General features: G+C 36.1%; 3 long non-coding RNA genes across 3 annotated transcripts; 2 read left to right on the forward strand and 1 right to left on the reverse strand.

Moving 5' to 3' along the window:
- The first annotated feature begins 7615 nt into the window (after positions 1 to 7615).
- LOC123871659 lies at positions 7616 to 17695 on the forward strand. Its single transcript, XR_006797311.1, has 3 exons — positions 7616 to 7726; positions 16602 to 16606; positions 17683 to 17695. It is a non-coding gene; the product is annotated as an uncharacterized LOC123871659 (long non-coding RNA).
- On the reverse strand, positions 16000 to 26940 carry LOC123871660. The gene is made up of 3 exons (XR_006797312.1): positions 26877 to 26940; positions 19798 to 19803; positions 16000 to 16009 (listed from the first exon to the last, which is right to left on the reverse strand). It is a non-coding gene; the product is annotated as an uncharacterized LOC123871660 (long non-coding RNA).
- A 34404-nt stretch (positions 26941 to 61344) lies between these two features.
- On the forward strand, positions 61345 to 71414 carry LOC123871790. Its single transcript, XR_006797348.1, has 3 exons — positions 61345 to 61404; positions 69091 to 69093; positions 71404 to 71414. It is a non-coding gene; the product is annotated as an uncharacterized LOC123871790 (long non-coding RNA).
- The last annotated feature ends 675 nt before the right edge of the window (positions 71415 to 72089 follow it).

Below are 72089 nucleotides of genomic sequence, written 5' to 3' on the forward strand. Positions count from 1 at the left end.
CTTAAATTTAGAATCCTTAAAATATGTAAAATTCATGCTCCGTCCTGTTTTACGAGTAGCAATGTTAAAAAGAAAAAACCGGCGAAGTGCGACACCGAGGGTTCCGTACTCGGGTTTTTTCCCGACATTTTGCACGATAAATCAAAAACTATTATGCTTAAAAAAAACAGTTTTAGAACAAGTAAAGCCCTTTCATACGATACCCCAGTAGGTATAGTTATCTGACTTTGAAAATTAAAACACATTTTAATTTTTTTTTCTGTGATGTAATCACAAATTCACGGTTTCCAGATTTATTCCTTTACTTGTGCTATAAGACCCACGTACCTACCTTTCATGATTCTAGGTCAACGGGAAGTACCTTATAGGACGGACGGACGGACGGACGGACGGACGGACGGACGGACGGACGGACGGACGGACGGACGGACGGACGGACGGACGGACAGACAGACAGACAGACATCAAAGTGATCCTATAAGGGTTCCGTTTTTCCTTTTGAGGTGCGGAACCCTAAAAAGATGCAGATACTCTAAATTTAGTTTAGAGTTATGTGTGTTCTAAGGAATTAAATAACACTTGCTTTAACAGCCTGTGTGCTTAGATATTCATCATCACCATCATTATCAATCTATAGACGTCTACTGCTGGACATTATAGGTCTCTTGTAGGGACTTCCATACACCGCGGTCTTGCGCCGCCTGAATCCAGTGGCTCCCTGCGAATCGTTTGTCCATCTAGTATGGGTCTTTCAACGCTGCGCTTTCCAGTACAAGATCGCCAAAACACCTGGGGACCCAAGGTCTTTCGGTAACTTATATATTAACTTACTATACTAATAACTAGCCGATGCCCGCGACTTTGACCGCGCGGATTTAGGTTTTTCGAAATCCCATGGGAACTCTTTGATTTTCCGGGATAAAAAGTAGCCTATGTGCTAATCCAGGGTATAATCTATCTCCATTCTAAATTTCAGCCCAATCCCTCCAGTAGTTCTTGCGTGAAGCAGTAACAAACATACACACACACACATACACACACACATATAAACTTTCGCCTTTATAATATTAGTGTGATAATAAATTAGTCAGTTGCAGCTTTATCTGCCTTCCTCGTCCACTCCCGCGCTTGTTTAGTGGCGCGCTCTTGGAAAGGCCTATGTGGACGCATACAGGCTGATGGAATGGAACTTTAACGTCGTTGCCAGTGAATTACAGGGGAGGGGCTAGATATAAAGTTAAAAACATGTCGTCTAATTCAATACCCATGCATTAAACTCATTAACCTCTGAAGAGGGAGGCTCTACTCACAACGTTCCCCTCTGTTAAAGCCGGCTATTGGCTTAAAGAACCCTCATGTGTAAACTAAGGGGGGCTATCACACTTCACACTAATCACACTAATATTATAAAGGCGAAAGTTTGTGTGTATGTGTGTATGTGTGTGTGTATGTTTGTTACTCCTTCACGCAAAAACTACTGGACGGATTTGGCTGAAATTTGGAATGGAGATAGATAATATCTTGGATTAGCACATAGGCTACTTTTCATGCCGGAAAATCAAAGAGCTCCCACTGGATTTTAAAAACCTAAATCCACGCGGACGAAGTCTCGGGCATCATCTAGTGTTTCATACGACGTAAACGTGGAAGGACCCCGGATGGGTTTAAAACTAGTCGGGCTTACGTCGACCAAATAGGTAACAATCTATACTTATAATGCATATGAAGTATTGAAAGTGAAGACTTAAAATTACAACACTTAAAAGTCGTAGCTGATTTACACGACACCTATCCCGCATGGTAAAAGAATAAACATTCAAAAAAGGGCTTCTTAACAGGGCTCTCTCCGTCACTTACTCCATACAATCGTAGTCCCAATTTCATTTAAATATTAAGCAACCAAAGTCCATGAAATTTTGCAGACATATTTTTGAAACTAATATCTGTGCCTGTGGTGTTTTAGATTTTTCTAAAAATATGTAGTATTAAAATTACAGGGGCTCAAAGATTTATATGTGAATTTTTAAGACCGCGTAACTTTGAAACCGAATGTTTTAACGAAAACCTGGAAAACCACAGGCATAGAATATTAGTTCTCGGAACGTTTCTACAAAATTCCATTGAGTATGATTGGTTAGTATTCCAATGAGAGACGAACTACGAGCGGGTATGGAGCGAGTTGCGGAAAGACACCTCTTAAAGTCGTACTCTGTAAGTACATACATTTTATAGTGCCAACATACAATTGCAATCAACGCGCAGCAAGCGAGATACTCGATGGTTGACGTCTCGCTTACTCGCTTCGTTATTGTATACAATGGACCCCCGGTAATCCGGCCCCTGTCTAATCCGGCACCCCCTGTAATCCGACATGTCTATTATTATAGAATTTACAAAATTCGACATACATAGTAAAGTATGATTAGTACTTCAGAGTATGTATAACATATAGAATCTTGTCATTAGACCTGTAATTTGTCGGATTACAAGATACTCTTTTGTAAAAAATTCCGGACTATATGGGGTCTTAGGCAGTATTCTATAATCCGACAAATCCGATAGTTCGACAATGTCCTGCAAAACGTTTGTCGGGGGTCCACTGTATATCGTTTTCATAACATGTCACATGCAGGTCCCATTGCAATGGATAACAGTCATTAATATTTGCTATTTTAGGCAATTATATCTTGATGTATGATTAAAAGTTAAACCTTTATAATTTTCTTACAAACATCCTCTAATTAACCTTAAAACAAACAGTAGATAATATAAAGTATGTTTATTAATTTAAATTCCGTAGAAGCTTTTTTAGGGTTCCGCACCTCAAAAGAAAAAAGTAAACCTTTATAAGGTCTCTTCGTTGTCCGTCTACCTATCAACACCCTTTTTCACAGGAACCTGTGAAGATATCAAGTTGATATTAATATCATCTTATACCTAAATCGTTAAATTTTAGTAATTTTTTGGGATTACAAACTTAAATTCTCAGTTGGAGAAAAAACAACAGAGTAATTACAAGTATATTTGTATTTTATTCCATCACAACTTAGCACTTGACTGCAATCTCACCTGGTGGGAAGTGACGAAGCAATCTAAGATGGAAACGGATAGAAATGGAAACTTGGAAGGTTTATGGCAGTTTTATTAGAATCATCATACTTCTTATCGGTTACAATTAGTATTTTTCCAAAGTACGGAACTCTCAATGTGCTAGTCTAACTCGCACTTGGCCGGTTCTTATTAATAAATGTTTGTTTGTTTAAGCCTTTTGTGTAGGCCCTAATTAAATATCCATTACAATTTTATTTACTACTGTGGGTGGGCAAGTAAACGGTAATTCATAATTAGCTCATACTCGTGTCTTATTTAATAAAACAATTGGTTTAATAATTAATTTAATGACTAGAATAATTACATTCCGAGCTCTGACATTATTGAGATGGTGATTAATGAATTATTTCGAGTTGATTGATGGCCAGCGGGCTGATTCGTTAACTCAGTGATCAACACTAAATGATAGTCATCAAACTTATTTGACATTGGTTGGTTCCACATTGCTGCTTCACTGAGTGATATAAAAGTGTTACTTCGTAAATTCAAACGAGCTTGGTGATTTTCATTCAGTGCTGTCAGAGTGAACTAGAGTGATGAAACTCTCGGTTTTAAGAACGCTCTTCCGGCATCTTTTTCCCCTTCCACTTTAATTATTATAGGAACCTTTAAGTCAAGAATGAATGAATAGGCCATCTTCTAGGCCAGTGCGCTCCATCTGAATCATCTGCATCATCACTTGCCAGCAGGTCTGATTGCAGCCAAATGCTACAAAAAAAAAACAAACGGCGAACTTAATATTACATGTGTAATGTGTAGAATTTTTTAAATCCTTCACCTACACGAAAAACGTGCTTTTTCGTAATGGAATTTGTAATTTTTATGAATTATAATAATGTCAGTAGTGCCAAAATGTTAATGGGAAATGCTGGGCATTTTTAGCAAAAAAAGCACTCATTAAAAGTCGTCGGCTTTTTATGGGATAATAAAACATATTTTCTCATAATAAAAATAAACATCAACTTTTAGCATTTCGTCAGCAGTCTTTAAATACTTAAAATGTTTGATGATAATTTTTTTACGTGTAAAAGTCTGACGAAAGTTGAAAATTCAACCCTGCTAATCCAACTGATACTTTAGGGCTACCTGCATAGCTTTAAAATAGTCCCTTTTTCTTTCATTTCATGACAGCTACAGCCTAATATTTGACATATTATCGATTTAAGATCAAACCGAGAGTTCCCTCACTCCAGTTCACTCTGGTCTTGCACTGCTAAATATCACATACCTTAAAAAAACCGGCCAAGTGCAAGTCAGACTCGCGCACTGAGGGTTCCGTACTCGGGTATTTTGCACAATATATCAAAAACTATCATACATAAAAATAAATAAAAATTTGTTTTAGAATGTATACGTAAAGCCCTTTCATATGATACTCCATTTGGTATAGTTATCTTACTTTGAAAATTGAAACATATTTCAATTTTTTTTTAAATGATGTAGCCACAAATTCGCGGTTTTGTGCTATAAGACCTACCTACCTGCCAAATTTCATGATTCTAGGTCAATGGGAAGTACCCTATAGGTTTCATGACAAACACGACAGACGGACGGACAGACAAACAGACAGACAGACAGACAACCGTATAAGGGTTCCGTTTTTACTTTTGAGGTACGGAACCCTAAAAAACAGAGAGAGAATTCAGTATCAGTTTTCCCTTTCTCTTATAATATAGGTTACTGTTAGATTAAAAGTTAAAATTGAAAACAATGAATGATAGTTTTTTGGTACTTGTTTAGAGATGTAATTTTATTCGAGTTTTGTAATGGCCTTAAGATTATTAATATGGAATAATGAGGTATCGTGAGACATGATAGGCGATGCGACACGAACGAGCAAGTATTCGCGACAAAAAACCACAAGAGTTATTAAAAGGTGATAAATGTCTTTTACTTTTGTAGGTACTAATATCACTTAGATTTTTTAGGAAATGGTAAGTAAGGTACTTAGACGTTTGTTTGTGAATTCTTTCAAAACTTAGTCGGTACATTTCTAGAACTGAATTACTAAAAGGAAAGTCTTGGGATCCCATAAACATTTTTTTTAAAGTAAGAAAAATCATAGGCCTAAAAAACTGAAATTTTGTACAGCTATGTTCTCATTATTTTGTAGACAAGGGACTAGGGTAAGGTTTTTTTAATTCCCACGGGACAGGGAATAACAAGGATTTATATTTTCGCTGATCGAAGGCGTGTGTGGTTGCAAGTAATTAATTAATACTAAGACTAAAGTTAAACTAATAGATTGGTAGCTGTTGGGCCAAAAAAGTTAAAGTTTATAACTTATTTCACGTAGGACCACTATTGCCTCTTATGCGACGGCTGTGACTTTATCACCGCTTCGGAATGTAGATTCTACTGAGAAGAGTCAGCAAGAAACTCAGCAGTTGCTCTTTTCAAATCATGAAAGCTACACCATTTTGTGGGCAACTGGAAGCTCAGCTAGTTGATTCCATGAAACTTTGTCGGGCGTTGGACCGATTTACAAGCAAGTTATTTTAACATAAGAAGTAAGGCCTTACGCAAATAAGTAGTTAAATACCTAATGTGGCCTTACGGAGTGGCATTTTCCAAATGGAAAAAACTCCAAAAAACAAGATTAAAAAAAAAAAAAGTTTAAGTAAGTAACTGTACCATGGTATCCAAAAAAATGTATTAACCACAGTTTGGGGTTTAAATTAAATTCTGTTATAGATTTTTTAGAAATTCCTTTAGTAACCGTTTCATTTTCAAAGAAGTGACATTCCAATTACGAAAGAAGCTGTCAAGATGCTTTGCGAACACTGTTTAGCCACAGAGTAAGGATATGATATACATACAGAGGTCCGATGAAGCCGTCTTGGTTGAGCAAATGTGGTTACATCATTAAAAAAATTATTTAAGTTTTCAAACTACATACACCAAGTGGGGTATCATATGAAAGGGGTATCATATACCTGTTCATTCTTAAAAATATTTTTATTTGTTTTTACTCATAATAATGTCGAAACAAATACCCGAGTACGGAACCCTCGGTGCGCGAATTCGACTCGCGCTTGGCCGGTTTTTTTCTCTGGAAATACATCACCCTAAAACCAACATAGGAGTAGTAGTTTAAACGTTATAATTCAAAATTTAAAAATCCCCGACAAAAACCTCTATAAGAAAACTAGAAAAGAGCTGATAACTTTCAAACGGCTGAACCGATTTTCTTGGATGATTGCTAAGAACACTCTCGATCAAGCCACCTTTCAAAAAAAATCAAAATCGGTTCATTAGTTGGGTCGGGGGTTAAAAATAGGAGTAGTAGTAGTAATTTCTAGCGATTTTTCCAAACTGTATAGTCTCTAAACGGTGTCTTCGACTATGAATCAGTTATCGATGTCAAAGACATCGGGCTCCGGCCAGAGGAGCTCGTGCGTGAAGCAGCATCACGTTTTTTTATCTCTCGTTTCGTTCAATTTTTTACTCGCCGCATTCGATTACTTTTACATCGAGCGACTAAATCGATTCGATAACGTTTTCGGGTAAGAGGAAAGCCAAAATCAACACAGAATATTAAACGCAGTGATTTTTGTTTTGATTGCATATTCAAGCTTTTTTCAGGTTTCATCTACTAAAAGAATAGAATAGAATTCTTGTTTGTTCGGGCTAATCTCAGAAACTACTGTACGGATTTTCATACGGTTTTCACTAGTAGAAAGAGGGATTATCTTTTAGGGTTTCTTTTATATATATATATTCTATAATTACATGCTACTAGCGATACCCGGCGTGTGCTACTACGCTAAAAAAAATAAAAAAGTTTTAAACCATCTTCTCATTATTGCCTTTCTAATGAAACTGGTTTGGGGCACATCAGTTGGATGGTTTCAAAGTCTACAACGGACACAGGTGGAAACATTTTTGTGTTTTATACATTAAGATAATTTATGAATATTGTGCGAAAATAACGGTATGATATAATATCACTGTCAATTAAATCGGAAAAAATCGTTCCATTTGAGAGCTTCCGTGACGTGCACTGTATAAAAGCGACACGAAAACAATGTACCTACTATACATTGTTGTTGGAATAGTTATTTTCAAGCTATCCTTGCGAAGCCAAGGTGGTTTACTTTTATTTCATTTTATGATATTTGTTTATATTTAGATATACATAGATATAAAAGCCCACTAAAAATAAAGAAAAAAAATTCGGTGGCGCAGCTAATAACCGCCTTATCCTTTACGTGTATTTATCAGTTAAAAAGATGATGCAGCCTCATACACGCGGTACAAACTGTGTATTGTCGTGTCGGAGTCTTATCGTTTTCGCCAGTTTTAAAAGAACTTGTTCTGTGAATCGAAGTACAGATTATGCTCGATATTATGCATCGATCGGATTCTGTTCGGGGAAATAGTTTTACAATAAGCTAGGTAAGTTTTTTGCAGCACCCGGGAGTGTTTGAACTTGAAGCTTTATAGAATAGAATAGAATTAAGTTTATTCATTGGATCAACACACAGGTAATACAAAACACGCTTAAAATATAAAAACTTAAAAAATAAATAAAACTTAAAATATAAAATATAAAACTTAAAAACTAACTTTACTTAAACATAGTGTTGTGTACCATATGTTGTGCCAACGAAAAGTTAATAATTTATAATAATATAATTTATATAAGTTTATAATTGTTTGCGGACCTAATCATATCATTATAACATTCCGGGTATATTTTATATTATTATAAAACCAGATAGAGGCAATTCTGGGTAACTGACAGACGCGTCGACAATTTTGTTTTTAACCCCCGACCCAAAAAGAGGGGTGTTATAAGTTTGACGTGTTTATCTGTCTGTGGCATCGTAGCTCCTAAACATTTTTAATTGACAAAACAAACAACACAAAACAAACAATTTTTTAAAACAAGTCGCAGGAAGCAGCTGCACTTAGGCAGTGCAAGACCGTGGTGTGTGGAAGTCCCTACACGAGACCCTATGTCCAGAAGTGGACGTCTTTCGGTTGATATGATGATGAATGACGAAGACATTGCACTGATTAAATTAAAACTGATTGTAAAGAAAAAGAATGTTCTTGGAATCACACTAATATTATTAAGGAGAAAGTTTGTATGTGTGTGTGTGTGTGTGTGTATGTGTGTGTGTGTGTATGTTTGTCACTCCTTCACGCAAAAACTACTGGACGTATTGGGCTGAAATTTAGAATGCAGATAGATTATACCCTGGATTAGCACATAGACTACTTTTTATCCCGGAAAATCAAAGAGTTCCCACGGGAATTTTAAAAAACCTACATCCACGCGAACGAAGTCGCGGGTATCAGCTAGTTCATTATAAAGAAGTTATAAATATTAAAAAAAATTACTAAGGCTATCTACACTACTTAGTTATTACGGCATATAAATCATTTAAATGGCACCACTGATAGATTTTCTTCAATCACTTAATAATATAAGTAGAATTCCTTTTTTCCTAACATGTTCCCGGTTTATTAGATATTATTCTAAACTGTAGGATGAGCAAGAATATTTTTATATATAAGTACACGGTGACTGGAAATGCGATACATTCCTTGCAAGGGGTGAAAGTAGAGTTTATTTGCCATATCCAAAATTTCGTTATTTTAGAGTTATTAAAAATTTAAGAATTTCAATCGCTTCAGTTTAAACTGTACCCTTGTGATGAATAATACGGAATTTTGTTTATTATTTTCTGGTTGTATCATAGGCAAATAACCACGAAATTATTCGAAACAAAAAATAGCCTAGCTTAATTTATAATTATTAATTAGTAGTTTTTAGGATTTGACATTGTGTATAGTTTTATTATTTAGCGAATATTGTATTTTTGACTTAAATATTGACATTAATATAAAAATAGCTAGAGAACTAAATAAGATTTTAATCGATTGTCTGCGGTATCCTTTACCAATCAGTCGATAGTTTTGTCAGATCGGAATGTAACCGATCAACTGATGGTTCGCCGGCCTATAAATTGAATGCAAATCAGATGTCTCCATGATGTTCCAAACATTTCTATTCACTGATAACTCCCTTTCCCATCTCCCGTATGCCTCTATTAAGAAACTGACTACTATTATTTTTGAAGTCTCGTCTATGGAGGTCTTAACTGCTAAGGTTTAAAATTAAGGAATGAAGATCGTGGAATCGCTAATAGGTACAAAATAATAGACACATTTAAGTTTTGCGTGTTATTTATGACAGCACAATCACCAGAGCTTTTGAAAGCTCTCAATTTAAATTGCCATTCGCTTACAAAGAACTCATACAATATTTGTAGAAAAAATGTTATCTTGCTTCGTGCCTCGCTTCGCATAACTGCGGAGGCAACATTGATTATCTAATATTTATCCCGACTCGTCCCATCCCACCACTTTTTGCGTCCCTTACATGGCATATCTAGACCAATTAATTTTATTTCCATGGGTCTACTTTTTATCTGATTACGGCAAAGTCAAAAAGAAGGGTTATGATTTAAGCAGTCTATGCATGAGTGTATGTATGTATTTATTTTTATTTTTATTTTTCATGTACCAACATTCTAGTTACAAAGTAGATAATAATTAAGTTACAATGGAAATGCTTATCTCTAAACATGTATGTATATTGTATGTTTGCATTTGTATATGTTCCATCATAGCGCCTAAACTACAGAGCCGATTTTGATGACTGAGGTGTCAATCGATTCGATATTTATGGCCTGGGTGAAGTAGGTAATTTGTACGAACAAAATCAGTATGACAAATGTTACAAGTTACATCCAAAAAAGTGTAGGGTCTCTGAATTTTCTTTTCGCTATCGTATCGAGTGAAATATCAAATGAAAGAGGAGTTTCTGAGTTCTGGCGGAGTAATGAGACGTTGTTGGTCCCTTGTGCTCCATCGTCAGCGGTGGGATGGAACTTCGTGAGGTTTTTAGTCGTTGGGACTCCGACATAACCACTATGCTCCCCCGTGGACGGTGGTTTCCATGAAGGATTTTCTTCGTGAAAACAAAGGTCTACGGTCTACGTGTAAGTCATCAAGATTCCGTGGCTTAGTTGTGTAGTATTTAATAGTTACAGCCTTTTTTCAATTCAATTCAATTCAATTTATTTATTTGCTTCTCCTTGGGAACTCCTGGCGTTCCGAATAGGAGGCGTACGTCTTCACTGCTAAGCTATGAAGTCCTTTTTATTTACTCCAACAAACAAATACAAACAATCCATTAGATTAAAACACCGTTCAACAAATCGACGTGCGATAGTAGTTATACTTGAAAATAAAAGCGATACCAAAATTCGAAGATAATAGACTCAACAATACCGACCATGTTAATTTTCATCTAATCTAAACTATAATAAAGCTTCTACGAATCTGTTGTGCGTGCTACTTAAATAAAATAGGAGCGGTGCCTTATAACTTCCTCGCATATTATATTGAGATTAATAGTCTCCAGTTAAATATTAGGAACTTCCTTAAAGCAAAGTTTTCTAAATTTTAAATAATACAAGTGTAAATTAAAAATTTATAACACCCCCGACAAGTGAAGGTTACAGTAACTAGAAAAGAGCTGATAACTTTCAAACGGCTGAACCGATTTTCTTGGATTATAGCTAAGAACACTCTTGATCAAGCCACTCAACTAAATTAAAATCTCTGTCTGTCGTAAATGTCTGTGGCATCATAGCTCCTAAACTGATGAACCGATTTTAATGATGAACACAGATACACACGGCAAACTTATACATACACCCCTCTTTTTGGGTCGGGGGTTAATAAATTAAGGTTTAATCTAGAAGCTTTCATGGTTTTAATAAGTCAATCCCGAATCATATTATTATAAATCCGAATGTGTGTTTATTTGTTGGTTTATCTTTCAATGCCACCACAACGGAGAAATGATCAAGTGATTTTTTGCATAAATAATATTTTTAATTTTTTTTTATACCGGAAAATCATAGGATTTTCGCGGGATTTTTAAAAACCTAATTCCACGCATCTGCTAGTTTAATCAATAATCATAATATATTAAATAAGTACGAGTTACTGAATTCCTGTTATATTTATTATAATTAATTTAATATCCTGTTATTAACGTGTACCTGAATCTAAATTTTTTTAGATTCAGGTACACGACAAAAACGGAACCCTTATAGGATCACTTCGTTCGTCGGAAAAATTACCCAATAACGGAACCCTCAGCGCGCGAGGCTGACTCTCACTCGGCCGGTTTTTTTGAAAAAGCGAATTGAAAATGTTATTCGCAACACTAAAAAAAGTTTATGCTGTTGACCTAGTTGGGGCCAGGTGATGATAAAATAAAGCAATTAACATTTCTCGTGGTTCGAAAACATGTTTTGCTGGTAAATAATAACCTGCTGATCAAAATTGATACAAATTTTTCAAAACCTAGGGATCTATTTTAAAACTATAGAAGGCAACCTTAGGAAAATTTTTTTTTTCTTTAATCTACAAAATCTAGAAAATAAATACAATTTACATTCCACTTGTTTCCTTTTTAGTTTTTTATTATTTGAATGAAGCACCATTTTACTTTTGAATGAATTTACTTTTCTCAAATAATGACAAAACTTTCTATACTCCTATGGTCGTTCGAAAGTCAAAAACGAACAACAAAATTCTGATTGGTCGGAATTCTTGAATGACTTTGCATTTGCTCTGTACAGTTAGTTTCGAAGTTAAATATAACATCGCGGTTAAATATAATCTCTAATAATTGGCGCCATTAGAACATGTTTTTAAGTATTGAGTAGTATTGGGGACGGACATAGGCTACTTTTTATCTCGGAAAATCAAAGAGTCCCCACGGGATTCCTAAAGACCCATCCACTTGAAATTTGGATAGCTTGCGTTTCTGTAATTGATATAGGCAACTTTTTATCCCGGGAAATCAAACAGTTCCCACGGGATCTTAAAAAACCTAAATCCACGCGGATGAAGTCGCGGGCATCCTCTAGTGCTGTTTAAAAAATTAATCAGAGTTATTAGCAACAAAAAAAGCTAGCAAAATCTCGTCACGAGATTCATACAATATCGACATTTTAATGTTCATGCCACTAAGTTCGACCTAGGACATAAAATAGTGCATCCAATCTTTATTCATCTTTATGTATCCAATGCGCGATTTATTTGACCTGGTCATCTTAATTCCCAGCTGGAAGCCGTGACGGAGTTGGTGTTTTCAATTAATTTCTATAGACAAGTTTATTGATCGCGGCAGGAGTCAAAGAGTGGTTTATTAGCAATGTGTGAATAATATTCTCTCCACCATGGACTTGGAGTAGCTAGATACCGCACCCGTCCGTCCAGGCGGGACCAAAAATTGAGCCAAAGTGCCAAGCACCGATTTATTTATTCCTCTGTAAATATTATCCAAATTGGAAAAAGAATAGTTAAGTACGAGTCAGACTCACACACGAAGGGTTCCGCACCATCGTACAAGGAATAATACATTTTTAATTGTGGCTATTTTGATATTTTTATTATTTGTTGTTACAGCGGCAATAGAAATACATGTTCCGTGAAAATTTCAACTCTCTATCTATTACTATTCATGAGATACAGCTCGCTGATAGACAGACGGATGGACGGACAGACTTTGGAGCCTTAGTAATAGGGTTTCGTTGGCACTCTTCGGTTACGGAACCTTGAAAATCGATCCTCTCTCCTGTCAAAGTCTGTTGGCTCACTGCCACGTGACGATTGAAACTTGTGATTGCGAGTGATCATCATTGAGTGACTAGCGTGACGTCATCGTACGTAGGAAAACTGGGGCAGTTGGTTTTCATACTATTTACTATACACTAGCTGATGCCCGCGACTTCGTTCGCGTGGATGTAGGTTTTTTAAAAATCCCGTGTGAACTCTTTGATTTTTCGAGATAAAAAGTAGCCTATGTGCTAATCCAGGGTATCATCTATCTCCATTCCAAATTTCAGTCAAATCCGACCAGTTATTTTTTGGGTGCAAGAGTAACAAACATCCATACATCCATCCATATATACAAACTTTCGCGTTTTTAATACGTATTTAATGAAATGTGGTATCTAGCTATTCCAGGTCCATGGTTACCATCTTGTTTTCACCATAAATGTTGGCCATTGGTATAATTGGTAAATAATTTATTTATTTGATATAAAGTCGATGGAATGCCTACGTATGAATAAAACCCAATAAAAGCTTTTAAAAATGTATTATATTTGCTCTAATTTATTTGAAAAGGTATGAAACTATTAATTGCAAAAATGCTTTATCTCTGATGAAGAATTTAACAAAGGGAATGTCTCATTAGGTGACTACGTCGTTAATTTCATTAGTCCTAAATTATTACGTAACGTATAGTATAATTTATTGCAGCCTCAAAGTAATCAATGTTCAAGTGTTCAAGCAATATTTTACACCCGTAGTAATTTAGTTTTCAATCAAACCCGGCATTTTCTACAGTTATGAGACTAGAGCTAATTCGAATAGCTGAGAATATCAATTGCGTGTAATTTGTACATTTTGAACAATAAATACATTTAGTGAAAATACTTAGTAAGGAATTTTCACTAGTAGGTACTCGTATCACCAATGAGACTATGTACACAAGACGGACCATTACGAACAAAGATTTTTGTGTACTGCAACTCGTATTCAGGCCAATGTAATAATCCATCCATACTTCCATACTAATCCATACTAATATTATAAATGCGAAAGTGTGTCTGTCTGTCTGCTACCTTTTCACGGCCCAACAGTTTAACCGATTCTGACGAAATTGGTACAGGGTTAGCTTATATTCCGGGGACGGACATATGCTACTTTTTGTCCCGGAAAATCTAAGTAAGAGTACCCACGGGATTCCTACAGACCCATCCGCTTAACCGATTTGTACGAAATTTGGTGCCGAGGTAGCTTGCGTCCATGTTATTGACATAGACAACCTTTTATCCCGGAAAACCAAACAGTTCCCACGGGATTCCTAAAGACCCCATCCGTTTAACCGATTTGTACGAAATTTGGTACCGAGGTAGCTTGCGTCCCTGTAATTGATACTAGCCGATGCCCGCGACTTCGCCCGCGTGGATTTAGGTTTTTCGAAATCCCGTGGGAACTCTTTGATTTTCCGGGATAAAAAGTAGCCTATGTGCTAATCCAGGATATTATCTATCTCCATTCCAAATTTCAGCCAAATCTGTCCAGTGGTTTTTGCGTGAAGAAGTAACAAACATACACACACACACACATACAAACTTTCGCCTTTATAATATTAGTGTGATAGGCAACTTTTTATCCCGGAAAATCAAACAGTTCCCACGGGGTCTTTAAAAACCTAAGTCCACGCGGGCGAAGTCGTGGGCATCCTCTAGTATAATGTAAGATTTTGCTTAGTGAATATTCACAACCTATACCTACCTACCAACTTACTGATTTTTCACATGCTATGTGTGAAATAGTCTATCTCTAGTGACTAGTCCTAATGGTGTCGCGGTAGTTAGAATTGAGTGGTTGGAACAGTTTAAGTCATTCAAAAAGAGACTGTTAAACGACTAAACCAATTTTTTTGGATTATAGCTAAGAACACTCTCGATCAAGCCACCTTTCAAACAAAAAAAAACTAAATTAAAATGGGTTCATTCGTTTAGGCGCTACGATGCCACAGACAGATACACAGATACGCAGATACACAGATACACACGTCAAATTAAAACACCCCTCTTTTTGGGTCGGGGGTTAAAAATAGCAAATGCTACATAATCATGAAAAGGCTTTTCACCTGATTTTTCACATAATATGTGTAAAATAGTCTATCTCTAGTGACTAGTCCTAATGGTGTCATGGTAGTTAGAATCGAGTGTTTGGAATAGTTTGTCATTCAGCTAAACCGCTGAGTGCAACACGCGCCTGCAATTTATCCGTAGTCCTCATTCATCTCATTAAAATAGTAGAGGCTTATTAAAATACTAGTGTGAATGAGTAATGTATACGATTTTTATTGCTGAAGGTATTTTATTTTCTGTTTTTTTTTGTTTACACACGTTAGAGTCACGTAAAGTTTTACATACGTCAAACTTATAACACCCCTCTTTTTGGGTCGGGGGTTAATAATAATAAATCATAATATTATTATCTTGTCGTGAGCAGTGAACGCGTTGATGTCTTTAACTTGAGTGGTAATTATATTTAATTTATACTCATCATTCAGTTTAATCCATACAAATATTATAAATGCGAAAGTGTATCTGTCTGTCTATCTGTCTGTCTATCTGTCTGCCTGTCTGTCTGCTACCTTTTAACGGCCCAACAGTGTTACCGATTCTGACGTTTGGTACAGGGTTAAATTATATCTCGGGGACGGACAATGGACATAGGCTACTTTTTATCCCGGAAAATCAAAGAGTTCCCGCAGGATTCCTAAAGACCCATCCACAAAACCGATTTGTATGGAATTTGGTACCGAAGTAGCTTGCGTCCCTGTAATCGAAATAGGCAACTTTTTATCCTGAAAAATCAAACAGTTCCCACGGCATTTATAAAAATCTAAATCCACGCGGATGACGTCGCAGGCATCCTCTAGTTTACTATAAGGGTCTTAATAGACAAATTCTATAGACTATTCCACAAATATTTTACCAAGCAACAAGTATAGAAGCTTAGCATCTAAGTACCTTTCAGAGTTAATAGCTTCGTAGTCACGCCTCTTGAAATACGAACCTTGCAACCCAATTAAAATAATGAATTTGAAGTTAGTTGAAAAATCGTCGCAGCAAACAGTGAGTTTACTAATGGCTCGTTTAACTCAGGTCCGTCCTCGGATACATGCCTTGCAGGCAACAAGAAACACATCTTCGAGAAGACATAACACTTTTGTCCCAAACTAAAACCGATCAACTACCAAATCCGAGTTGGACTCGCACACAAAGGGTTTCGCGTCATCGTACAAGATATAACACCATGTCAATCCATCAATCAATCAGCCCGTTTGCGTCCACTGCTGCTTTTTATTTGTATTAATTTGCATGACGGCCTGTTTGAAATTCGCCTCCTTGGTTTTTTATTATTTGTTGTCACAGAAATACACACTATGAAAATTCTAACTCTCTACGTATTACTGTTCGTGAGATATAAGTATAACCCACTTGCAGACATATGGACGGACGGACGAACGGATAGCGAAGGCTTAGTAATAGAGTCCCGTTGGTACTCCCTTCGACGGTGTTCCAACTGAATTATAACATAGAATTATTTAAGGGGCGGATCAACGAATTCCCGAAAAACAGCAACGTATTGGTAGTTTTTCTGTTGCTACGAATGTTCATAGGCGGCGGTAATCGCGTACCATCAGGCAACCCACCTGCTCGTTTGCTCGCTACTTATATAAAAAAAACATTAAGAGGTCACGCATACTTAGCGATACCTCCATAATACATTGTATGACCCAGTGATCTATTGCTTTGACAGAGGGTCACCTTGTGTAGGTATAACGCCTCCTCCCGAAGGAGGGGCCGTGAAACTTTTTGCTTTGTAGCGTGCTTAGTATGAGATTTTGTCAGTCGAAACAAAATGTCAAAGTAAACAGACCTAAAGCTTCTCGATTTAAAGTCCAAAATTCAGTACCATCTATTTTTGATCATCTGGTGGGGAGGCTTTGGCCATGGCTAGTTACCATCTTAGCGGCAAAGGCGTGCCGCCAAGCGATTTAGCGTTCTAGAACGATGCCGTGTAAAAACCAAAGGAGTATGGGTTTAATAAAAACTGCGATAACCCTTCCAGGTTAGCCTGCTTCCATCTTAGACTGCATCGTCACTTACCACCAGGTGAGATTGCAGTCAGGGGCTTACTTGTACCTGAATAAATAAATAAAAAACGTTGCAACGTTTACGCTTGGAGCGCTGGCTGTAGATATTTAGATCAACTTGAGCGTTAAAATTAGATCGTTAAGGTCCATTTTACTTTAATGCTGAAGTGTTTTTACGCGCTTGGTGAGGTGAGCAATCCCATACTAAGAACACTGGTAATGAAGATGCGGCGATATATCTGTCGCCCCACCTTCATTAGCGAGTGTAATGCAAACTTTGTAGAAAATTGCCTGAAAATGCATTAGCAACAACACCAACGAGAAGCCATATTTTTTTAGTTTAGGAAAGTGGACCTTTGTAGAGTTTAAAGTATCGTGAGTAATAAATGAAGTAAAAAAAAAAAAAGTAAAATGCAAGAAATAAATTCTTGCATTTTACAACAGTTGATGTAATTTTGTTGTTATTTGGTTAATTAAACTTATAATTTAGTTGTTAGTATTATTAGGATTTTAAGTAATTATTATTAATATTCATGCAAGTTGGGTCAAGGCCAAAGATGTCCATTTATCTGGGTCCTGTGCTATTCTATCCCATTTTAGGCCTGTTCTTTTAATCTCATTTTCCCATTTTGCCAGTGGTCTCCCCCTACTGTTTTGACCATGGGGGCCTCACCAATGAGCCGAGTTTTTCACTCATCGTGAGTGATATCCAATGTAAATATAAATAAACTAGCCGATGCCCGCGACTTCGTTTGCGTGGATTTAGGTTTTTAAGAATCCTGTAGGAACTCTTTTATTTTTTGGGATAAAAAGTAGCAGTTTCCAAGTTTTTCTTTAACTATAACGATGGGAAAAATCACGTCAATCCGTTGCGACGTGATTGAAGGAAAACTAACAAACCAACAAACAAAGACACTTTTTTATGGGTAGTGATAACGATTAGACTCACGTGATTAGTCAGAGTAAGCCCGACTCGTAAAGATCTGGATGACTGCCGCATTCTTATCTCGAGAAAATTCTTACCATTATTGAAACTATTAGCAAGGTATAGTGGCAGTGGACAGGCCATGTCTGTCATAGAGGCAATGGCCGTTGGAGCTGGAAAGTCCTTGAGTGGAGACCGCGTAAAAGCAAGCATGATGTGGCACGCCTTCCAGCACGATGGACCGACGATAAAAAACGGCTGGATAAGGAAGGCTGAGGACCGAGTGTGGTGGCGTTCTTTAGGGAAGGTCTATGTCCAACAGTGGATGTCCACAGGCTGATCATGATGATGATTGAAAGAAGTTTCAACCAGAAATGAGGAATGAGACGCAAAAGGAGCGGGAGACAGATAAAAATTGAAATTTTTATTCAAAATCCTGATAAATAGTTCAACTTACTTCAGGGAATGCTTATAAAAAGTCCGTAGCTTGTTATTATATCAAGATTCCAGGCTATAAGGCTTTTAGCGTTGTCGCCGGACCGTTAGCGGAGACACACGGCCGGATGTGTTGATGAATAATGTATATTTATGTTCACGCTTTTTGTTCGACGCGTCTGGGATATGAAGTGACACTGCGTTGAGTCAATACTGTTGAGGCTTGTATTATGTGGCGTTACGTGGGTGGGTTTTACAATATTTGGTAGCAATTTTTTTTCTGACGTCCTTTTTTTATAAAAAAATAACGAGCAAACGAGCGGGCGGGTCACCTGGTGTTAAGTGATTACCTGCCGCCCATGAATATTTGCAGCACCAGAGGTACCGCCGGTGCGTTGCCGGCCTTTCAGGAATTTGTTGTTCCGCCCCTTGAATAATCCTATGTTGTAATTTAGTGCGAACACCGCCGATGGGAGTTGATTCCACATTTTTAATATTTTTTAATTAAAATTTTTTTTTTCATAGAAAAGGATTAAAAATGAATGTTGAATGAGCTCGGTGATTATCATTCAGTGTTAGACACTGAGTTACCGAATCAATAGGCTGATCGCTATCTATAATTCTAGTATTTATCCAGATGAATATAAATAAACTTTGATTTTAAATGTATTTGTAATCGTATATTTTGTACTAATTATTGTTAATTTTAAATATTTTTAGATTTTTTTAGTGTGGTTTTACGTACTTCTTGCCAAATTTAGTTAAAAAATAACTCACACAGTACTTTTTGGAGCTAGCCGTTTTTTAGAAAAAGGATGGCAGTTTTATAATAAGTATACAAAAAACTGTATGAACCTTGTTAAAGTCTGCTGTGTTGTAGCATTTTATGACGTTGGCTTTGTAAAGAGTTAGAAGAACAACATAGCAGTGTGTTACATGATTCTCATGAGTATTTCTAGCAGACTACAGAGACAGCTACAAAATTAACAATCATTAAACAGATAAAAAGATAATCTAATTATATTTGTATCGCTGGGAGCTTATATAGATACAGAGATGGAGCAATAAGGTGGCTACAATATGTATGGCTCGGAGTAATCTCAACGAGTGTTCAAAGTCAAATACTATTTCACCTTTTTAACCCCCAACCCAAAAAGAGGGGTTTTATAAGTTTGACGTGTGTATCTGTGTAACTGTCTGTGGCATTGTAGCTCCGGATGAACCGATTTTAATTTAGTTTTTTTTGTTTGAAAGGTGGCTTGATCGATTAGCTATAATCCAAAAAAATCGGTTCAGCCGTTTGAAAGTTATTAGCTCTTTTCTAGTTACTGTAACCTTCACTTGTCGGGGGTGTTATAAATTTTTAATTTACACTTTTTGATCGTCAATAGTTGTTGTATAATATGTAAGATAATTTATGTAATGGTTATAAATGATAATGATTTACGTGAACTTAAAACTAAAGCTACGAAGTTCCAAACGCGCCCAGAGCCCATAATAAACTCAGCCGGGTACCTATTGACGACGTTTTCATTAAGACCTCGGCCTTCCATTCTGGAACTCGAGGGACCGATCCCAGGCTTACACACACGCTCTATTAACAGTAACGCTTTAACGATGAAGGAAAACCTCGTGAGGAAACCTATATGCCTGAGAGTTTTCCATAACGTAAGTACTCAAAGGTGTATGAAGTCTGCCAATCCGCACTTGGATATTGTGGTGGAGTATGGCCAAACCCATCTCATTCTGAGACTTCTCTCGGGTCAGGTGAGGGTCTTCACCTGTGCTCAGTAGTGAGCCAGCTATGGGATAATCATGATGATGATGATGATGGTAACTGGGCCATGAGAGATGTAACAGCCGTCTCCTCGCCTACAACAACATGCAAGTAATGTACGGGACCTCAGTCAATCGTCGCGAACATTGAATTCGTTAGGCTACGGCCTCAACGACAGCGGCGCGTCGTCGAGCGGGGCGATGAGCGATGGCGAGCGTGCGATTTCAAAATATTATAATTAATATATATTAATTTATTCTATAACGAGTGTTTTTTTTTATAAGCACCTATCGTTACAGCACTTATGTCGCCTATCATTTTAAATTATGTTATTTTTACTGTACCTTCTTTTGTCTTAATAATTTCGCTAAGCCTCTTTTCGTGTTTGTATATTTGCGTTGTTTGGTTTAGGTTGGTCTTTTCTTTTAAAATATTTGTTTGCTGCGTATTTATTTCATTATATCATAATATTTTTTACAATAGTTTAGCTTGTAGTCTCCGTGACTTCACTATTCAAGGCTCTCACTGAAAACCAGCGCTGGAGCTTGCTGTGGCATGATGCTGAGTGGGAGATCTGGGTTTGGTCACACATGAATCTTTCTTTAATGTAATATATTGTATATAAGAATAGATTAATGTAATTAGTTTTAAGGCTCATTGTGATCAAATAAAAAGTTTTTTTCTTTTCTTTCTTTCTTTCCTTAATATTTAAAACTTCTTGCCACGCTGCTACCACGATGGCCCATATCGTATAGCTAGTCATTTCATAGCCTAAATTTGCCGCCTACCAATGTAGGTGAAACTTCTAGGCTTAGTTACAAGTTTTATTACTGTCATGAACTGTGACTATGCGGATACAAGTGAGTCCTCGACTGCAATCTCACCTGGTGGTAAGTGACGATGCAATCTAAGATGGAAGCGGGCTAGGCTGGATGGCAGTTTTCATTTAACCCATACTCCTTTGATTTCTACACGGTATCGTACCGGAATGCTAAATCACTTGGTGGCACGGTTTTGCCAGTAGGGTGGTAACTAGCCGCGGCTGAAGCCTCTCACCAAACCAGATCAGTTTAGAGATTATAAAATTTCAAACCCCTGCTGAAATAGAACCCGGGACGTCCCACTACTAAGACCACAGCGCTTACCATTGCACCAAGGAGACAGTCCAAGTTTGCACAGTCAGAAATGCGTATTGTATAAAAGCCCCGCTCCCACCGCCGCTCCCGCTCCGTCTCCCTCTGTCACTGAAGCCGTGGCCTTACATCGGGTATGTATGGTATGCAACACTCTTATGCCGTTTCGCAATCCGCGCGATTTTATTGCTTCCTCCCGATGGTATTTGATATCTGAGATAACTGCTTTTTAATGAACGTTTATTGACTCCGGGCCTCCACCTGTTTAAGAGTGCGTTGACACAATTGGGTTGATTCACTCAAACTCTCATTTATGGATAAACTAGCTGGTGCCCGCAACTTTGTTCGCTTGAATATAGGTTTTTTAAAATCCCGTGGGAACTCTTTTCCGGAATAAAATTTACCCTATGTATAAAAGCATATTTATAGCTTAATTGCAAGCAACTGTAGGTATTTAAAGGTCATGTTAGTTGAGCCTCAATAGCCCAACGGTTATAGGAGTGGACTGAATTCCGGAAGGTCGGCGGTTCAAACCTCAGCCGTTGCACTATTGTCGTACCCACTCCTAGCACAAGCTTTACGCTTAGTTGGAGGGGACAGGGGAATGTTAGTTATGATTAAAATCGCTAATATTCTTTAAAAAAAATGATGGTAGATGGTCGAATTGCCACTGGTTGTTTGCTTAGACCCTAACGTTAACAAAGCGTACCTACTTTCATAAAAGTGGAAATCGAAACAAAAACAATCGTATGCGCAAAAGTGATGAACGAGGCTGATTATTACTGCGTTAAGTGATTTTCCCTATTTAATTAACATAGCATGTACCTACCTACTAATAGGTAGCGGTTCCATTGCTAGCGGAAAGCGATAAGTGGTTAGGGGCGTGAAAATCTTAAAATGGAGAGCCGATTAAAAATCAGAAGTCCTTAGTAGAATCTGCTATTCTTTTCAGTAGAAACCGGTGGACCAGTCGTAGAGTCTTGACATATCATAAGTGGCACACACTGTCAAATTCATTCATTCAATTCTTAAAGTCAAAAGTCAAGTCATTTATTCAAAAATTATTAGTATAGATTACCTACCTGACCTGTTCATAATATTAGTATAGACTAGCTCATGCCCGCGACTTCGTCCGAGTGGACTACACCAAACCCGTTTTTTCCCCCTTAGAGATAGAATTTTCAAAAATCCTTTTTTATATATAAACAATAGCGATCAAACGAGCAGGCGGGATTCTTAGCAGATGTCTACGTCATAATAGCTATCTGCATGCCAAATCTTAGGTTGAAATCTATAAAGCGCACTTTGTCTTTGCTTAGACTTAAGTTTCAGTGAAAAGGAGACAGATTTATGCCAGCGGTATAGCGCTGTCTCGTTTTAACAGTGTCTTAAGTCTGAGCAAAGTCAAAGTGCGCTCTATAGATTTCAGCCTTAGCCCGATCCGTTTAGTAGGTTGAGCTGTGCGTTGATTGATATATCAGTCAGTCAGTCAGTTATTCAGCTTTTCCTTTTAAATTATAGGCATGTATATAAAGATATATCAGTGAAATAATTTTCATACTCGGATCGTAACTATTCTGTAGATACAGCGTACATACAAACTTACGAACTTAATCTCTTTATAGAATTAGTAGGGATTAGTATGATTCTCTCTCAGTAGATCCGCTTTCTATTGTTACATAAACATGGCTTGTTATTGTTAGAGTAATTTATGCACGAATGGGTAATAGCTCGTGGCATGGATTGAGAAAAGTAGGGTAAAATATGCAGTCATAGGGTTAAATCTATACTTTTATATTAATATTATAAAGCAGTAAAGTTTGTAAGTTTATTTGTAGCAAGTAATCTCTAGAACTACAGAACCGTACTGAAAACCGTCTCTGGAACTACTTAACTGATAGAGCTGTCACAGGTTGTGTATTTCTATTGTTTAATAATAAAAAAAATGGGGCCCATGAAAAAAAGTGTTATTTCTTGTACGATGGTACAGAACCCTCTGTGTGCGAGTCGCACTAGCACTTGGCCAATTTTTCAATTTGAATCTGTTTGTAGTTTGGTAGGTAAGTACCTATGCGACAAGTTGTATCACTGACTTTAGAGGTCCTCTTATTCTAAGTCCTTGGGCTTTTTCATACCTCCGAGCTCCGTGCTGGTGTCAGTCCGGTTATTCTTTACAATGCTCAGCCATTCAATTTTGAAAAGGATTTCACTAAATTTTTTAACCCCCGACCCAAAAAGAGGGGTGTTATAAGTTTCACGTGTGTATCTGTGTATTTGTATATCTGTGTATTTGTGTATTTGTGTGTCTGTGGCATCGTAGCTCCTAAACTAATGAACAAATGAAAAAAAAAACTAAATTAAAATTAATTTAGTTTTTTTTTGTTTGAAAGGTAAGTGATTGAGAATGTTTTTAGCTATAATCCAAGAAAATCGGTTGAGTTATCAGCTCTTTTCTAGTTACTGTAACCTTCACTTGTCGGGGGTGGTATAAATTTTTAATTTACACTTGTTACTTAAAATAAAGTTGGAGACATCAATACATAATTTTTCCATAAGCAGGTGGGTAGGTTAAGGGGAAGCCCCCTTACTTAACGCCAGTGCGATCCTGCACGTACCATTTGCCAATTAGAGGTACTTCTAGTTCTTTATCACGTTTTAACACAATAGATAAGACAATAACAGATCGCTATCGATGAGACAATAACAGATCTTTATCAAACCAGAAATTAAACAATGTATGTTTTACAACCTCTATTTTGCCCTAATTCCACTGTTTTTTGCACACGAACAAAGCCGAGGGCATCTGCTTGTCTAAATCCTATAAAAGGAAAAGGTGACTGACTGACTGACTGATCTATCGACGCACAGACTATTTACGACGTAGACATTCGCTAAGAAAGGATTTTTGAAAATTCCACCCCTAAGAGGGAAAAATAGGGGTTTGTTTGTGGACATATTTAGTCAACGCGGACGATGTCGCGGGCATAAATTGGTTTTCAACCCCCGACCCAAAAATAGAGGGGTGTTATAAGTTTGACGCGTGTAGGCATCTGTGTATCTGTCTGTGGCATCGTAGCTCCTAAACGAATGAACCGATTTTAATTTAGTTTTTTTCGTTTTGAAAGGTGGTTTGTTATCAGCTCTTTTCTAGTTTTCTTATAGAGGTTTTTGTGTCTGGGGTTTTTTAAATTTTGAGTTATAAACAAAACTAATTGTTTCTTTGCACCTAAATTTTGATTAACTGAAAAGAATAAATGCAGATGTTTATAGACTTTATAGTACACGTATTTATAATAGGTTTTAGCAAAATTTACAATTTTTCAACAATACTACTTGGATGGAACTTGAAAGTCGTGACTTTGGGTGCTAAAGTTTCTGTCTTCAATCAACCAAGTAGAAATGATTCCTGCAAATAAATGTATCATTTCGTAAATCCATACGTCTACACTATCATTAGAAATGAGAAAGTCTGTCTGTCTGTCTGCTAACTTTCCATCTCTAACCAATTTTGACAAACTTTGGCACAGTTTTTGGCAAGCTTGCATATCAGCGACGGAAAGGATAGAAAGCTATAGGGATAGCTTGTATCCTAACATAGACTAACATAGGCTACTTTTTAATCCGGAAAATCAAAAATTTCCGCGGGATCTTCAAAAACCATAAATGCATGCGTGCAAAATCATAGGCATTACTAGTACTTTGTATGTAGGTTGTGGCAATAACGTATAAACATGTTAAACACCTAAGTTCACTCGGATGAAGTCGGTTGTCACTTACAAATAGAATTATTGCAATAGTTCATCTATTATACACACATTATGCAAATAAATAATTCTATTCTATTCTATTCTATTCTATAGATAGGTAGGTTAGGAACCTATTGGTTCAATGTACATAGTTCAATGAGCTTCAACATGAATTCAATAGTCGACGTTAATCAACATACATACAATATATTTGCTCTTTATATGTTACGGCTAAAAACCGAATTGCAGTTACAATTAGTTTTAGTCGGCTACAATTAGGCGTAGCCGGTAGTAGGCCTAATTGGTTAAACTTAGACGTATCGACATTGTATTCAGCTAAAATGAGCTACGCAAGAAGTGTCACTTCGTCACTTCTCTATTCAGGTTCACCTATTCGACCTTCGTTTAGCTGCGGATATTGGCGCCTCGCTTCGCTTGCCACCTCGCGTTTCGCTCCACTCAGCTTCGCAGGCTCGTTTTCTTCTTCCTCATGAGCTCCTGGCTTTGCGCTTTATAAAAACACACAAGGGGTCAGAAATACGTAATTTTCTAAGTGTATGACAAATAGGTTAGATTGAGATTAGAGCGGGGGTGAACAGATTTTGTTCTGGGCTCAACCTGCAACTTGCCAATAGCAGTTTAATATTATTCAGTCAAAAGTTACAGGCTACATCTAGTCTAAGCCTTAACAGGGCTCTCTCCGAAACTTGCTCCATACAATCGTAGTTCCAATTTCATTTGAATACTAAGCAACCAATGTCCATGAAATTTTGCAGACATATTCTAGAAACTAATATCTGTGTCTGTGGTGTTTTAGATTTTTGTAAAAATATGTAGTTTTAAAATTACAGGGGCTCAAAGATTTGTATGTGAATTTTTAAGACCGCGCAACTTTGAAACCGAATATATTAACAGAAATCTGGAAAACCACAGACATAGATATTAGTTTCTAGAATATGTCTGCAAAATTTCATAGACTTTGGTTGCTTAATATTCAAATGAAATTGGAACTATGATTGTATGAAACGAGTGACGAAGAGACCCCTCTTAAATAAAAAGGTTACACCTAAATTCAATCAAGTACTACCAATCGCACCTAGTTGTACACGGCTAAAACTAGATGTAACTGTACTTCGGCTTTTAGCTGTAACATTTTATATTGAAAATAAGGTTTTTGCTAGTATTTCAATGGTTGAGATAAAAAACACGCAGGCAGGTGTTGGCGTTTCATTCGATTATAAATTTTTAAAAGTCTACATCCAACGCCATATAGTAACTACGCTTCTAAGCGTAGTAGCAGTTAATAAACGTCCCCTGATGTTTATGACATGAAAAACACCTTTATTTATTCAAGTAAACTGTAATTCCAGATGTATCGATTGTTCAACTATAATGTAAAAAGCCTTATTTTAATAGTAATGATAGAATAACTACACAATCACACTATCACATCACACTAATATTATAAAGGAGAAAGTTTGTATGTGTATGTGTGTGTGTGTGTGTGTGTGTGTGTGTGTGTGTGTGTGTGTGTATGTTTGTTACTCCTTCACGCAAAAACTACTGGACGGATTGGGCTGAAATTTAGAATGGAGATAGATTATACCCTGGATTAGCACATAGGCTACTTTTTATCCCGGAAAATCAAAGAGTTCCCACGGAAATTTTAAAAAACCTACATCCACGCGAACGAAGTCGCGGGTATCAGCTAGTACAAAAATAAAATTAGGTAATGTTAATAAACCTACAAGGTGTTATTTTCTGGTTTGATCACATGAGTAACTTCAAGCATAGCTTTCTCAATCGCCCGCTAAGTGAGCTATCTTATAAGACCCATACTTAGTTAGCGACTAAATCTAGGATCAATACATCATCACAGACTTTGGTCTTCAAGCACTGAGGAATTTTGGACGAGAAGACAGCTCGAAGTTTGCTGAACGCTGCCCAGCTGAGCTAGATTAACGGCTAACTTCTTTCTAGAAATTGGACCTACCTAGATGGATTGTGTGTCCTAAGTACCTAATATATACTCATCTACAATTTATCTAGGCTTAGTATTATTTAAAACACTTGTGTTTCAATAACCCCAATTAGTATTTTATTAAACTTAATCGTGTTTAAAATCGGGTTTTCAAAATACCTATAAGTACTAAAGTATGCATAATACAGATATCTACTCTATTTATGCCCTATAAAAAAAGGAACATCTAATTTGACCTTTCCCTTATCTATATAATAGTGTATACCGGTTTGTATTGCGAATATTAACTACATATTAGGAAATTGTCTATGGACAGTTGTTCAGAACAATACAAAAATGAAAAATGTCTTAATGCTAAACATGTTATGTTAATAGTGAACCCTAAATTAACTGTTAGACTTCACGAACTTTTTTCATCTTTGCTATTCACTAATTGAATAACTTTCATACCTTTGGTGGCAAAGGTTGCGACTGAGAAAATGTTTAAGGTTCTACGCGCATCTACAGAATAGAGTGGAGCTGAGGCGCAGCGTATTTTTAATAAAACTTAAATTCAGCTCTATTTACTTTGACAAACGGTTGAAATTCACTACATCATCATCATGATCAATCCATCACTACTGGCAAGGGTCTCTTCTCAGAATAAGAAGAATTTAGGTCATAGTCCGCCTCGCTGGCCCACTGCACATTGGCAGACTCAAACATCTTTGAAATCACTATGGAGAACTCTCAGGAATATAGGTTCCTCACGATGTTTTCCTTCGCCTCTAAATCAAGTGATATTCAAAACACCGAAAATTTAGAGGTGCATGCCTGGAATCGAACCTCGGACCTCCCGAATAGAATGGCGACGTCTTAGCTACTGTTCCACCATCGCAAAATAAACTATGAAACGTAAAGAACTAATTTTTTCTGATTTGCTATTTACTAATTGACTAACTTTCATACCTTTAGTGGCAAATGTTGCTGCTGACTTTTTGATTTATATTAATTAAAAAGTAAATGGAGGTCATTTTGAAATTTTTACTATTCGTGTAATAGCAGCAATAGAAACACACTCTGTAAAAGTTGACTCTCTACCTAGTACGGTTCATGAGATACAGCCATACATACACAGACACAGACAGGCAGACAGACAGACGGACGGGTAGACGGACAGACAGACGGACAACGGACCCTTCGGGCTCGGAACCCTCAAAAAAACGCCGCAGTCGGCTCCACTTTTCTGTCTCTGCAGGTGCACGTTGTCCTTTACTTCCTCCCTGACACTTTCCAGGAATGCGAGCATTTTGACGAGTGAGGAATGTTAGTTTTTCATAGATCATTGTAACGGTTGTCTAGAAATATTTGATTGTTATACTCATAGACATACAATTTTCGCTTCGGTTATACTCTTGTACAATACTAACAGTCTTGTTTTCACTAAGTCCTGTCTGTACTCAAACTGTGCGATTTGGGCTTTGCTCTTTTTGGGTTCCGTACATAACTATATTTTGATCACATCTCACATATCGATGCATCTCACAAATTACTTTAGGAATCGTTGTTTTCAATAATGGTTCATAATATTTCTAACTATACCCTATCCACGGAATGAAATTAGTAGTTATAGCGCGCTCTCTGTTACGTAATTCCATACAAATGATAGAGCCAAACAGAGAAGGTGCTATACTAACTTCATTCCGTGGACATGGTATAGTTTAGTTTTTGAGATAGACCCCGTCACAAAAATGGTCTAAAACTGACAACATTGACGGCCCCCCATTTCTTTATTCTTCCTCTACTCAATGCGCTCTTGTCAATGATACCTACATACTAAGGTAAGAAAAATATTCCGGCTAATATTCTTCATGTATGGGAGGGGAGCCGCCTGAAAAAATAATTTAATTTAATTTTTATTACAAATGTATGCAGTTTTGGGTCAATATTTTACACCAAACAAAATTTCAGGATACTCATTTCGTCTACGAGCTAGAGACCCGTGACATGCGGACAGACAGACAGCAGAGTGGCATTAATAGGGCTCCGTTGTACCCTTTGGATACGGAACCCTAAAAATGTCCATACAAAAAGTCTGCAACATTGTATCTATGTTAAAGAACAAGATCCCAGAACCGCCACACCTTATTAATTTTATTATTTTCTGAGAAACAAAATGCGTGGGATAGAGTTAGTTAGTGTGAAGATTTCTTTATAACAAATTCCACAATCAGTTTTGGACTTGCCTTTACAAAATCTATTAAAAACATGCTTCTGGAAAAAGCATACCTATTTATACAAAGGAAGATTATGTAAATGATAAAAGAGCGTGGATTTGAATTTTGACCTACTCCAGCAATGCGCGAGACTTCAATCACTTTTATAAGTACATGGCATAATATTGTATATCAAATCTTTGAAAAGAGCAACCGCCGAGTTTCTTGTTAGTGTTTCTTGGAAAACCAGTGGTAGATGCATTTGACTATTCAAAAGTACTTGTAAAATTCTAATTGAGTATAAATATTTTTATTTATTTATGTATTTAATACATTTGCTCAGCATTTACTTTTAAAAAAGAAATATTTTATGACCTATTTAATTATTCCCAATGTACTTAGTTATTTGCAAATAAAATTCATTGAGATATCTCGATAATAATCTCTTAGTAATGTTTGTTTCTGTTTCTTACTCTACAATTGGATAAAGTTGTAAAACGTATAATTAATTATAGGGAAAGGCCTTTTCCTTGCTTGCATTAATAGATTATTAAGTGTACTGTTACATTTTCCATGTACGCGCCACCCACTCCAGCATACTGGTCCAATACCAACCATAAGATATTTGGATTAATTCCCTACACTTAATTAATATGCGAGTGAATATTTTAAAGCTTTGACATAAGTAGGTACTTAGTTATTTTAGCTTATTTACCTTTCTTACTACTTTACCTTTTACTACTTATCTACTTAAACCGTCTCAAACCATCTGTTTCCAGGATGCAACCTAAGTTAATGTTTTTAAAAATCCCGTAGGAACTCTTTGATGTTCTAGGACAAAAAGTCGGGGTTTCGGCTGAAAACCAGCGATGACTTTTGTGTACAAGTTGTGTGTGTGCAAGGTGTACAGCATCATGCTGAGTTTGTGCCACACAAGATGAGTACCCGGCTGAGTTTGTGGTGGGCTCTTCTCGGACTTGGGCGCGTTTGGAACCCTCGCAGCTTTAGTTTTAAGTTTACGTAATTAATTACTCAAAAGGAAAAACGGAACCTTTATAGGATCACTATATTCACTATGTTGTCTGTCCGTTCGTCCGTCCGTCCGTCATGTCTGTCAAGAAAACCTATAGGGTACTTCCCTTTGACCTAGAATCTTGAAATTTGGCAGGTAGGTAGGTCTTATAGCACAAGTAAAGGAATAAATCCGAAAACCGTGAATTCGTGGTTACCTCATTAAAAAAAATTAAAATGTGTTTCAATTTTCAAATTAATATATGAAAGGGCTACCTGGATATTCTAAAACAGATTGTTATTTATTTTTATGCATAATAGTTTTCGATTTATCGTGCAAAATGTCGGCAAAATTACCCAAGTACGAAACCCTCGGTGCGCGAGTCTGACTCGCACTTGGCCGGTTTTTTATTTTTTTCTTCATTTAACGACAACGCTCAATAACGTCACAGAATACGAAATCCCTTCAGTGTTGTTATATTGAATTTATACCTTTATATTATTTTTAGGTAAAAAATGGGGATAAAAAAATGCAAAAACACAGTCCAATTAAGAACTGACGCTATGTAGATATCATTAATATCATTAAATTTAAAAATAAATAATTGGCATTTCTAATAAATATGAATGAATGCCCATTGTGAAATAGAAAAAAAGGTTGTTTACTGAGGGGTCTAGAGCGGCTATGAAATGCAGGGTTGGAAAAACCAGTTTAAAAACAAAACATTTATGTTTAAAATAAGATTTAAAACGTATTTAAAAATTTTGAAACATGCTTAAAACACTCGATTTAAACATTTGTTTAAAACAATGTTAACCGATAAAATGTGTCGAAGAGGAAAAATTCTATGACCGAGTCAGCAGGTGTTACCTGAACTGAAATAATTTTGTTTTGCAAATGTGTTGAATGAAAATTATTGAATATTTACTAGAGAACATTCTATTTGATCTATTTGGGATCATCAAAGATACATTATTCTCTTATGCTAACCATTATACTAGACCAACGAGGCATGTTCGAGAGCAGATGACAAATTCCTTGCTTCGATTTCCGGGTCGAGCTAAGTCCCAACCCTTGTACATAAAAGCTGAAATTTTGTAATCCATACTAATATTATAAATGTGAAAGTATGTCTGTGTGTCTGTCTGTCTGCTATCTTTTCACGGCCCAACAGTTAAGCCGATTCTAACGAAATTTGGTACAGGGTTAGCTTATATCCCGGGACGGACAAAGGCTACTTTTTATCCCGGAAAATCAAAGAGTTCAAACGGGATTCCCAAAAAACCCATCCGCTTAACCGATTTGTATGAAATTTGGTACCGAGGTAGCTTGCGTCCCTGTAATTGACATAGGCAACTTTTTATCCCGGAAAATCAAACATTTCCCACGGGATCTGTAAAAACCTAAATCCACGCGGACGAAGTCGCGGGCATCCTCTAGTATTGAATAGTATGAAAAGTGAAAAAAATCCTTCGTGAGGTCGAGTAAACGCTTTTATAACATGATTCCGATGATGATTGAACTTTTATGCCTTTCTATTTAACTTATAATTATAAAGAATATTTCATTTATTCCGAAGGAGTTCTTAGCTTTATCATTGCATAAAAAACACAAACAATATTTTTTGTTAGGTCGCAGTTATTATACGATTGACGATTTTTCATGGAAACGGTGATCTTTGCATTGCCCACAAGGAATTGCATTTAAGTATTCACATATTATTACTAAAACTATTACTATACTATTATTAAAACCAAGAATTGGCTAACAAAGTGGCGTATAAAAGCAAGTGCCTCCAAATCGCAACTTGCCAACTCACTTCTAGCCGCCCCCAGAGTTAAAAGATTAAAACGAGCTGACGGTGCTCGATATCCGTTTTAAATCTCAAATTTAGCCCAAATAATCTGCTCATAGTCCCCCGACTGATTGCAGATAATAACAGGGAAAAAAAAAATTATTACATTTTGTTTTATTAAAAAAAGAGCAACTGCTGAGTTTCTTGCAGACTCTATTGACGTTTCATTAGTGATAGTGCCTACTTGCTGTCCTACGTAAAATAAATTCATTTCATTTCATGAATATACTTACATTGATGCCGCTTATGTTTTAATCCTTCTAATTGCTCTTCCTGTGGAGTTTCTTTTTAAATTGTTAACTGCAATGTAACGTCTAATAATTGCATATTATAATGTAACATCGTATATAATTACATAAATTATATCACATAATTACAAACTCGTATGCGCTTAGATCAAACCGTTAGCCATAATCATGTCATTGGCTAGTTAAATACCAAACAAAATATTTCTTTTTCTCTGCTACTTAGCCATATCAATAAAACCGGCCAAGTGCGAGTCAGACTCGCGCACCGAGGGTTCCGTATTCGGGCATTTTTCCGACATTTTGCACGATATATCAAAAACTATTATGCTTAAAAATAAATAAAAATCTGTTTTAGAATGTACAAGTAAAGTTCTTTCATATTATGATACCCCACTACGTATAGTTATCTTACTGAAAATTAAAACACTTTTTTTCTGTCATGTAACCACAAATTCACGGTTTTCCGATTTATTCCTTCACTTGTGTGGAGAACTACCTACCTGCCAAATTTCATGATTCTAGGTCAACGGGAAGTGTCCTATAGGATTTTTTGACAGACACGACGAACGGACGGACAGACGGACGGACAGACAGACAGAAAGTCAGACAGACAGTCAGACAGACAGACAGTCAGACAGACAGACAGAGATACATAAAGGGTTCGGTTTTTCCTTTTGAGGTACGGAACCCTATGAACAAGTTGCAGCCCGCATTTTTTTTGAATTAGGAATGACCGCCTATCGCACATAGAGCTCTAAGTATGAATCGAGTAGAATGTAATGGGCATGAATGCCAAGTTTTAATAAAAACAAACAAAACATTGTTATCGATTTGAAAGAGGCCCGCTGAATTCATAGACATATCCGAAAGCCATTAGCGAAGAAAGAGCATGAATAATAAATTACATATATAGAATTAGCAATTTTAATATATTTATGGGGGAATGGTGGTATTTATTTGTGTATTACTATGTCAAAGTTACCGAGTGTTCGTTAAATATTAATTGATATCTAAGAATAATTATAATTAGTAATAATAATTATTATCTGGGACTACATAAGTATGCGTTTTCCATACTTATGCAAAACCAATATTAATTCAATAGGTACCTATTTACTATCGGTCGGCAAACTTTGAGTTTCTTTTGCTCAAATGAATAATAATAATTAATTAATTACACTACGTATGCATAATCCATACTTATGCAAAACTAACATTAATTAAGTACCATTAATTGAGGCAGGCAAATTTTGAGTTTCTTTTGCTCAAATGAATAATAAATTGTTAATATCTTCAAAGAAAACCGCCCTATTTAATAGTTGTTGTTCTTATCCAATATTTTCATAATTTTATTAGATCCTGAATAATTCAATAATTTGGTCAAATGTGACTGCATCCCAGAAAAGAAAAGGCTATTTAGTTTTATTCGAAGAAAATGAAAGGAATTTTTGAGAACCCATTTATTTAATCGATTTTGACGAAATTTGGTACTAAGATAGCTTGCATCTCGGAGGCTACGGATAGGTACAGGCTACTTTTTATCTAAGAAAATCATAGAGTTCCTACAAAATCAAAAAACCGGTCAAGTGCGAGTTAGATTTGCAAGTGAATGGTTCTGTACTATCGTGCGAGGAATAACACTTTTTTTGCGTTGTAACCACTTCCCTTTTACTTGTGCTATAAAGACATTACTACCTGCCAAATTTCAAGCTCTATCTCGACGGGAAGTACCCCATAGGTCTTGACATGGTAGAAACACAGACACACAATGAAGTGACCCTATAAGGGTTCCCTTTTCTCAGGAGATACGGAACTCTAAAAACTACTAAATTTAATGATGATAAATGAATTTCTGTATACCGTATTTTGTAAAATAAATAACAATAATTGGACAAAAAATCACCATTTGCTCTTCATTTGCTATAGTAATTTGGTATTTCCTGCAATTGTTTTTCATAAGTGTATTGACGCAAATTAAAAGACTGTTCTTCCAAATAAGTAAATTGTTCAAACACATTAGTGCTTACAAAGTTATGACATACTTCATTAACGATCGATAAGAATCATGTATTGTCTACGGGATTTTTAAATGCCTGCCGTTTAAGTGGTGTTTTAGATTTTTCTAAAAATATGTAGTTTTAAAATTATAGGGGCTCCAAGATTTGTATGTAAATTTTTAAGACCGCGTAACTTTGAAACCGAATATTTTAACAGAAATCTGGAAAACCACAGACATAGATATTAGTTTCTAGAATATGTCTGCAAAATTTCATGGACTTTGGTTGCTTAATATTCAAATGAAATTAGAACTACGTTTGTATGAAGCGAGTGACGGAGAGACCCCTCTTAACTGATATTGATTAAATTTAGTACAGACATAGATTGCATCTTGGAGACCAACCACAAGGGCGAAGTCGCGTTTACCATTTAGTAGGTACTTCATATGAGAAATGACTAAATAATAAAGATCAAAGAATTTCTGAATACCGTATTTTGTAAAATAAATAACACTAATTGGGAAAAAACGCCATTCGCCATGGTAATATGGCCTTTCTCGCAACACGCAATTGTTTTTCATAAGCATATTAACGCATATTAAGGGACAATTCTTCCAAATACGTAAATTGTTTAAACACATTAGGGCTTACAAAGTTATGACATACATCATTAACAATCGATAAGAATCCTTTGATGCATTGCAATGGCCGCAGTCACTCATGGTTATTAATAAGTTGGCATGAATAAAATGTCGTATTTGTACAAAATGTTAACGATCACAATATTATGGAGGTTTCAGAATTATATACGGTCTATCGTAGCTTAAGTTCTAACACCACGTATTTACTTTAGTATTTTTTTATTTTATTAGCCCACTTTTTTTCATGTAACATCCGTTCGGTCTTTTTTTTTTTCGTATAAAATGTAAACTATGTGACCCGGACCCTTACGACGAATCGATTGACACCTCATTCATCAAAATCGGCCCAGTAGTTTAGTCGCTACGGTGGAACACACAGAATCTGGATACAAACATACATACCCACATACATACATACATACATAGGCTGCTTAAATCGTAACCCTTCCTTTTGGCTTTGGCGTAGTCGGGTAAAAAAAAAGACAGTTAAAGACAGACACGTGGACGGACACACGGACGGGCAGTGTGGAGGTTTAGTAATGGGTCCCGTCGGCACCCTGAACGTTGATATGGAACCCTGAGAATGGCCTACGTGTGCCTTGTACTTTATCCGTCGTCGATCAATGTGGAATGAATATAAGGCAATGGTGTATACAGTGTCCGCCCAGCGTGTATAGGGACCATAACACCATAAGGTTACACATAAAAACAGAAATGGTTAGTCGTGAGCTGTGTGACAGCTACTAATGCCTGCCGTGTAACCTTGTCAATATTGAGAAATGTATTTCAAACTACAATAAATGTTACATTTTGCTTTAACAAACATTATCATATTCATAATTCAACATTAATATTTCAATACTCTTTAGATCATATAAATATTGTAATGATCAACATACCAGGGATTGGTCGCCTTTGCCCTTATATTTCTTGAAAACTAGCTGATGCCCGCGACTTCATCCGCGTGGATTTAGGTTACCTACTTAATATCTCGTAGGAACTTTTTGATTTTCCGAGATAAAAAATAGCTTATGTCACTCTATGTTTTTGATTGTACCCATACCAGAAATCACGTCGATCACGTCGACAAACCAACAAACAAATACACTTTCGAATATATAATATGACTAGTGATGTACCTACTAATATTAATAATTGCTGACATATGAAAATTATGACGTAAATAAAAGAAATAAATAAACCAGTCAAGTACGAATCGGAGTTCCGCTACCATCGTACAATGTTATGCACTTTATAGTTTTTTTTTAATTTACATGGCGGCCATTTTGAAATTTTTATTACTGGTTGCAATTCTGTGGAAATTATATTAAAATTTACCTATTACGGTTCATGAGATACAGCCCGCTAGCTAACACACATCGGATGGATAGACAGATGACGGACAACGGAGGCTTATAATTTACAAGTGTAAATTAAAAATTTATAACACCCCCGACAAGTGAAGGTTACAGTAACTAGAAAAGAGCTGATAACTTTCAAACGGCTGAACCGATTTTCTTGGATAATAGCTAAGAACACTCTCGATCGGCTCACCTTTCAAACAAAAAAAAACTAAATTAAAATCGGTTCATTCGTTTAGGCGCTACGATGCCACAGATAGATACACAGATACACACGTCAAACTTATAACACCCCTCTTTTTGGGTTGGGGGTTAAAAATAGGGTCTCGTTGGCACTCTTCGGGTACGAACCCTAAAAATTATAGCAAATTATACTTACCTACTCAGGATAATATTCCATTTATGTTCCTATTTAAAACAAACGTGAGTAAGCAAATTTAAAATTCAAATATCGAAATGGTTTACGGTAAAATGCCACACCATGGTTAGGTTTTTATCGTGTACCCAAGTTGAGATGTAAATCAACATGCGTATCTGCATACCGCAATCCGTACGTTCGTTATGCTACTTTAAAATACCCAAACGTGTAAGGGTTGTTGCACACTCTACTGGTCTATCATACCCTCAGCTACAATACCCATGGTAGTATAATATTTTTTTTCTTCGGGGAGGAAAAAATCCCTACGGACTTTTGCCGGCTGGCACGGTGTGTCCGTCGGACTAAAATAACCTCCCCATGTCTTCCAAGGTGAGCACGGAGCTGCGTGGCATTACTTCGTGCTGACCTCCCAAATCTCGATCTTCTTCTTTTATTCTTTTTCCCTCTCTTCTCTTCTAACCATTATAGCCCTCAGCATTTCGCTGCCAGGTGTCTTCGCTCGACAGCATGTGGACCCATGGTTGTATCTGAGAATACAAAAAATTTGACAGATTTTGGCACACTATTTTAATTAAATTTCAGGTAAAAAAATGTGATCTATCTCATTAGCTTGGAAAGGCTTTTTTGTCGTTCGGAATCTGCGTGAAAAAATCAATTTTAACCGCTAAGAATCAAAGAGTTTTCACGGAATCAAAATAAATCTAATCCCAATTGACTGAATTTGCGAGCTTTGTCGATTTGTACAGAGAGAGCTTACATCCCGAAGATACTCGTATATATAGGCTACTTTTTATCCCGGAAAATGAAAGAGTTTCCATACATCAGCTAGTCTATACTCTATCCACGGAAAAAAGTCAGTCTATACTGACTATGGGATTACGTAACATCTATGTGTTACGTAATCCGATACGAATGACAGATGAAATTCTCAGTGGGCGTAAACCATTTTGAGTTACCAACTAATCACAAACGAAACTAGGTTATTAAATTGAATTTTAATTGTTTGTGAAAACATTTTCGATATATAAAAGGAATATTAACCATGCTAATTATGACTGATACTCCCCTTTCCCCTCCAATTAAGCGTAAAGTTAGTGCCAGGAGTGGGTACGACAATAGTGCAACGGGTGGGGTTTGAACCGCTGATCTTTCGGAATTCAGTCCGCTCCTTAACCGTTGAGCTATCAAGGCTATTAAATTTCGAATGTTTTTTGAAAAAAATGTTTGTGATTGGTTGGCGACTCAAAATGGCTAACGCCCACTGAGATTTTCGTCTCTGTCATTTGTATGATATTACATAACAGAGAGTCCCATCCTAACTTCTTTCCGTGGATAGAGTATAGTATAAAATAACTACGCCGCGCTGTGCTTGAACCCTTACGCGACTGTTACCTGACGGAGATGGATAACTGAGCCATCAATTTTTGACAGCACTCGGTGATTAAAATCTAGGATTCTGGTTCTAGTGGCCCGTTAGGCTGACGTGACGTTTTTAAAGCAAATTTATTGAATATGTGTTGCCGAGAAATGCTATATTTGGGATAAATTTAAAATTCACATTGCACAGTAAATTGGATATTTTATACAGGGAATATGTTAAGTAACTTTCCAAAAGGAATGTCCAATCGAAGAGGAAGGTTTTATAATGGTTGTGTATTATTATATTATCAATCGGCCGTTTACGTCTAATGCTAGACATAGGTGTACCCAAAATCGCGTCACAAGACATCTCTCCGTCTTCTTCATCCACTATCTTCCGAGTGTCTTCTTAAGAGGGTTCTCTCCGTCACTCGTTTCCACTCGTTTCATACAATCGTAGTTCCAATTTCATTTGAATATTAAGCAACCTAAGTCCATGAAATTTTGCAGACATATTCTAGAAACTAATATCTATGTCTGTGGTTTTCCAGATTTCTGTTAAAATATTCGGTTTCAAAGTTACACGGCCTTAAAATTTTCATACAAATCTTGGAGCCCCTGTAATTTTAAAACTACATATTTTTAGAAAAATCTAAAACACCACAGACACAGATATTAGTTTCTAGAATATGACTGCAAAATTTCATGGACTTTTCTTGCTTAATATTCAAATGAAATTGGAACTACGATTGTATGAAACGAGTGGAAACGAGTGACGGAGAGAGCCCTGTTAAGGTCAGATGACCTAGATAGAAGACCTGTCCAGCAGATTGCAGGGCGTTCCAATTTTCGCTATATTCTGGATATGGACGTAAGCTAATTTTATCTCTGTACCAAATAGATGATCGTCGATCGTCGGAACTCTGATTTTCTGAGACAAAAAGTATAGTCAAGTCAAAATCGTTAAACGAATCGATCGTGAAAACGCAGCAGACAGACAGATACATTTTCGCATTTATAATAATATGAGAATGGATATGGATACGGATTCAGAGATTTGTGGATACGCATAATTTTAATTTAAACCCAGTTTTACGCAAATGATTGATGAATAAGTAACCAATTATTGAATTCTAATGAGCGTGCTATGTTTACACAAACACATGCCGAGGCTCTGACTATCGATATTATTCAATACGATGGTTCTCAATTACAAGATTTACTCATTGAATTTAATTAAACCATAGCCGGTAGCCGGCTAAGACAAAATGGTTAATTGGACTAATGCATTGCTTTGGGACGAATGCCGACGGCCGCTACGTACGAGTATGAATAATTTATTGTTTGTATTCAGAAGCTCCTAACCAGCACTTTGTATAGTTCGTTTGAAATTGTACCATGTACAAGCTCGCGAACAAAACGGTCTAATTGTAGGAAATAAAATTTAACAAGAGTGCAAAAAACAGAATGAAAGCTTTTAAAACTGCACTGTAACTATATCGTTTTGATCGCAATTTCAAACCGTGGACTCAATTTTAGAATGGTTTTAGGCTGTTTTTGAAACAAAACAAGGTTTTAGCTTATTTAGAAGTCAGAATCCACAAAAAACAACCCTTCAAACGAAGTCTTCATTCAAAATAGGGGAATTTAAAATCCATATTAAAATTTCATATTAAAAAAAAGTTCAATGCATCGATACTGGTCAAGCGCAGTCACAGACATTTCTGATTTGATCACAAAGAGAAACTCCAAGGAGTGCTCTCCATGGCCCGCTTAGTGACTGAACTTTTATACGAGACCCATAGTTAGCGAATACGTCTTGGTCAGATCCGAGACGAGAAAATCATGTATTATGTATGTTTTTAACCCCCGACCCAAAAAGAGGGGTGTTTTAAGTTTGACGTGTGTATCTGTGTATCTGCCTGTGGCATCGTAGCTCCTAAACTAATGAACCGATTTTAATTTAGTTTTTTTTTGTTTGAAAGGTGAAGTCACCTTTCAAACAACTTTCTATATGGGTAGATATTATCTACATTTTATCATCGTCGAAAATTTAGTAACTTTCTGCTAAACCACTCTGTCATTCTTAATACGTGGCCGGTGCAGTGGCACGTTTTTAACACCCGACCCAAAAGAGGGGTGTTATATGTTTGACGTGTGTATCTGTGTATCTGTCTGTGGCATCGTAGCTCCTAAACTAATGAACCGATTTCAATTTAGTTTTTTTGTTTGAAAGGTGGCTTGATCGAGAGTGTTCTTAGCTATAATTCAAGAAAATCGGTTTAGCCGTTTAAAAGTTATCAGCTCTTTTCTAGTTACTGCAACCTTCACTTGTCGGGGGTGTTATAAATTTTTAATTTACACTTGTATCATAAAGATCTAGATCCTACTTACATATCTACCTACTCAATACTCGTATTATAGGAAAATCTCAATATTATGTATGTCCAATGATTCTCGAGTTAAGCAACCAATCAATGTAGACATGGAGTTTGTAGAGGATGTATGGATATGGACATCGACATGATTGGTCGATACAGCAATTTAGCTTAATATCGGCATTTTATTCAAGATACTGCTCATTCGTTAAAGGAAATTGCTAAAGCGAGGCGCACATTTCTTATACATAAAGGAATGGTTAAGGATCAAGATTTATCTAGCCAAGGTCCGATTGTATGACAGGCGATTAAAATTCCGTTACTGTTACCGCTAAATTTTGACCACCAATAAAAAGCAAAGTGGATTGCACAAGTCACAAGTTACAATAATTAAAAAAAAAATTAAGAAGCCCTGCCATATTGATTTTTTTCAAATAATCGCCAGTGGCCAGTGTCACTTGGGATGACATTAGCATTTTAACGAAATCTCGTACATCCAAATCTTTTCAGACATTTAGAAGTAAGATAAGGCTCATTGGTGATAAAATAAAAGGTTTTTTTTCTCTCTTTTATTCTTCTTTATGGTCAATAAAGAAATTCACATACTCACATATATATACACATGAATTGTAAAATATTACGCTCTTTTTTTTGGGCACCTATATAAAAATATTTCCATTTCTATAATGTTTTGCACTAGATTTATATTTTGAGCTTGCAGGTGGTGTTTTAATTTACAGAGTAAAAATTCTAAGCTCAAGCAACATGATAGTTAAAAGTCCGGTAGTATGTGCGCACGAGGCACGATAGCAATCGCCATTGTTCCGCGTGAACATAACTCATCTCACGTTATTTATAGTTGCATTATCCCTACGCGGGAAATGAGTGGGCTCTTACCTATATAATTCATATATTCGACTTTAATCCAGTTGTATGACAGGCGGTTAAAGTTATGTTATGGTTACTGTTAACTTTGACCGCCATAAAAAAGCAGAGTTTTGTAATAAGTCAGTATTTATACTTCTATGATTAAGGTAAAATTGTGGTCCATACTCTTATTATAAATGCGAAAATGTATCTGTTTGTCTTTCTATCTGTCTACCCATCCAACCAGTGTTAATGTTTAGTAGAGGAATAGCTTGTATCCCGAAGATAGACATAGGTTACTTTTTATCCGGGAAAATCAAACAGTTCACAGATATAGTCACGAGCATCATTTAGTATTTTTATAATATTTTGGTACCTTTAGGTATATTTTTAGCTTACAAGTGGAGTTTTAATTTATAGAGTAAAAATGCTAAGCTCAAGCTACGATATAGTTAAAATAAAAGTTCGGTAGTATTTGCGAACGAAGCCCAGTAGTAATCGCTATTGTTCCGCGTAAATATAACTCATCTCATGTTATTTATAGTTGCATTATCCCAACGCGGGAAATGTGTGGGCTCTTAGCTATATAATTCATATATTCGAGTTTAATCCAGTTGTATGACAGGCGGTTAAAGTTATGTTATGGTTACTGTTTAACTTTGACCGCCAAAAACAGCAGAGGGTTGGTATAGTCAGTATTTATACCTCTATGATTAAGGTAAAAACTCTTATTATAAATGCGAAAATGTATCTGTTTGTCTGTCTATCTGTCCAACCAGAACTCTCTCGATCAAGCCACCTTTCAAACAAATAAAACTAAATTAAAATCGGTTCATTAGTTTAGGAGCTACGATGCCACAGACAGATACACAGATACACACGTCAAACTTATAACACCCCCCTTTTTGGGTCGGGGGTTAAAAATTAGAATTTAGAATTTTAGAATTCTATTTTTGAAAGCTGTTCATTACCAGTTATACCTACGGGTTAGTTTATCCTGACGCCACTATTCTTGAGCATTAAATAATAAAAGTCAAAAGACCTCAAGCAGAAGATGTTCCATTGCATTTGATTAATTCATTATTATTCAAATGAGAACCAAATCAAATTAAATCATATCAAATCAAATTTCTTTATTGCGAATTTGGGTAAACAGTGGAGATGTTACAAAGACAAAAAGGTACAGCCAAATTCTGCTTATAAGCATGCAATATGTTACATTAAATTAAGTATATTACATAGTATATTACATTTTGGTCACACAAAAAACATTTAAATAATAATAGCAAAATGTCCAAAATTAAAATACAGTTATAGCTTTTCTGAGAGGTAATCATTAATTGAGTAATATGTCTTTTCTAATAATAGTTTTTTCAATTTTCTCTTAAATAAAGGAAGTTCACGGGTCTCAATTATATAGCTGGGCAAGTGATTATACAAAAGTGGCCCAGTGGAGAAAAAACTTTTAGAAAAATGAGCAGTTCTACAAGAGGGGAACTGTAGCCAAACTAGGTTTGTATGTGGTGCGCTGCGTAGCGCTTTAGGGTTACTTCTCTTAAGCCTTCTGTTTCCAACACAATCTCGTAATATTATATTTTAAGCCAAATAAATCGCTAGGTTAAGTAGACAAGTGAATTCATTGCACATTTCATGCCCACGTTTATTTTTAACTAGCTGATGCCCGCAGCTTCGCCCGCGTGGATTGGTCAGATCCCCTGCAGCATCAGAATTGCGGAGTTGGAATCCAAATTTTTTATGAAACAATGTCGCAAAGTTCCTCTATCGATTAAAAAAGAAATGACGCAAATCGGTTCAGAAATCTCGGAGATTTCGGTGTACATAGGTAGAAAAACACAACTCCCTTTTTGAAAGTCGGTTAAAAAGTAGCCTATGTTACTTCCTGGTCAATTCTCTACTTGTCTGTGAAAATCCCGTCAAAATCGGTTCAGCCGTTCCCAAGATTAGCCTTTTCAAACAGACAGACAGACAGACAGACAGACAGACAAAAATTTTAAAAACGTGTGATTCAGTTATGGTATCGTTCAAATAACCATATGACCTTAATATGTGGTAGTTATTTCGAAATTACAGACAGACACTCCAATTTTATTTATTAGTATAGATTAGTATAGATGTCGAACATAACGACTTTTAGTATTGATTTACACTCACCTTTATTGCCTGTAATTTATTCAATTGAACCTATTAAATACGTTTATAGCTGCCATTTGCTCCTATTCTGTTTGCGGTTATGAGATTTCCTAAAAAGTCCCTACTTCATGCCGGAGTTTCAATAACTATTTCTTGTAGAAACTGTGTTATAAGTTTGACGTGTGGATCTGTGTATCTGTGTATCTGTCTGTGGCATCGTAGTTCCTAAACTAATGAACCGATTTTAATTTAGTTTTTATTTGTTTCAAAGGTGGCTTGATCGAGAGAGTTCTTAGCTATAATCCACGAAAATCGGTTCAGCCGTTTGAAAGTTATCAGCTCTTTTCTAGCTACCTACTGTAACCTTCACTTGTCGGGGGAGTTATAAATTTTTAATTTACACTTGTTATCATTATGTCACACTAGCTACCTTGCAAAATCCCATAAAGCTTGAAAATTCTTATATTTGTTCTACCCTGAGCTAAGACGCTAAAGAGTGTGCGAGCGAGAACTCGTGCATCTCTTCGTGTTAGGAAAAGAAAAACATCACAAACGGACATAAATAATTTCAAAGTGATTCAAGAGTCTTCAGTATTGACAAAAATACTGTAGGTACATAATAATCTATACCTTTGGCTACAATTTAAATTGTAGCCAAATGAGTCAATGCCCTACCTATGACGTGGCATTGACTCCGAGTGGCCTACTTATGCTACGTACGTTGACCTCTAGCGTCAGTCATTGTTTTATTTCATTTGCAACATTGTTCATGTTTTATTTGCAAAATATTGTGAATTTTTAAAAAACAGGATATTATCCAAAAAAAAGGCAAAAAGTTAATAAAAATTTATTTACTTTTTGCCTTTTTTTGGATAATATCTTATCTTATCATTACTATTGTCACATGTATTTTGCTAACGTTCTAGTTACATCCTGTATAGGGATCTGAGCGACGGAGGAACACAGTGACGTACTTTTAAGGAATGACGACGCAAGCTCGCGGCTTAGACGGCAGGTTTTTGTTTCCTTTAAATTACTTATAACGAGAAATATTACTACCCAGTAAATGCCTACGACTTTGTTATACTGGCGCCAGTGTTGATCACAAAGTACTAATATGTATGAACAAATCGATATCTTATGACAAGCTATGACAGCTTGGTTAAGACGTCCGTCTCCCATTCGGATTTCGTCATTGAGGAACCTTATTCTACATCGTACAAAGTCCAAATGGATTTCAGCGAATTTGTAAGCGAGTTACAATCTGCCTTGAGAGTTGCATGACGTCACTATACATCATCTACTTATTTATGGTTCTATTGATTATCATTCCCCTTGCTTGACAATTTCGAAATTACAGTCAAAAAAAAAAGTCAAAATCATTTATTCAAAGTAGGTACAATTGTACTCTTTTTGATGGTCGAAATTGTTAAATTTGTACGATATAGTGGTGATAATTAATTACGTAATTTAAAACTAAAGCTACGAGGGTTCCAAACGCGCCCAAGTCTGAGAAGAGCCCACAACAAACTCAGCTGGGTATTCTTTTTCCCTCACACTTCCACATTTCCTTTTTCTACCAATCCTGATTCTGTCATTGAGGAGCCTATCCATGTAGGATACAAAATCCACATGGATTTCAGCGAACTTGTAAGCAAGTTAACAATCTGCATTATATGACGTCGCTGTACATCATCTCCTATTTATTTATGGTCGTATTATCATTTCCCTTGCTCGTAACTCGCGCTCAAATGTTATGCAAGTTAGCTGAATGTTATTCTGTGTTATACAGAATAATGAAGCGGGTATGACTAGTGTAGGATGCGTGAATGTTTCCCTCAGCGCAGTTTATATTGAATCTCAATAGCGGACTGATAGCACCATACAGTTGTATCCGTGGACTGTGTTCAAAACTTATTTATTCGTGTTGTTGCACCACTTATCTAGGTATTATGTACATACTGTGTAGGGAAATATCTCTACCTTATCTACTTACTAGCAATCCGCCCCGGCTTCGCACGGGTAGCTTATTACAATTTTCATAGAATAACATGTGCAATTTTTTTATTTACCGTAGGCAAGCGCTTGACCACAATGACATGTGATGGAAAGTGATGACTATATTTCATATTAAAAATAAAATGTAGCCTACGTTACTCAGGAATAATGTAGCTTTCAGTGCAAAATGTTGGAAAAAATACCCGAGTACGGAACCCTCAGTGCGCGAGTCTGACTCGCACTTGACCGGTTTTTTCTTGGAAAAAGCAAAACCACGTATCGTTCCTTCTCCAAACGATTGTTGGAATCAATGCGTCATTAACCGCAGCATTATCGTTCGAGACGAAACAGTAGCTCAAGGCAGCATTAAACGATTGACGGGGAAATTATAAGGAAAAGTGCGTATCTATAGTTGAGAAGTTGCAATTTGTGTCGTCTAGCTGCCGTGGCTGTAGGGCTAAATTATAGACCCAGATACGTATGTAAGACGCTCTATGCGTTCAATACACATAAGTACTACTCGTAGTTTCTAAAGTCAAAGTCAAAATCATTCAAAGTAGTATTTTTTTTGCAAAAAAATATTCCTAATATTTGAAACCTTCATACCTACTTCCATATCGTCATCATGATTAACCCATCGACGGCTCTTTATAGAGCACAGGTCTCCTCTCAGTTTGAGAAGGCTTAAGCCATAGTCCACCACGCTGGCCAAGTGTGGATTGACAGACTTCATTATCACAATGCATCATCACTTACCACCAGGTGAAATTGCAGTCAAGGGCCAACAATATTAACATTTCAGTGCTCTATAAAATTATGCTATTTAACGTTTAACACCTACCTCCTAAGCTAAAATGTAGATTTATAGCTTTTTGTATATTGTAATCTTAATACTCTCTGAGTGAATGATAGTGATGCCCATAAATCTCGTATCGGTATCGACTAAAGCAAAGCAGAACATACCTCGACACGTCAATATTAGTCTATTAAAGTCATTCGACGATCATTAATGACCACAGCGAGGCTGTAAACGTCATTTACAACAACAGTCATAAGTTATTGCCTCGTAAACATACGTATAGTGATGTGACATGAGTTATCGATAATGCGATACCAATTTTATTATGATTAATTGGTCGTAATTGTAATGTTGAGTAGCGATATTGGAAGTGGTAAATGGGTTATTAGTACGTACTTAAACGAATAGGTGTAATTTCGAGAGGGATAAAATTGTCGTAAGTACCAGTTTATTGTTTGAGGCTATACCTAATCTGTTATTTGTGTGGTAATCTTTATTGTCCCTTGTTTACTAAAATGAATTACAGCTTCTTAAAGAGTACTTACTGGATAATAATGTTCTTTTTGTAACTAGGCTTCCCTTTGGTTAGGTAAGGTTAGGGACTCTATTTATATAAATCGCCTATTTCTTTTGTTTTAGCTGATCGGTTAGTCAGAAATTAAGCTTAGCTTTTTTTTATATACAACTGTCATAAAGTACTGACAGCAGTATACTCTATAAAAAATAGGATCTAGCCTGCAAGTACCCAAAGCTAATATTTAACTAACATTATTTCAACCCAAACTTATTTGGTTTTATTAGAATACACTTTGCTTTTGTATTTTTTGGACAAAAATAATTATTTATCGTGTTTTCCATCTTATTATATTCTTTTAAAATTTATAACTTATTTATTTATAATTTATTTTATTTATATATAATTTTTTTTATTTTACTGTACGACTTATGTTTATGTTAATGCATGCTGTGACTGCCCGTAAGTGGAGTTGCATAAAAGCCCTAGAATTTAAGGAACAACATGTATTTAATCTAAATGTGTAACTCTGTGGGCGGTACTATAGTAAATAAATAAATAAATAAATTATTGCAAACAGTTAAAACATACCAACATACTACTTTCGCACTTTATCCGCTTTGTTATTTTAAAAAGATAAATAAATAAAATCGAATTATTTTTATCGAAATTGATGTTCCTCGATATAGGTAATCGGACATTACTAGAGGATCTTTACACCTACAGGACTACAGTTTCGCATATTATCACTTCATTCCGCGTAGGTACGCATGTTATTTATTCGCTTTGAATAGAGATTTAAGGGCAGTGGGATCTATATTTCACGATATTTCCTATGACTGTGATAGCGCGCCGGTGTTGTAAGTGTTCCAGTGATGGATAGTTTGTATTTCAGAATATTCACAGATGCAATAATATCCATGTTAATCTGTCAAAACTAGCTTATGCCCAGGACTACGCTCATGGACTACACAAATTTTGAACCCCTATTTTATCCCCTCAAGGGTTGAATTTTCAAAATCCTTTATTAGCGGATGTTTACGTCATAATGACCGGTCAGTCCAGTAGTTTGAGCTGTGCATTGATAGAGCAGTCAGTCAGTTAGTCAGCTTTTTCTTTTCCTTAACAGGGCTCTCTCCGTCACTCGTTTCATACAATCGTAGTTCCAATTTCATTTGAATATTAAGCAACCAAAGTCCATGTTTTGCAGACATATTCTAGAAACTAATATCTGTGTCTGTGGTGTTTTAGATTTTTCTAAAAATATGTAGTTTTAAAATTACAGGAGCTCAAAGATTTGTATGAAAATTTTTAAGACCGCGTAACTTTGAAACTGAATATTTTAACAGAAATCTGGAAAACCACAGACATAGATATTAGTTTCTAGAATATGTCTGCAAAATTTCATGGACTTTGGTTGCTTAATATTCAAATGAAATTGGAACTACGATTGTATGAAACGAGTGACGGAGAGAGCCCTCTTAAGCAGATATATAAAAGGAAAAGGTGGCTGATTGACTGCTCTAATAACGCACAGCTCTAACTTCTTACTGAATGGTTCGGGCTGTTTGACATGCAGATAAGTAGCTATTATGACCTAAACATCCGCAAATAAGGGATTTTTTTAAAATTAAACCGCTGAGCCTGAAGGGGTAAAATAACGTATTTGCTTTTGGTCATGATAACTCGTTTTTCAGACATAAAATAAATAGGTAACCGTAAAAGCAATCACTAAGTGCAGGCAGTGAACCTGTCACCAGCCGTACCTATCTGAGTTCGAACCAATTGTTATGATGGTCTAGGTCCCTCGGAGGTCATAACAAATCTATCAAGAAAACTTTTACAAAGTCCTTTTTGATTAATCCATACTAATCCATACTTAATTTTAATATTATAAATGCAAAAGTGTGTCTGTCTGTCTGTCTGCTACCTTTACACGGCCCAACAGTTTAACCGATTTTGATGGGTACAGGATTAGTTTATATCCCGGGGACGGACATAGGCTACTTTTTATCCCGGAAAATCAAAGAGTTCCCACGGGATTCCTAAATACCCATCCGTTTAACCGATTTGAATGAAATTTGGAACCGAGGTAGCTTGCGTCCCTGCAATTGACATAGGCAACTTTTTATCCCTGAAAATCAAACAGTCCCCATGGGATCTTTAAAAACCAAAATCACGGGCATTCTCTAGTCACACTAATATTATAAAGGCGAAAGTTTGTATGTGTGTGTGTGCGTGTGTGTGTGTGTGTGTGTGTATGTTTGTTACTCCTTCACGCAAAAACTACTGGAAGGATTTGGCTGAAATTTGGAATGGAGATAGATAATATCCAGGATTAGCACATAGGCTACATTTTATCCCGGAAAATCAAAGAGTTCCCACGGGATTTCAAAAAACCTAAATCCACGCGGACGAAGTCGCGGGCATCATCTAGTAATTAATATTTCATTCTTACAACTGTTTCTATTCTGACACTGCTCGTATTTTAAAGTTAAGTTCTGTATTGCTTTATTTATCTTAGCAGGTAATACATGTAAAATTGTCGAGCGTGATGAGACGAGTATCCATTTGTGAAGCGCTTGCGCGGAGATGTGCAGCGCATCGGAAATTGCATCTCAGCATAAATGGCATCGCTTAGGAGCACTCATGTTCTCATTACGATGGTGTGCTTCAAGTTTAAAGCGCTAGAGATTAAATGAAAATGTTTAAAGCTAGGTGATATACGCGATTTTATCGGCGTGGATTTAGGTTTTTTAACCCCCGACCCAAAAAGAGGGGTGTTATAAGTCTGACGTGTGTATATTTTATTCTGTGTATCTTTCTGTGAACCGATTTTAATTTAGTTTTTTTTTTGTTTGAAAGGTGGCTTGGTCGAGAGTGTTCTTAGCTATAATCGAAGAAAATCGGTTTAGCCGTTTGAATATTATCAGCTCTTTTATAGTTTTCTTATAGAGGTTTTTGTGTTAGGGGTTTTTAAATTTTGAATTATGAATAAAGGCTTTGAATTTAAGTTATTTAAAAGTCAAGTTTTTTGAAGTGCGTTAGGTATTCTCTATACAAGCGAGTTTGGTTCTCATTTGAATATTTACTAACCATTCAAACTGAAATTTTGTAGACATCTTATATACTAATAAATTAAACTCATACTCGTGTGCCTGTGGTTTCCCAGATTACTGTACAAATATCTAATTTTAAACTTTTAATATTTGTGTGTGAATCCTTAATTCCATGTTACATTGAAACATACTTTGACGGGAACATGATTAACGACAGACACAGATATTGGTTTGTAGAACGTATCTACAAAATTACTTATTATGATCAAAATTAATATAGTTAAAAAAACATTGATGATTGTAACGCGTCTGTGCGCTGTGCAATCACTATCTAAACTTCAATATTTATGTGAAATTATAGGAATACCTAGTTAATTAGTACGGTAAGAAATGAATACTAGATTCTAGCTACTCTATATTTTATAACACTATATAATCTAATATTGGGAGTTACGAATCGTAAATATGCGTTTAAATGTCGATTAAGGAGCTTATTAAAGGGCGGACATTTCCTTATGAAAGTTGATTATTATAGTCGGATGGTTTACAGTCCACGAGCAATCCTGATTACATGGTGGAGGCGAGTAATGAAGTACGTTATTTTGTAATTGAATCGTACTGCCTACTAATAATAAGATACTTGTGTTACGTGATCATAGGAATTGTAATTTGGTGTTCCATAATCAACGCTGGTTTATACTTGCTTGGCTTGGTAGGCTTTAATTTCTAGGCTATGTGAATAAGATTAAGTACTAAGTAGACTAAGATTTCTCTTCTTTTGCAATTTACAACCTGTACGATCGACTTCAAACAGTGGTGGTCTCAGCTTATATTGAAAACACGGAACGGCATCACTATATGAGATCCCCTTTTTCTGTTACATTTATTTATTAGGGTTTTACTCGTGAGTAGCCCGTAATTGATTTAATGAAATATAAGCGTGAGTGATATTTTTTTATTTTACAAACAAGATCCTATTCATAACTTTTCACTCTTTAATATTTAGAATATTAAAGAGTGAAACAGTGAGAGTGAGTTATCATTTAAGAAATATTTAATCGATTTAATAAAATACAAGCGCAAGCGAAGCGAGCACTTATTGAATGAATTTTATAGAACTGATCTCATTAATTTCTTCGTATTCTTCAATTTATTGGGATCCGGCCCCAAAACTCGCTTTAATTTTCTAATATATTTGACATTTTACGACAAGATTTCTCAAGGCTTGGGGGCCTTCTAGACCTGAAGCCCGAGACAGACCACCTCCTCCACCGGAATCCAATTAAATTAGATGTTTTCTTTACAGGTTTGCGCTTAACTACGGTCTCAACTGCTTGACTGTACAACATTGCAAAGAGTGCACTTATTGGAAGAGTAAAAGGTTAGATCCTATTATGAAATTAATTATATTTCTAGTGTTTACCAGAAATCAAAACTTGGAGCTCTTCAAAGTTACACGGACTCAAAGATATACGAACAAATCTAGTAACCCGTGTAACGTTGGAATCGAATATTTTAAAGCGAATCTGGAATACCACAAATACAGACAAGTAATAATACGTTTATATGCAGAACGCTTGAGAATGCTCGAGATGAATTCCTCTTAATAAGGACGTGTACAACTAAATACCTAATTTTGTCGCTCTCAATAACTCTCTAAAATTGGCAGCGCTAAAGGTACTATCTTTTCTATGAAGACGTTTTTTTAATAGGCTGCACTATTAGGTATATCTAATGTTGTAGCTAATTCGGTACTTAGGGACGTATAACTTTTACGTAACGTAATCATACAACACAATAAATTTTATCAGGTGAACGCTTATGAATTGCACCACACGTAAAAATCATTGCACACGCACTCCCCACTATTATAGACTTTTGCGACACCTCCCACTTATTAACCACACGGTATATCCCAATTGCCCCCCCTTTGTAGGGGGCGTAAGTGGGTAGAGCTATCCATTTTATAGCCTTGTGTATTGAGCAGATCGTTAGATTGTAGAAGTCAGTAGTATTTCATAATTGAAATTACTTTGTAATAGCGCATTGGGAATGTAATTGGTGCGTGTATAACCTCATGCTGTTTACCATGGAGTAATGGACATTGTTAATCTGTAAGAGATAGTTTAATATGCTATTAGAACCCTATACATTAATATGCGTATTACGAGTATATCTATATCAAGTATTGCGATTAGCAGGAGCAATTTAATCTGTTCCTCCCGACACTTACACCCGTGTTCACAATCTATGAGGTCTCATAGTGCACTCCAACGCACAATATTGATTCCACCAATCAAGTTAGTGACAAGTGTAAATTAAAAACTTATAACACCCCCGACAAGTGAAGGTTACAGTAACTAGAAAAGAGCTGATAATAATTTTCAAACGGCTGAACCGATTTTCTTGGATTATAGCTAAGAACACCCTCGATCAAGCAACCTTTCAAAAAAACAACTAAATTAAAATCGGTTCATTAGTTTAGGAGCTACGATGCCACAGACAGATACACAGATAAACAGATACACACGTCAAAGACTTATAACACCCCTCTTTTTGGGTCGGGGGTTTAAAAAATGACATGACACAGTAATCTGATTGGTGGAATCTACACTGCGTTCGAGAGCACTGTGAGACCTCATAGTGATGTTTGTGAATACGGGTGTTAAATCTTCAATTGAGCCTGTATTACGTATATAATATTTATATTCTATCATAGAGTGGATAGCGGACTTAACCAGGCTGTATACAAGTCTGCCCTTGATTGCGATTTCACCTGGTGGTAAGTGATGATGCACACATAAGTGGGCAAGCATGGAAAGGGTAATGGATCATACCGCTCAACACAAAAAGTGAGGGCGTGGCATGCCATACGTAATAGTTTAACTTATTATTAGAAATACGAACCGACCTCAACACACATCTATCTTCAACAGCAAAAAAGTTAAAAATAAAATTTATTATAGGCACTAAATATTTCTTTAAATAAATAATCGTATGTACTGCTAACGATAAACAACCGATTATACGGCGCTTTTACTTTTTACTCACACTTTCAACGGTCTAAAAAGCGTAATAAAATTATTCCGACCTAAATAATGACCCATCGTTGAAAGCAAGCAAATATTCCCTTTTATAAGCTATAATATAAAAACTCTTCCAATTAAAACTCTTTCGAATACCATTTAGACGGCAACTTTAATTGAATAAAAGGTAAAAGTAGCCTCATATTTACAAGTCCACGAAATTAAAAAGAAATAACGACATAAAATTAAGAGCGCTTCACTCATATAAAATAACACTTGTCTTGTTTCTAATGTATGTATGTATTCTCATGCCTAGAAGGTGCTTATTCACTCTTCTCGAAGTGCCTACCTACTTAGTAGTATACATACAAAGTGATACATATAGGTATATAGAATTTTGGTTTGGATTAGTGCTGTATACATATATTGATATGTAGATGACCTCAGAATACGTATAATAGATACTAGCTGATACCCGCGACTTCGTTCGCGTGGATGTAGGTTTTTTAAAATTCCCGTGGGAACTCTTTGATTTTCCGGGATAAAAAGTAGCCTATGTCCTAATCCAGGGTAAAATCTATCTCCATTCTAAATTTCAGCCCAATCCGTCCAGTAGTTTTTGCGTGAAGGAGTAACAAACATACACACACACACACACACACACACACATACAAACCTTCTCCTTTATAATATTAGTGTGATAGTGTAATTTAGAAGACAATAATAGAAGAAGCCAGTATAATAGAGTCACACTCTTTAACTTGGATGAAGTTGTTGCAGTTTTGTTTTAATAGTAGGTATAATACAATTTTTTTTCATTATTATGATAAAAAATCCTACTAATATTATAAGCGCCAAAGTTTGTGAGTACCTACCTATGTATGGATGGATGTTTGTTACTCTTTCACGTAAAAACTACTGGACGAATTTGGTTGAAATTTGGAATAGACATAGATTATACCCTGGATTAACACATAGGATCCTTATCCCAGAAAATCAATGAGTTCCCACGGGATTTTTAAGAACCTATATCCACGGGAACGAAGTCGCGGGCATCAGCTAGTATAATATAATATATATTTAGAAAACAGTAAAAGTAGTTTTATATCACACTCATTAACTTGGATGAAGTTGTTTCAGTTTTTTAATTTAGATTTAATGGTATATATGTAATACAAAATTTAATACATTATTATGGTACAAAATCTATACCTACTAATAAATAAAATTGGAGTGTCTGTCTGTAATTTCGAAATAACTACCTCATATTAAGCTCATATGGTTATTTGAACGATACCAACACTGAATCACACGTTTTTAAAATTTTTGTCTGTCTGTCTGTCTGTCTGTCTGTTTGAAAAGGCTAATCTTTGGAACGGCTGAACCGATTTTGACGGGATTTTTACAGACAAGTAGAGGATTGACCAGGGTGTAACATAGGCTACTTTTTAACCGACTTTCAAAAAGGGAGTTGTGTTTTTCTACCTATGTACACCGAAATCTCCGAGATTTCTGAATCGATTTGCGTCGTTTCTTTTTTAATCGATAAAGGAACTTTGCGACATTGTTTTATAAAAAATTTGGATTCCAACTCCTCAATCCTGATGCTGCAGGGGATTTGAACAATCCACGCGGGCGAAGCTGCGGGCATCAGCTAGTAGTTAATAAAGTTGGAACCTATCGGAGTAAACCTTTAAATTGCTCCCGTGTAAATTGGTTTTCATAAATCGCTTCCGTTAGGCAGAGATCATTTAATTAATTAATACACGCCTCTAAGCGACGTACATTATGTCCGGGATATAACTTGTTTTGATTCCAGTAGATGTAAGATTAATTATTACTTACATGCGCCTACTTCCATACAAGTCTTAATCTTTGATGCTCTAATTATACCTATTAGTTTATTTTTTCTTCTCAACCTTTATGAGTTTTAGTTGCGATTATTTTTTTAACACAAGTGTAAATTAAAAATTTATAACACCCCCGACAAGTGAAGGTTTACAGTAACTAGAAAAGAGATGATAACTTTCAAACGGCTGAACCGATTACCTTGGATTAAAGCTAAGAACATTCTCGATCAAGCCACCTTTCAAACAAAAATAACTCAATTAAAATCGGTTCATTAGTTTAGGAGCTACGATGCCACAGACAGATACACAGATACACACGTCAAACATATAATACCCCTCTTTTTCTTTTCTTCTTTCTTATCTTCTTACTAAATAATTTAATTTTTCATAGTACTTATCTCAATTTTGGTTTTATCTAGGGCTAAAAAGTTTTTCAGAAAATACGCCCATGTGTCAAAACCAATACCTATTTTTTTATCTGTTTGGCTGTCTCTCTGATTGTTATCTATCCGTTTCCGTGTTGTTCATTTGTTTGAATTAAAACTTTATGTAGTTCTTGGGCATTTCTTGTGACTTGCAGGGATATAATATCTAAAATCAATCAATGTTTTCTTAATACTCGAATAGAGAACCTTTTTAACTTGCGATGACTGCTAGTTAATTATATTGACGTGTTTTGACACGCTTATCCACCGTTTTTAAACGTCCTATGCTCCTATTATTATCATTTATCTTGCAAGTGTAAAAACTTAGTTTAATTGAAAACAAATTCCTGAAAGGCCGGCAATGCATTGCCTTGCATCAGGTGACCCGCCTGCTAATTATTTTGCTATTTTTATACATATATATTTTAAAAAAAAGTGTAAAACGCTTTAAAAATATAGCTATACTTAGTTGATGTGACAGACTCGGAAAGGGTTAGTTGTAGGAAAGATGTTTTATATTTCTAGAACTCTAGCCATTATTTTTTAGTTTTGGGTTTATTCCAAAATAGGTAGGTATGAACGTAAGAATAATATAGAGCTTTTTTTCCAGAAATAGGTGATATTGTGGCAAAGTTTTTAACCCCCGACCCAAAAAGAGGGGTGTTATAAGTTTGACGTGTGTATCTGTGTATCTGTCTGTGGCATCGTAGCTCCTAAACTAATGAACCGATTTAAATTTAGTTTTTTCTTTGAAAGGTGGCTTGATCGAGAGTGTTCTTAGCTATAATCCAAGAAAATCTATTCAGCCGTTTGAAAGCTATCAGCTCTTTTCTAGTCACTGTAACCTTCACTTGTCGGGGGTGTTATAAATTTTTAATTTACACTTATTTAAATTGTTTTTCATCATGACTAGTTCCTAGAAAGCCTTATTACGGCCGTCTTCGTCTCGGTTTGCCTGCTCATCGCTAGATTAAAACTGTTAACTGCTTTTCAAAGAATCGAAGTTCGATGACACCGAGAATCTTGACCCTTTGTCATGTCTCATTTAATCGATACTATCGATATATTGGTTCTCAAATTGTCTATACAGACCGACTGACACCTTCTGTTTTCGATGTAATGAGTTTGTTTAGGCACTTATATCCGGTTTTTTTCTTATTCCAATTTTCCTTCGATGCTGTTTACTTTAACTTTACTGTAAAAGTTTTGATTAAAATCACGAACTTAGAAGGTACTTACTCAATAGTAACACAGTTTTAAGTCGCTTTGGTTGGAAATGAGTTCAGATTTGTATTTATTTACCGAATTGGACTTAGGTTTTGTACAGTTTTAGGCTATAAAGTACATTAAATAGTTTTAGTTTTAGGGCGGTTTGCTTGCATAAGAGTTCATAATATAGTGGGCCTAAAACGTTCGGATTAAAAGAAAAAAGTATGGACCTTCTTTTTTACAAGAGCGATGCTTGTTGCCTTTAGGTCACAATAACACCAGTAAGTTTTACTCACGTAAGTTTGTAATTAATTGACAATGATCTTACTTTTTTTTTTTAATAAACATAAATTTAAATTACAATAAAACTTAAAGCTAGCCTTATCTAATTACTATACAAGTTATAATATATATGATCTTACTCAGGTATTTTTTTTTTGTTTTTAATTTATAAAACCTGCTAGCAAGTGATGATGCAGCCTAAAATGAAGCGCGCTTTCTAGAAGATGCCATTCACACTTTACTTGAAGGTACTAATGTAAACAACATTAGTTTTGTCGCAAGTTAATCATGTAAGCTAATTACATCATTAAAACTTACAGGTGTACCCGAGACCTAACAGCATGTCTAATCTATACTAATAAATAAAATTGGAGTGTCTGTCTGTAATTTCGAAATAACTACCGCATATTAAGGTCATATGGTTATTTGAACGATACTATAACTGAATCACACGTTTTTAAAATTTTTGTCTGTCTGTCTGTCTGTCTGTCTGTCTGTCTGTCTGTCTGTCTGTCTGTCTGTTTGAAAAGGCTAATCTTGGGAACGGCTGAACCGATTTTGACGGGATTTTCACAGACAAGTAGAGAATTGACCAGGGAGTAACATAGGCTACTTTTTTAACCGACTTTCAAAAAGGGAGTTGTGTTTTTCTACCTATGTACACTGAAATCTCCGAAATTTCAGAACCGATTTGCGTCATTTCTTTTTTAATCGATAGAGGAACTTTGCGACATTTTGTTTCATAAAAAATTTGGAGTCCAACTCCTCAATCCTGATGCTGCAGGGGATCTGACCAATCCACGCGGGCGAAGCTGCGGGCATCAGCTAGTAGGTTATATATTTGTAAAAACACAATCTAATGTTCTTAGCTAATAAATAAAACAGTCCACGAATCCGATGTTTAGTTACTTGACGAGCTTCTGGCCGTTGATTACAGTAATCAAGTTGAATGCTCATTTTTTATCGGCGGCCAATTATAAAATAATTAATAAGTTGTCGATACTAGTTTGACTTGTAAGGCGATCGGTGACGATCCTCTATATATAGATGCGGCTACTCGTCTTGACACTGTAGATACTTTTTAATTTAAATACTGGCTGGAATTTTCGAAAATCGGCGAGGGGATGGAATTTTTTATGAGTATAACTTGAAGAATAACGGACTTTCGTACAAACTTTTAGTAACTTCGCTTTTAGAGTAATCGTGAAGCACGCATTTCTTCATTTGTAATCTTGAGCCCAAATAAGTACCAATTTTCATTGAAAGAACTTGAAAAATAACAGACTTTCATAAAAACTTTAATCCCATATTTAGCCGCTTTAGGGGTGGACCACTTCCACCCCTAAAGCGGTCAATATTTAAAATTTCTAGCCCCAGCGATTTCGGATGTGCGTTAATAGATCGTTCAGTCAGTCAGAGCAATTTTTTTACAGTAATTTTTATAAAAAAAAAACCGCAACAGTAAGTTAAGTTATTCATTCGAAATAATTTTGATATAGTAAACAAAAGTGAAGACTGAAAACTACGTGCGTTTTGTCTCAAAATTTTTTTACGTCGCTGTTTGACAAGCGCCCGCTATAATCTTCGCATTGTCCCCAAACTTAACAACTTATTAAACTTTGAGGGCATCTGGCAGCGGGTTGCCACGTTAATAAGTGTCTGGTATTGCATGATGGGATTCCTAATATTATTTCGAAGAAAATATAAAGACTTTATACTTTGACGTAAGATTTTTTACACCTTTGTTAGCTGTTATCTCCCGAAGCCACCATGATCCAAATTTCATAGTTGCTGATCGTTCCTCCCTGTATTGGGGACAATAGGCATAGAAACTTTAAGCTTTTATAAAATATCGAAGGTCGAGCCCTAGCGCGCTCTTAGTCATGAAGAAGAAGCCTTACTTTTCTTACCATTTTGTACACGTTTACAATAATGAATAGTAAATTGAAAGATGATCTCAACATTCGAAACAAGCCTATACCCGCGCGTGCGCTTAAAGATTCGTATTTATTGCTTACCGTTTACTTAGAAAATAAACGATTAATTTTGTAAATGGTAGCGATTTAATACGGTACGGTATAAACTAGGAGCACCGGGAACGCATGCGCGCGCCCCATTGATTAAATAGTTTGATATTTTGCAAAGTTTAATAACTTGAGGTAATCACACCCTGCTGCGAAGGCCGCCTACATTTCGCCATGGGATTTTTAAAAATCTAAACCTCTAATCTAATTTTTAGTTTGTTATTTATTTTTCTTCGAATATTGTGTACAATTTAAAAGTCTTTAAAAGTCCTATGATTGAGCTAGGTACTAATCGATAATCCTCTCTAGTCTGCGTCTGCGTCCGTACGTAGTTGAAATTTGTCGGACCCGATTTGCTTCTTCGTTTCTAATCCAAACCTCTAAGATATGGAACGCCCTTCCGGCGTCAGTTTCACCCTCCACTTTTAATATGGGTACCTTCAAAGAGTGAATAGGCATCTTCTAGGCAAGCGCGCTCCATCTTAGGCTGCATCATCACTTGCTAGCAGATCTGATTGCAGCCAAAAAAAAATTCAATATTGGCACCGGATTAATTTTCGTAACAGTTTTTGTTGTTGAATTACAAATATAATTTGCATTAATTTAATTTTCCATCCATAAGTTTCTCTCATCCACGATGGATTGTCACATACCTCACGATCCTAAAAATAGGATGTGTTGAATAGCACGAACGATTCGCCACAGTACCACATGACTGCATGGTAATAATTATGTTAATACGCATTCCCCATAAAGACCAGGCGATTCGACTCGGGCCTGTAATGTAATTCCGATGTATGAGCGATGGGTGGCGAAAAACACATCACAATGCACATAGTCTGAGAAGTAGTTACCAATTAGAAACCATAAAAACTTAATTAATATAACAATGTGGTGTTAAGTGATGTGTTGCATCTGATATAATAATAAAAACAGGTGGAATAAACCGTAATGGTTAATTTAAAGTGACTAAAACTAAAAATATTAACTGGTAATTAGAGTAAAATAGTATCTATAGAAAACACAAGCTGATGCCGCGACATCGAAATCCCGTGGGAACTCTTTGGTTTTCAGGAACAAAAAGTAGCCTATGTGCTAATCCAGGATATAATCTATCTCCATTCCAAATTTCAGCCAAATCCGTCCAGTACTTTTTGCGTGAAGGAGTAACAAACATACGCACACATACATACACACAAACTTTCGCCTTTACAATATTAGTGTGATTAATTTTGAAAACTGGAAAACCAAAACTTCTCAATAATCTCGAACACAAAATATGTAGTAGGTACTGTGATCTCCTTTCGCCAGAGGGTCGCTTTAGGGGCGTGCAGCATCACGTAGCGTCCGGTAGTCTGCGCCTGAGCCGAACGATATTAAAGAAAACTGTATGCTTAGTATGAGATTTTACATTTCATCAACGATGACGATTTGAGAGTCGAAACATAAGAACATCAGTGTAAAATAAACCTAATTACCCTTGATTGAAAGTAAAAAAATCAGTGCCACAGATTTTAATACCGCAACGTTTCTGTTTCGAGCGCTGGCTGTACGGACAAACTTTACTTTGAAGACTAATTTTAACGCTGAAGTGTTTAACGCTCGAATTCTATCAACGTATTAACATAACATAATATCTGTTACGCTTTTTTTATTAATACTTTCTTTCACTGTTTTACCTAGACCTCTACTCCTTTTAAAGCCCTCGCACAGCCAAGGGTCACTGGTAGAGATATCTTATAGAGACGAGTGCTTCTCTGTCCACTTTTTCTTTCTTTTCTCTTTATTGTTACAACTTTCTGGTACAAATAAAAATTAAAAAAACCGGCCAAGTGCGAGTCAGACTGGCGCACCGAGGGGTCCTATAGGTTTTTTCACAGACACGACGGACAGACGGACAGACGGACAGACGGACAGACAGACAGACAGACAGACTGAAAGACAGACAGACAACGAAGTGATCCTATAAGGGTTCCGTTTTTCCTTTTGAGGTACGGAACCCTAAAAAACGTTGCGTCAGTTATTAAATCTCATACTAAGGAAACTGCCACGTTATGGTTTGCCGAAGCGATCAAATTGACTTGCTATTATTATAAATTGTACAGAGAGTGTTGGACTACGTGTATTTGTCAACAGCAAAATATGTTCGCAAGAGTTTATGGTTTCACGCGTAAAGTATGAAATGTTATAAAGAAGACAAATACTCGCTCCGGTCTACAGTTTTCCAATATATTTTTTTTTTAATTTTGTTTATCCTAATCCTAGTACTAAAATTTATGTTTATTCTAATCCTAGCACTAAAATTTATAAATGTGAATGTTTGGCTGTTTGTTACCCAAACACGACGAAACCAATTAACTAGTTAATGCCCACGACTTCATCCCTGTGGATTCAGGTTTTAAAAATACTGTGAAACCACTCGATTTTCCGGCATAACAGTAGCCTACGAGCGGGTATATTACTCTCCAGGTCTTTAACTACTTATACCTTTCTATCTACGCAAAATTACGTCGACCCCTTGATCCGTTGCGGTGTGATTAAAGGACAAACCCACAACCCAACATATTTTCGCATTTATAAAATGGGTAGGGATGTACACGCTACATCTTCAGGTGTGTACAGTAAAATGATACTTCAGGTCACTGGTTATATGGTTGTTTATTTATCAACTCGTATACAACTGAGTACAACAACAATCAACACCGCACCTGATACTATATGCTTCCGACGACGGTCAGAAATTACCGCGCGACGTAATTGTGCAACAACGCCATCTATCCGCGGTTGTGGAAACCAAACATACATGACTATGAATTTTATACCACGCCTCGAGGCCCGTACCCCCGTCTTGACATAGGTCAGATGGAGAAGACCCCGCTGCGTGCGAATTTTATAAACATCTTAGCAGATTGTACAAGGGATTTGTTGAGTAGGTATATCATATTATATCGCTGTTGCCGATAGATAAATAGAACTAAATATTTAGTTACTAACCAAAATGTGCATCTTTATCTTCTTCTCCACTTCTTTCGGCGCTACTTATCTTCTGTGCAGCATTTTCTCACATTGCACAATTTTGTTATACGGGCACAGATTATGTGAGCTGCTATACAAGTTTTACCACTTACAAAAGACGAGTACGTTAACCATCTAAATTGTCCAGTTTCCTATATATTTCTAAAATGCCCCATCGCACCAGAACTTGTTTCTACTCTGATATCTTAGATTAACGGCCTCGGCCGCTAAATGAAATTATTTCGTATCGATCCTCCATCTTTTCACGCGATTTTCAGGGCTGCCACCAACAAACCTTCCAAAACATCCGAGAAGAATTAATGTATTCTGAAGAAATAGCTTTGTCAAAACAGAGCTATGAAAAAATCAAAGTAATTACTCGTATTATCATGTTTAGACATAAACGAAGAAAATTCAAAACGGATAAGAAATCCACCAAAATAGGAAATTATGAACCAATATTTTATTTTCAAGAAAAGGTAATAAAATCACTTTTAAAAATATAAAAACATCAATGCAAGAAGATATTCGAAACATATTTAAATCAATAAAATAAGGCAATCATTCCACGAAAACCACTTGACTTCCGAAAATGATAGCATCGCAAAAAGTTAAAAGCTTCGGAAATTGGAAACCGACCGATTGTTGACCACGTAGCCCTGCGCCCGCCAATTTGTTTCGATCATATTGAGTTCTCTCAATATCGTTAAATTGCTATAACTGTGAAACTAGTGGTAAATATTTGGTATTTCACGGAACAAAGCCTTATTTATAGTCCTACATTAGCCAGCTGGCGCAGCGTGGACTTAACAGGGCTCTCTCCGTCACTCGTTTCATACAATCGTATTTCCAATTTCATTTGAATATTAAACAACCAAAGTCCATGAAATTTTGCAGACATATTCTAGAAACTAATATCTGTGTCTGTGGTGTTTTAGATTTTTCTAAAAATATGTAGTTTTACAATTACAGGGGCTCAAAGATTTGTATGAAAATTTTTAAAACCGCGTAACTTTGAAACCAAATATTTTAACAGAAATCTGGAAAACCACAGACATAGATATTAGTTTCTAGAATATGTCTGCAAAATTTCATGGACTTTGGTTGCTTAGTATTCAAATGAAATTGGAACTACGATTGTATGAAACGAGTGACGGAGAGAGCCCTCTTAAGTGGGAACGCTTTGATTTTCCGGGGAAATATGTAGCTTATATCACTCTCAAGATCATTTACTATTCCCATTTCCCATGCATAAAATCATACCGATGTATTGCTCCGTTGCGACGTGATTAAAGACAAATCGACAAACAAATTACAAACTCCTCATTACCCATTAAATTTTTAGAAATTCCATGGGGATTATGGTAAGACTTTAAGTAGCTACTTAGTACCTAAGATATTTAATAGTGTAGAATGGTTAATAATAGAACAAAAGGTCAGAGAAGGAGTTCTTAAGAAGAAACTAAAAGAAGTAGGTATATGTATATTAGACACTCCTTCCTTGACTAACTTTAGTAAATTGTAAAAATGTATCAAGTAAGTATATAATAAGGATTTTTTTATTGTGTCGTAAATAAATAAATTAAAAAAAATCAACAAACACACACACTTTCCCATGTATTAAGTATATTATATTATAAAATTCGAAGGAAAAATCTTATTTTCCGGAACAAAAAATGGCTTCAGTATATTATTCTATACATAGATCTTTAATTATATTCCTGCAATAAATCATGTTAATCCATTGCTCCATTTCAAGATAATTGAAGCACAAACTAAGATATGAACAGACTTTCGTAATAAATATGCGAAATAAGTTTATACGCAGAAATAAACGCAGAGATTCAGAAGTTTTCAAGAAATCTTTATAGGTACATAAAGAAATTCGATTTGGTCAAAATCACACTGGTTTTCCAGACGTATTATTACGTCTAGTTTTCTACAGCTATTAATTTCAGTCTGTCTCTGTTGCCAGGTAGATATTCCTATCTATACTGATAAATAAAATTGGAGTGTCTGTCTGTAATTTCGAAATAACTACCGCATATTAAGGTCATATGGTTATTTGAACGATACTATAACTGAATCACACGTTTTTAAAATTTTTGTCTGTCTGTCTGTCTGTCTGTCTGTCTGTCTGTCTGTTTGAAAAGGCTAATCTTGGGAACGGCTGAACCGATTTAGACGGGATTTTCACAGACAAGTAGAGAATTGACCAGGAAGTAACATAGGCTACTTTTTTAACCGACTTTCAAAAAGGGAGTTGTGTTTTTCTACCTATGTACACCGAAATCTCCGAGATTTCTGAACCGATTTGCGTCATTTCTTTTTTAATCGATAGAGGAACTTTGCGACATTGTTTCATAAAAAATTTGGAGTCCAACTCCTCAATCCTGATGCTGCAGGGGATCTGACCAATCCACGCGGGCGAAGCTGCGGGCATCAGCTAGTGTACAGTAAAAACGAGAGGATTGTGTGATAAGTCGGGTAGTTTTTGCCATGCTTTTGTCCGATTCTATTTTTGTGACTTGACGGATGTAACGACCGGATTTATGTTTCTGATTGTCACAGTCTGTTGTGGTTTTTTTATTGTTTCAGCTACATAATAACAACTAGACACTTTTTATTTAGACTACAATTTAACGGTTCTTAGTAAAAACGTAATTTAAATTTTACTTTTATTTAAAAAATCGATAAAATTCCAAGATTCAAAAATCAATTGGTTTATCTTGAAGTAATGCTCCACCAAACTTCAGTTAGGTTTATAGTTAAAATAAGAATTCAGTTGACACCATCATCGTTTCAACCCTTCGCTGCAGCTCAGTACTGAGAGCGGGTCTCCTCTCAGAATAAGAAAGGTTAAGGTCATAGACCATAGTCCACCACGCCGGGCACGTATGGATTGCGGATTTCTATCATTGTTGTGAATGTTATGTAGAACACTCAGGCACGCCGGTTTTCGCACAATGTTTTCATTTACAGTTAAAGCAAATGATAGTTAACTGCCTAGTGCCTAGATTGACCCTCGAAACTCCTGGATAGGGCATCGATGTGTCTTAAAGAAAGCTATTACTGTAGATTATGATGTAGACAAGGGTACTATCTACATTTTATCATCGTCGAAAAAGTAACTTTCTGCTAGACCACTCTGTCATTTTTAATACGTGGCCCCGGTGGCACGTTTTAGTACAATAAAAGACCAGTCAATTCACAATCTGAAATTAGGTGTTTTTTTTTTCTCATTTAAAGATCTGGGTCACTAGTTAGTGTGACCATGTGGCTCTGGTAGGTCCATACTCTCTTATTCTAACACTTAAAACTGTATCTACATACTATTAACAATTACCTCTAAGACTTATATTTCTACGGGCCACCTGTACAAATGTTTTGCTGCATCGGGCGTTGGGTTTCTCAAAATAATATTTAGGTACGTATCCCAACGTCCTGTCCGGCACTTCACTTCGGACACTTGGATTCCAAATACAGAATAGATTGATTTCGTACAAAATTCTTACGTGAAAATGAGTTCTTAAGATAAAAGATACACGTACTCTAGATGCTAGAATGCGTTGCTGTTGCTCGTTAGACTGAAAATGGGATTTTGTCACGAAGAAATCCAAATTTATGATTGCATGACTACACACTGGGGTGCCACAAGATCACTGATTATACATCGATTTAACCAATCGATACGCTCTTATTACGTCGGAGTAAAGTCCATTTTGGTAACTAAAAAGTGATTTAACAAGATAACTTTAGTCAGAGTAGACTGGATATTTCATGGTTCAGTTTTGTGACTTCATTAAATATTAGCTATTAACTGTGGCTTCTGTTATATTATGTATGTTCCTATAGCAGTCCTCTAATATAAGTCTAGTGCTTAGGAAATTTAATATAGGAAATGCATATAAAAATAGAAAGATTTTTATCAAAATAATGTAAGTAATATTCTCTAGATTACACAAGTGTAAATTAAAAATGTATAACACCCCCGACAAGTGAAGGTTACAGTAACTAGAAAAGAGCTGATAACTTTCAAACGGCTGAACCGATTTTTTTGGATTATAGCTAAGAACACTCGATCAAGCCACCTTTCAAAAGAAAAACTAAATTAAAATCGGTTCATTAGTTTAGGAGCTACGATGCCACAGACAGATACACAGATACATAGATACACAGATACACACGTCAAACTTATAACACCTCTTTTTTGGGTCGGGGGTTAAAAAGGATAAGGTAACTAACTGCTAAACCGACGACAACTCAAACTATTGGATAGATCGGGCTGTAATTTGACTTAGGGAGGTATAAGACTAAGATATCTATTAGGACGTAGGCGTTCACTAAGAAAGGATTGTTGAAAATTCAGCCCCTGAGGGGGTTAAAATAGGGGCTTCAATTTTGTATGAAAGTCTGTTAATTTTAAAGTTATACCCATGAAAAAAGTTCAAAATTATGCAATACTTACTCAAATCTAAGGGAAAATGAATATTTAAAGGACTTTCACATGTAGGTAGAGGACAGGAAATGGTTTAGGCTAGACGGGATTTTTCAGAACCTAATTCCACACGGACAAAGTCGCGGGTAACAGCTAGTAAATTTATATATTGTACCTAAGCTAAAACTAAAACTATGATTTATGAATGTATTGTTTTAATGTAATTATCCGATAAAACAGACCTTTCGCAACCGGTCAATTTGTATAATAAATTGCCAAGTGCGATCAAGTGCGATTCAGTATGAGTAATGGTCTCTCCGCATTTTATCAGTCCTACGAGATGCCTACGAGTATGAAACCTGGAAATAATATAGATGTAGTTAGAAGATTATTGAAATAAATCATATTTCATTAGTACTTTATGATTTGCTAAACTGTGACTCGAATTTAATTGCCATAACTATAGTTCACGACTGATAGAGAACTTGTAACACAAGTAGGTATAAATTAAAAATTTATAACAACCCCGACAAGTGAAGGTTACAGTAACTAGAAAAGAGCTGATAACTTTCAAACGGCTGAACCGATTTTTTTGGATTATAGCTAAGAACACTCTCGATTAAGCCACCTTTCAAACAAAAAAAAAAAAACTAAATTAAAATCGGTTCATTACTTTAGGAGCTACGATGCCACAGACAGATACACAGATTGACACGTCAAACTTATAACACCCCTCTTTTTGGGTCGGGGGTTAAAAACACCGAGGCTTCGACGTCATTGGCAGGCGTCAAATGTTCCTACATTTGACGCTAGGTAGCCTATGAATCGCCTATTTTTCTTTGATTTCACGTCACCTATTTAACCTAATATTTGTCATATCGTCGATTCAGGATCAAACCGTGAGTTCCCTCACTCTAGTTCACTCTGCCATAACTCCGACTAATTAAACTTAGAGGTACCTATAATACACGACAGGTCAACATGGCAATCAGGGTGGGGACGCCCCGTACACCCGCACAGCCCCCGCGCTAACCCGGTGCGGGATAGCCCGGGTGACGTGCGGGTGTGCGGGGCGTCCCCCCGCCTCATACCCCGATTGCCATCTCAATCTGTCGCGAACTACCTACTTATTAAATGTAAATGAGTCGCCCAGCGCTGTGTAGCATTTTCGAAATTCTGTAATTTGTCCAATATCAGATAACCAGCATCAAGGAACGCCAATCTCCAATCACTTAATTAGACGGCATTAAATCTGTCATTCTCGCCTTCTGGACGCCGTATAAACCTTTCTCCTCAACCAGAGACCTTATCTCGGCCCATTATATCTCTAATAGCAGCCAGTTTATGTTCCTGACCAGATAATAGGTATACAATATAGAGATCTCAGAATTAGTGCACTTCCTTTAATTTTCTGACAGCATAATGCTTTCAAATTAGGTACTTGAGTGTAGTTGAACCCTAACTACCAATAAATAACGTATTAAAATAATAGTCACTGGTAGCAAACGCCTTCGACTTGTCTATGAAAAAGTAACATTAAATAGACTAATATAATTTATTAGTATAGGAGGAGTCTTTTGAGGATTGGTCAATTAACTATTTCACACTATCTCAAACGTATTTTTTTTTTAATTCTTCTCTTCTACTTTCTGTTTCTTCTACTCTTAATTATTTTTATACATATAACGATGATAACCAATAACCATAATAAACGCCTAGATATAGTAAAATTATTTTATTATTTATACTATATATACCTATCTATGTTTACAAACCTCCTCTCTTTCATAATATGACATCGCACTCGATACGATAGCAAACAAGTGTAAATTAAAAATTTATAACACCCCCGACAAGTGAAGGTTACAGTAACTAACTGATAACTTTCAAACGGCTGAACCGATTTTCTTGGATGATAGCTAAGAACACTCTCGATCAAGCCACTTTTCAAAAAAAAAAAAACTAAATTAAAATCGGTTCGTTAGTTTAGGAGCTACGATGCCACAGACAGATACACAGACACACAGATACACACGTCAAACTTATAACACCCTTCTCTTTGGGTCGGGGGTTAAAAAGAATATTTCTTGGATGTAACCTCCGATTAGGCTTTATACTTTGAGATAAGATTTTTTACACCTTTATTATCTGTTATCTCCCGTTTTATCACGGATTACAGATAGGATTGATTACGTATTAATTTCCCCCTTAGGAGAATATCCTGTTAACTAAGAAAATCCTTGTCTCTGAACAAGAGTTAGGTTTTAGGCTGAGATTTACTAGTATATAGCGCACTTTGCTCAGACTTAAGTCTAAGCAAAGTCAAAGTGCGCTCTATACATCTCAGCCTTAGGCTGAAATCTATAAAGCGCACTTTGACTTTGCTCTGACTTAAGATTGAGTTAAAACGAGACAGATTTATGTGAGAGATATCTCTCACATAAATCTGTCTCGCTATCAGAGCTATATAGCTCTGTCTCGTTTTAACTCTGTCTTAAGTCTAAGCAAAGGCAGAGCGCGCTCTATAGATCTCACCCTTAGTGTAGGTGGTAGTTGGCAAAACAATTAATAATTTAGCAGAATTAATTGGCTTAATATCGTTATAATTAACATTTAATTTACGATCCTTCCCGAAAAAGGGCTTCGCAGCGATTCATTCTAGATCACACGCAAACTAACCGCCCACATTTGAGATCTCATTATAAATAACAAGGACCTCTTTAAGATGGAGGATATGAGCGGATTAATGATTAATCATGCAAGTAGAAAGTTTCCTTCTTTAGTGTTGAAACTATCGGGAGAGATTTCCATCCATACTTCCATATTCATATTTCCAAACTAATTTTATTAAACCCCCGACCCAAAAAGAGGGCTGTTATAAGTTTGACGTGTGTATCTGTGTATCTGTCTGTGGCATCGTAGCTCCTAAACTAATGAACCGATTTTAATTTAGTTTGTTTTTGTTTGAAAGGTGGCTTGATCGAGAGTATTCTTATTTATAATCTAAGAAAATCGCTTCAGCCGTTTGAAAGTTATCAGCTCTTTTCTAGTTACTGTAACCTTCACTTGTCGGGGGCGTTATAAATTTTTAATTTACACTTGTAAATGCAAAAGTGTGTCTGTTTGCTAGCTTTTCACGGCCCAACACTTTAACCGATTTTGACGAAAATCGGTGCACAGTTAGCTTACATCCCGGGGACGGACATAGGCTAATTCTTATCCCGGAAAATGAATGAATTCCCACGGGTTTCTTAAATTTAGTTTAAGTAAGTACTAACATAGAAAATAAGTTTGTATTATTTTCTTATTGGTTATTTGAAATACTTAAAAGTTTATTTAGACACTTAGGCCAAGCTCCATCTCAGCATGTGAAAGATGGCTAAGTCTTTGCCACCGGTGTATTAAGATAATGCCGCCCTACTCCGATCATTGTAAATGACCGTATAATGCTTTATACTGTAATCTATATTTTACCGGCAATTTGTATAAACCTGCATTCGTAGTATCTAAGTAACGGATTCCAGACTTGAAATAGGTAAGTGCATAACAGGGCTCTCTCCGTCACTCGTTTCATACAATCGCAGTTCCAATTTCATTTGAATATTGAGCAACCAAAGTCCATGAAATTTTGCAGACATATTCTAGAAAGTAATATCTGTGTCTGTGATTTAGATTTTTCTAAAAATATGTAGTTTTAAAATTACAGGGTCTCAAAGATTTGTATGAAAATTTTTAAGACCGCGTAACTTTGAAACCGAATATTTTAACAGAAATCTGGAAAACTACAGACATAGATATTAGTTTCTAGAATATGTCTGCAAAATTTCATGGACTTTGGTTGCCTAATATTCAAATGAAATTGGAACTACGATTGTATGAAACGAGTGACGGAGAAAGCCCTCATAAGTGCCTACCATTCATACGGATAATAGAGGACTTGTATCCATCATGTGTAGGTATGATATCTTCGTTTACTATTCATTTGTATTAATACTTAACTAATATTAATTATATTGTTCATTATGTGTACACCTACGCGACGCCATCTCTCTAAGAGCAAGCCCGCACAGCGAATAAAAATCGCGTGTTTTTTTGCAGTATGGCGCTATAATATTATATTTTGTGCAGTATGGAGTTGTATGGCGTTCAGGTGAAATTCAGTACGCGGAAAATAAATCGCGCGAATAAAATTCGCGAGAATAAGAATCGCAGTGCGGGCTAGGCCCTATAGTATAACTATGAAATGAAATAGTGTCACCCCCGTGCTTCGGAAAACATCTAAAGTCGTCGGTCCTGCGCCTGACCTCTCTCCGGTCGTGTTGGATTTCCGTCCCATAGGGCTATAAGTGTGAGCGAATACACTTGTGCACTATAATATCTCTATGGAAGTTGGCCGCCGTAGCCGAAATTCGATCAAGAGTTTTTTTTTAACTAAGAATATTAGCCATGTGAATTATGACTAATATTAACTCCAAATAAGTGTAAAGCTTGTCCTAGCAGTAGGTACGACAAAAGCACAACGGGTAAACCATTTTGGGTGAACGGTTTGAACCGTTGACCTTTCGGAATTCAGTCCGCTCCTCAACCGTTGAGCTATGGTGGCTATGTATTGTTATAGAGGTACTAGACAGAATATATAGGTAAATCCCCTTAAAAACCACCTTCTCAAGCATAAAGCATATATTAGAAACAAAAACCTTTCTATTTTATTCACAGCGCGCGTAACTGCGCATAAAACTTCGCAAGAGATCATCAAAACCTTATTAATCAAACAGTAATAGCATACTGTAGCGAACGGAAACATTTATTTTTCTTAATCATAGGTCCGGGATAATTCAATCTATGCCCTATCACTAGCTCGTAAAGAAATTTCAATAGACACATGTAAATGCTAGGCACGGCGTGGACGGAGTAATGGACGGAGGACCGGAAAAGGCCGCTCAGCGTAAATCCGTCGCTAAAACAAATGCACTGCCCGCTAACATCTACAGACCACCAGGAACTTATCTTGCTGCAGAATCTTTGCAATTCATAGGATCCGACTGTACCTACTATACGAATTAGTAAGGATAGGGTTGTTATGTGCCTACCGCGATGTCCATTAGCACGTTGTCCATTTTCAAGGCAGCCAATGCATTGGCGGTTCCTCTGGTACTGCAAATGTTCATGAGCGGCGTTAATCGCTTACAGGTGACCCGCCTGCTCGTTTGCTCGCTATTTGTATTTAAAAAAAAGTCTGCACGGACACGATTAGAGATGCACCAGAGGAATCTTTATTATTTTGTAACATTTAAAGCTAAACAAGAGTGAATAGGCACCTTCTAGGTAAACGCGTCCCATCTTAGGCCACATCATCACTTTCCATCAGGTGTGGTGGTGGTCAAGCGCTTGCCTATAGTGAATAAAAAAAAGCTACCTTAGTTAAAGTATGATCATGGACGAAACCTCATAAATTTTGTAATTTGTCAGAAATCCATTTTATTTTTCTAGATGAGTTAAGACGCTAAAGAGTGTGCGAGTGAGAACACTCGCATTGCTTCGTGTTAGAAAAAGAAGAACAACTAGTTTATTTGAATAAAAATCTATTTTATTTTAACCGAGCGGACGGATACTTTTCGCATTTATAATATTAGTGTATAATATATATTAAAAAATTTAAGTTAAAAAAAAGTAAATGATTGGTCGGTATAGACAAAGTCCTCCTCTATCAAATAATATACCTACGGGTAGGTTCTCTATAGGAAATTAGGATCGAACATTCCAGTATTACCAATTGAATACAAATGTACTCATAACTAATTCATTACAGGTATGTTACGATCTACAAAGATATGGTCTTTATTTATTATAGTATACAAAATCAATTAAGTATATATTTATACGGAATTTATTTATATCCTCCCGTAGCTCCCGGATAGGGTGTCCATTATTTGATAATACTATTGAAGGACATTTTAAGTATTATATTCGAGTGATATTTTTGTAGCAGGCCTTCAATCCCGGGCACGTATCTTAACTTTTCGGAGTTACATGTGCGTTTTAAGCATTCTTATATTTATATGTAGTAATAACAAGTGAAAATAAAAATTTATAACACCCCGATAAGTGAAGGT

The sequence above is a fragment of the Maniola jurtina genome, chromosome 14, assembly GCF_905333055.1.
Source record: "Maniola jurtina chromosome 14, ilManJurt1.1, whole genome shotgun sequence".
Classification (NCBI taxonomy): Eukaryota; Metazoa; Arthropoda; class Insecta; order Lepidoptera; family Nymphalidae; genus Maniola; species Maniola jurtina.